Source organism: Bolinopsis microptera, chromosome 13 (genome assembly GCF_026151205.1).
Source record: "Bolinopsis microptera isolate Bmic1 chromosome 13, MBARI_Bmic_1.0, whole genome shotgun sequence".
NCBI classification, from domain to species: domain Eukaryota; kingdom Metazoa; phylum Ctenophora; class Tentaculata; order Lobata; family Bolinopsidae; genus Bolinopsis; species Bolinopsis microptera.
Window position 1 is genome coordinate 3,904,446 of NC_087084.1, and position 60,948 is coordinate 3,965,393.

Here is a 60,948-nt window from a genome sequence, read left to right on the forward strand (position 1 = left end):
TTTGCCCATGATAATAACTGAATAAGCCTATTATTAAGAGATTAGACTTCCGTATGGTTTTAAAAGCCACTAACTTGTAGAATATTAACTTACAAACATCTGAAACATACGATTAAAAAAATAAAATTTGTATCCTTAAGAGCAAAGACTCAGAGCAGAGAAACCTTCATTTTCAGTAAATTCAAGTTTACATTAGTACGGACGTGCCCAAGAACTATACTTTTTTCCTGATTCTGTTTGCATTTCAAAAACTACAGTACAATTGAAATAGCTATTTTAATAGTTAATAAAAATTAATGCACTTTTGACGAGCTGTAAATCTCTGATAGAGTAGCCTATCAGACCAGAACTATGCAGTCTGTACTTACCGGCGTTGAACGAAATTACACTGGCAGCAGCCAGCAACATGAAATTAACAAACTATTACACAGCGACGAGCCTACTAAGTTCATAATATGGCAGTCTCATTGTTACAAATCTTATGTGTCCATCATGCTCCATGTGTATATCATGGTGACACTTTAATATAATAATCTATCACTATTAACATCACAGATGTACTAGAGAAAACCTTAGGCAAGATTGCTCAAACTCATAACTTATGTTAATAAAAAGCGACTTAACAAGAGCTTCTTTTTATAACAAGTCTGCACTAATTATTAATTTTATTTTGTGGTTAACTTGGAGCTAAGATTAGAGCTCATTCAGATCATGTTGGAGCATTGTGTTTAACCTTTTGTTGTGATCATTTAAGCGTGTTTAGAAAATAAGCAGATATTTTATCGCATCCTGCGAAAAAATAAGATAGGGGGGGGGGGGTGTGTGGCATATGTAATGGGTCTTACATATCGTGGACACCTGTTTAGTGTTTATCTGAGCAGGATTTTTATTATGGACATAGGGTTTGAGGGTTGCAACTAGACTTCATTTTACCGTCAATCTAAAATGCCGGTGTTAAAATTACATTTCTCTATAATAAGTTTATGCTATTCTTTATATTAATACTAAATTTATGGTTACCAATACCATAGTTTATTATAATACTTATATCATTGGTTGATTTTTTTAGATTAAAAAAAAACTCCACATTTCACAACTAATTCAAATAGCGAAGTAAGACCTCATCATGAGAGGGTCCTATTCAACTCCTGAAACTTCCTCTGCCACCACCAGACGTTACCAGTCAAGTGTAACGAACGGCTGTGACTATACTTTTTCATCACGAGGTTAAACAGGATGGCTCTTCTCCAAAAACTTCCTGATTGAGACTTAGTGAGTATAGTTTTATGGTTTTTTTGTTTGTTTGCTCAGGGAGCAGGAATGACACATACTTCTAGGACCAGGAGTTTTCCGAACATTTAGGCAATGTGCTAGTTTAAGTGTATCAACCTAGCACAACCTAGTCATGAGATTTGGTTTTTTCCAAATTGGATAAAAAATCTTGTGTTAATTTTAACAGTTAATTAAATTAATTAATTTTTGATTTTCGAAGCATGTTCGACAGCACCTTAGTAGATGTGCGGAAGGACAATGTGCCATTTCAACTCCGGTAGGATTCTCAGCTCTGGTCAGTGAAAAATGACAAAACGGGTATAGAGCATCACATTACGTTTACGAACAGTGCTTTCAGAGGGGATGCTAAAGGTAGAAAGCGCAAAAATCCGGAGATAAAATCGTCGAAATTTACAACGCACGGTTTTACAACAACAATTTGTAAAATGATGACTTTGGAAAGCAAATGGAAGAATGGAGGTAAAAATTGAAAGAGCTGTCGCACAAATGGAAAAAAATAAGAAAACAGCGTTTAGTGGTTTGGTCAATCTTTGTGACAATTGGATAAATAATAACGTTAAAAGATACGAAGATCAGCCAAACCCGCAGCTAAAGAACCGTGCCGACAAAAATGCCGCTCAACCGTGCCGTCAAAGCTAAACTTCAGAAAAGAGGAAAACGCCAGTTCAACCGCCAGCCTCAAATCACATTCACAGATTCTCGTAGATTGCAAGAGTCAACGATCGAAAGAACCTAATCAAAGAAACGAAAACTAAACCACTACTCACAAGTGAAGAGCAGTGTACCCTCATCCCACATGACATAAATGTTAAAAGAATGTAGAATATACTTTTATGTTTATTATTATTATAATAGTTTAATTATTATTTATTACGTCTAGTACAGTGAAGAACTTAGTGACCTGGGACAATGTTGCATAAAAGTGATTTAACACGCTTCACACAGGCAGAACTTTTCAAATTCACCGCCAACCTCATGGGTAATGGTAGAATTTAATTTCAGCTGCAGAATACGGTGTCCCCCCTACTTCATGTAACAAACTAGCTCTTTCCTAGTTTACAACCGGGGCGCCATATAGAGAATTTCCTTGGTAAGCTGTCACGTGGTCAGTCAAGATACGATTGAGCGCGTTTACTGGTTGATATATAGCGCGTGACATTGAGCTATCACAGCAGACCCGATAACGCCCATATAAGGCTAAAAAAAAGCTTGCATCTACACTGATATATGCGAGCTAATTAACACACCATATAAGGCGTAATTAAGAGCAGGGAGTTTTGCAGTGAGTTGCAGGGAGTTGTAATAGCGTGAAATGGGTGGTACTACGATGATTAGGGTACATACAAATTAAATGTTTTCGTTCACATGTTGGTTAAAAAGTTTAACTTTGGTTTTAGAACAGTGTGTTATGGACGCGTAACACAATGGAAGTGCACTGATTTGCAGTCAGATGGGTAAGAATTGAGATTTGGCCGAACCGCTGAAATCGTTGATTATACGACGTTTGAAACTGTCTCGATTACTTGTTACCTAGCTAGTAACTTGGTATGAAGTAGAGAGTGAAACCATTACAAAGTAAGACGAAGTCTCGGAAACGGGATGCAGCTACAAATGCTTGAATAATAGAGGCCCTAGTTGGCTCTCCCCAGATCGTCAGTCCAATAACACATTTTCTGAAATTTCTAATTTTCCTACTCTTCATCATCCTACGAAACACACTGGGGAATGATAAAAAAGAATAAAAAGATGCGAGCGTGCTGAATCACACTACAGAGCAATTTAAAGCAAAATTCTATAAATGCACACTTTTGTATAATTCCGACTTATAATCTCCAAAATAATGGGTTTTATTATATCCGTAACAATAAACGACACTGTTCGACAACATGGCTCTATTGATGCATAAACACATTTTTTTCCATCAAAATTTATCCTTCGCCGCGTTCGCCTAAAAAAATTTCAAAAATATATAAGACTTATAATGTCAAAATGAAACAGGGAAACATAACTTCAAGAACGTGCAACAATATGTCAAATCTCATAACCAATAAAAAACAAACAAAGACAAACAAAACACTAAAGAAAATCACTAAAAAGGAGGAACGTAAAGCAGTGCATCCGGAATGAGTTGACCACGTTTTTTTGGAGAGAGCTGTTCCAAAAACCTGAAATATTTAAATTATAATAGAGTGTATTTAAAGATATTTCTAATTGTCCAAAGAGTTGTGTATCAAAACATAACATTTTGATAGTAATAAACTGAATGTGACGAAGCTTTAACCAAATTTCAGTCCTTCATAAATTCCAAAAAAATTTGTAAAATACTTCCAATAATTTGTATAACCTTGAGACGTTACAGGAGTAATGGAGATACAATGACACAGTAATGTAGACTTAACCGCCTGACCGTCAATGAAAAGCGTCAACGTCAGAAACATTCTTTTTGAATATCTGACAATCCTGTCTCTTTCCTCTTTGCAGTCAACCAGCATGGAAACTATAAGCAAGACGCATATCATGATGCAATGTTGACAGTTAATGTATAATACGTACGTGTAAACGAACCGACAAAATTTGCTCGAGTTACATTACTGTGGACCTCAGGCTATTAAGTTCATAAATCAAGATAAGAATTCGGGCGAATGACAGGCTGAGCGCGGCCAGAAAGGCTGAGCGCGGCCACTAAGAGTTAATCACCGCGGTCTTTAAAACTTGGGAAAGATCGCGAAATATTATACTATAAACGAGCGTTTTTATAAAATATTTTGGAAAGAAACATGGGTTTTTAAAATTGGGCTGATGAAATCATAATATTATTGTTACAAAAATAACATCTACCTTTCGTTGTTGTTATACGGTTAATTGTTACTGATTCACTGTTTTTTTTTTGACCAGTTAAAATTCACAGTTTAATTAAGGTTTGTGTTTCACTTTTTGCCAATGATATAACTGTAAAAGCCTATATTTAAGAGTTTAGACTTCCGTAGGTTTGAAAGCACTATCTTTTAGAATTGAACTTACTAACTATCTAAAAACATACGATTAAAAAATAAAAATTGTATCCTAAGAGCAAAGACACAGAGCAGCGAAACCTTCATTTCAGTAAAATCATGTTTACTATATACTGACGTGCCTCAAGAACTACATTTCCTGATTCGGTTGCATTTTCAAAAACTACAGGACAATAAGAAAATAGCTATTTAATAGTTAATAAAAATTAAGCACTTTTGGACGAGCTGTAATCTCGTTAAGTACCTAAAACAACCAGAACTACAGTCCTGTACTTAGCACGGCGTGTGATCGAATTTTACACTGGCAGCAGCTCAGCAACATGAAATTACTACAATTACACAGGCGTACCCGAGCCTTCCTATATCATAATTATGGCAGTCTCAGAACTAATCTTTTGTGTCTTCAGGCCAGTGTATATCATGAGACAAACTTTAAATACAATATCTATCATATATTAACAACACACAGAAGGAGCTAGAGAAAACTTAGCAAGTTTTGGCTCAAACTCATAACTATGTTAAAATATAAGCGACTACAAATCATCTTTGTATAACAAGTCCCTGCACTAATAAATTAATTTTATTTGAGGTTACTGGAGCTAAGATTAGAGCTCATTCAGATCATGTTGGAAGCATTGAGTTAACTTTTGTGATCAGTTTAACGTGGTTTAGATAAAAAGCAGATTATTTATCGCATCTGCGGAAAAATAAAGAACGAGGTCTTTCATGGTCTTTACATATCGTAGACACCAGTTTAGTGTTACCTGAGCAGGATTATTATTATGGACTATAGGATTTTGAGGTTGCAACTAGACTTTCATTTTACAAGTCAAATCTAATTGCAGGTGTTAAAATTACATTTCTCATATAAAATGTTTATGCTATTCTTTAGTTAGTAATACTAAGTTTATGGTTACCAATAACCATAGTTTTATTAATATAATAACATATATCATAGGTTGAAATTTTAGATTAAAATAAAAACTCTCATCAATTCACAACTATTCAAAATAGCGAAGTAAACCTCATCATGAGAGGAGTCCTAGTATCCTACTCTGTAACTTCCCTCTCTGCCACCGACCAACTGACGCATCAAGTGTAACGAAGGCTGTGCTACTATTTCACACGTGGTTAAAACAGTATGGCTCTTCACAAAAACTTCCTGATGACTTAGTGAGTAATAGTTTAGGGTTTTTTTTTTTTGTTTGTTTGCACAGGAAAGCAGAAAGCCCACATACTTCAAGGTCCAGGAAGTTCCGAACTTTTAGGAAAGTCTGGTTATGTGGTACAGACCTAGCACAACCTAGTCAATGAGATTTGTGTTTTCAAATTGGATAAAAAAATCTGTGTTAATTTACAGTTAATTAAATTATATATAATATTTGATTTTCAGAAGCATGATCGGACAGCACCTGTAGTAAGATTGTGCGAAGGACAAGTGTGCATTCAACTCCGGTAGGATTCTCAGCTCTGTCATGTAAATGACAAACGGTAGAGAGCAGCACAGTTACGTTTACGTACATCATTGCAGTGGGGATGCAAAAGTAGTACAGCGCAAAATCGATGATAAAAAACGTCGAAATGTACAACGGCACGGATTTTAACAACACAATTTTGGTAAAATGAGTGAATTTGAAAGCAAAATGGAAAGAATGAGTATAAAATGGAATGAGCTGGGCCACAAAATGGAAAAAAATAATGAAAACACGTTAGTGGTTTTGGGGTCAATCTTTGGTGACAATTGGATAAATAATATCGATAAAAGAGACGAAGATGCAGCCCAACCAGCAGCTATAGACCTGCCGACAAAAAATGCCGCTCAACCTGCCGTCAAAGCTAAACTGCAGACGAAAGGAAAACGGCAGTTTCAACAACACGCCAGCCTCAAATCACATTCACTGATTCTCGTAGAATGCAAAGAGTCAACGACCGAAAGAACCTAAACAAAGAAAACGAAACTAAACTCACGTACGCAAAATGAAGAGGCATGACCCTCAGCCCACATGAAATAAATGTAAAAGAATGTTATAATATATCATTTATGGTTATTTATTATTATAAAAGTTTATTATTATTATTACGTCTAGTACAGGGAGTACATAGTGACCGGACAATGTATCATAAGGAGTGATTTAACCACGCTTCACACACAGGCTGACTTTCAACATCACCGCCACCTTCTGGGTAAAGGTAGAAGTTAATTTCACTGCAGAATTAGCGGAGTCCCCTACTTAATGTTCAAACTAGTAGCTCTTATCCTAGTTACACCGGGTCTCCATAATAAGAATTTTCCTTGGATACTAGTCACGTGACAGTCACGAGATATCGATTGAGCGCGTTACTGGGTTGGAATATATACGGCGAGACATTGAGCTATCATGCAGACCCGAATACGCACCATATAAGGCGTAATTCAAAGGCAGCATCTAGCACGGATATTTTGCAAAGCTAAATACACATCCTATAAGGCGTAATAAGAGCAGGGAGCTTGCAGATGGAGTTGCTAGGAGTTGTAATAGAGTGAAATTGGTTGTAATTCTAAAGATTAGGGGTACATACAAGTAAATGTATCGTATCACTTGTTGGTTATAAGTTAACATTGGTTTAGAACAGTGTGAGGACGCTTACAATGTAATGCACTGATATGCAGTTCAGATGTAAGAAATTGAGATTTGGCCGAACCGTCTGAAAATCGTTGTTACGTTGAAAACTGTCTCGAATACCTTTGGTACCAGCTAGTACGTTGGTATTAAGAGAGAGTGGAACCAGACGAAAGTAGACGAGTCCTCGGAATCGGGGATGCAGCCTAAAATGGGCATGAATATATAGAGGCCCTAAGGTTGCTCCCCAGATCGCCAGTCCAATACACATTTTTCTGAAAGTTCTAATTTTCAATCATACTTTCATCATCCTACGAAAACACACTTGGGGAATGATAAAAAGATAAAAAAGATGCGAGCGTGCTGAATCACTCCCTAACAAGCATTTAAAGCAAATTCTTTAAATGCTCACTTTTGGTATAATTTCCGACTTGATATCTCCAAAATAATGGTTTAATCCGTAACAATTAACGACACTGTTTCGACAACAAGGCGCCTATTTGATGCATAAATCCACATTTTTCCATTAAAATTTATCTTCGCCTGCGTTGCGCCTATAAAAATTTCAAAAATATATAAAGACTTTATTGTTCAAAATGAAACAGGGGAATCATAACTTCAGATCTTCAACAAAATGACAAATCCCGAATAACCAATAAAAACAATCAATAGACAATCAAAACCCTAAAGAAATTCACTAAAAAGGAGGAACGTGTAGCAGTGCAATCCGGAAAAGAGTGTTTACAAACGATTTTAGAGAGAGCTGGTCCAAACCATGAAATAATTTAAATTTAATTAGTGTATTAAGAATATTTTCTATTGTCCAAGAGTGTGTTTTCAAATACTAACAGTTGAATAGTAATAAACTGAATGTTACTAAGCTTTAACCAACTCTTCAGTCCTTCATAATTCCAAAAAATTTTGTAAAATTCCCCCCCCCACTCAATAATTTGTAAAACTTGAACGTTTCAGGAGTAATGGAGACAAAGTACTCAGTATTAACTTTACAGCCTACCGTCAATAACAGCGTCAACGTCAGAAACATTCTTTTTGAAATCGACAATCCCTGTCTCTTTCCTCTTGCAGGACAAACCTGCATGTAAACTATAAGCATGACGCATATCAATGGAATGCAAATTGACATTATGATATAAACCTTACGTGTAAACGAGCCTGACCAAATTGCTCGAGTTTACATTACTGGGACCTCAGGCTATTTATGTTCAATAATCATGAATAGAGATTCCGGCGGAATGACCAGGCTGAGCGGCGGCCCAGAAAGGCTGAGCGCGGCCACTAAGAGTTTACCACGCGGTCTGTAAAACTTGGAAAGATCGCGAATATTATACTAAAAACGTAAAAGCCGTTATTTAAAAAATATTTGGAAAGAAACAGGGTTTGGTAAAATGGTGCTGATGTAAATCATAATTTTATTTACAAATATTACATCACCTTACGTATGTTGATAAAACGTTATATTGTTTCTGATTCCCATGATTTTGTCTGATTAATATTTCACTGTTTAAATTAAGGTTTTGTGTTTCACTTTTTGCCAAAGATTATACTGTATAAGCCCTATTTTTAAGAGTTAGTAGACTTCCGTAGGGTTTGAAAAGCCACTATCTGTAGAATTGAACTTACTAACATCTGAAACATATAACGATAAAAAAATAAAATTTGTATCCTTAAAGAGCAAAGACTCAGAGCAGAGAAACCTTCATTACAGTTAATCATGATTACTTTTTAGTACGGACGTGCCTCAAGAACTACTTTTCCTGATTCGGTTGCAAATCAAAAAACTACAGGACATTTGAAATAGCTATTTTTAATAGTTAATAAAAATTAAGCACTTTTGCGATCTGTAATCTCTGTATAGAGTACCTAACAGACCCGAACTATTCAGTCTGTACTTAGCCGGCGTGGATCGTATTTACACTGGCATGCAGCCAGCAACATGAAATAACAACATATTACACTGCGTCGAGCCTCTATTCATAATTATGGCAGTCTCATGTTACTAATCTTTTGTGGTCCCTTCAGGCTCATGTGTATATCATGTGACTACTTTAAATATAATATCATATCATATATAAACATCACAAGGGAGCAAGAGAAAACTTAGCAAGTTTGCTCAAACTCATAAACTTTTTGTTAATATAAAGGCGACTTACAAACTTCATTGTATAAACAAGTCCCTGCACTAATTATATAATATTATTTTTGGTTAACTGGAGCTAAGATTACGAGCTCAATCAGATCATGTTGGAGCATGTGTTAACTTATGTGATCATTTTGTAATGCGATTAAGAAAAAAGCAGATATTTAACTCAACTGCGGAAAAATTAGATGATCGAGGTCTTACATGGTCTTATACATAATCGGTGACTCCTGTTTAGTGTTAATCTAGCAGGATTATTATATTGACATAGTTTTGAGGTTGCAACTAACATCAATTTTAACAAGTCAAATCTAATTGCAGGTGTTTAAAATTACATTTCTCTAAAATATGTTTATGCAATTCTTTAGATTATTAATAACTAATTTAGGTTACCATACCATAGATTTTATTATAATAACATATATCATAGGTTGAATTTTTTAGATTAAATAAAACTCTCACATATCACAACTAATTCAAAAGCGAACGAAGACCTCATCCATGAAGTAGTCCTATTTCTACTCCGTCTTCTCAGCCACCACCAACTGACGCAAGGTCAAGTGTAACGACGGCTGTGCTACTATTTCACAACGAGGTTAAACAGATGGCTCTTCTCAAAAACTTCTGAATGGACTTAGAGATATAGTTATTTTTAGGGTTTTTTTTGTTTGTTTTCACAGGAGACGAGGAATGCCACATACTTCATAGTCCAGATTCCGAACTTTTAGGCAAAGTGCTAGTTATGCGTTACAACCTAGCACAACCTAGTTCAATGAGATTTGGTTTACAAATAGGATAAAAAACTTGTGTTAATTTTAACAGTTAAATAAATTAGATTTAATTTTTGATTTTCAGAAGCATGTTCTAACAGCACCTTAGTAGAATTGTGCGGAAGGACAAGTGGTGCTTACAACTCCGGTAGGAATCTCAGCTCTGGTCAGTGTAAATGACAAAACGGTAGAGAGCAGCACAGTTTACTTTACGTACAAGTGCTTGCAGTGGGGAAGCTAAAGTAGAACTGCGCAAAAACGGAGAAAAAACGTCGAAAATGAAACAACGGCACAACGCACGGATTTTACAACACAATTTTGTAAAATGAGTGACTTTGGAAAGCAAAAGGAGAAAGGAGGGTAAAAATGAATGAGCTGGGCGCACAAATGAAAAAAATATGAAAACATCGTTTTAGTGGTTTGGGGTCAACTTTGTTGACAATTGGATAAATAATTTCGTTAAAAGAGACGAAATGCAGCCAAACCAGCAGCTATAGAACCAGCCGACAAAAATGTCCGCTCAACCTGCCTTCAAAGCTAAACCTGCAACTAGAAAGAGGAAAACGGCAAGTTCAACGCCAGCCTCAATCACATCCACTGTTTCCGATATTGCAAAGAGTCAACGATCGAAAAGAACCTAATCAAAGAAACGAAACTAAACTCACGTACGCAAAAGTGAAGAGGCAGTGACCCTCAAGCCCACATGAAATAAATGTTAAAAGAATGTAGAAAAAATCTTTTATGGTTTATTATTAATTAATATAGTTTATTATATTATTACGTCTAGTAAGGGAGGTACTTAAGGAGACCGGGACAATGTAGCATAAGGGTGATTTAACACGCTCACACAGGCTGACTTTTTCAACTTCACCGCCACCAGCTTGGGTAATGGTAGAAGATTATAATTTCAGCTGCATAATTAGCGGTGTCCCCTACTTAAGTGACAAACTATGCTCTTTCCTAGTTTACACCGGGGCGCCATAAAAGATTCCTGGATAGCTGTCACGTTGACATTCACGATATATCGATTGAGCGCGTTTTCTTGGTTGGATAAATAGCGCGTGACCATTGAGCTATCATGCAGACCCGATTACGACCCATATAAGGCTTAATTAAAAGCTTGCATCAAAGCACGTGATATTTGCAAAGCAAGCTAATTACACATCATATATGCAAATTAAGAGCGGGAGTTCAGTGGAGTTACCAGGGATTGAAATAGCGTGAAAATGGAGTTGGAAATTACGATGAATAGTACATACAATAAAATGTTTCGTTCACTAGAGGTTATAAAGTTAACTTAGTTTTAGAACAGTGTGTGCGGACGCCGCGTAACAAATGGAAGTGCACTGATTTGCCGTTCAATGGTAAGAATTGAGATGTGCCGAACCGCTGAAAGTTCGTTGTTACGTAAGAAAACAGTCACGAATACCTTGTTAACGCATAGCTATAAACTTGGTATGAAAAGGAGTTGAAACCAACGAAAGTAAGACGAAGTCTCGGAATCGTAGCAGACCTACAAAGGCATGAAAATATAGAGTGCCCTAGATTGCTCCCAGATCGGCAGTCCAAATAGCACAATTAATCTGAAAATTCTAATTATTCATACTTTTTCATCATCCTACGAACACACTGGTGAATATAAAAAGATAAAAAAATGCGAGCGTGCTGAATCACACTACAGAGCATTTAAGCAAAATTTTCTATAAATGCTCACTTTTGTATAATTTCCGGACTTGAAATCTCAAAATATATGGGTTAATTCTTATACCGTAAACAATTACGACACTGTTCCGACAACTGGCCTTTTGAATGCATAACACATTTTTCCATAAAATTTTATCTTCGCGCGTTCGCCTATAAAAATTTCCTAAATATATAAAGACTCTTATTGTTGTCCAAAATGAAACAGGTGAATCATAACCTCATGATCGGTGCAACAAATATGTCAAATCTCATAACCAATAAAAACAATCAAGACAATCAAAACACTAAGAAATTCACTAAAAAGGTGTACGAGTAGCAGTGCAATCCGGAAAGAGTTGACACGTTTTTAGGAGAGATGACTGTGGTCCAAAACCTGAAATATTTAAATTTAATAATAGGGTATTTAAGAAAAATTTCTATAGTCCAAGAGTTGTGTTTCAATACAAAACAGTTGAAAGTAATAAACAGACATGTGACGACGGCTTTACCAAACTTTCAGTCCTTCAAAATACCAAAAAATTTGTAAAATTCTCAATAATTTGAATAACCCGTTTGAGACGTTTTATCAGGAGGTAATGAGACAAATGTCCACAGTAAAGACTTTAACAAGCCTGACCGTCTAAAACAGCGACAAACGTCCAGAAACATTCTTTTGAATCGACAATCCTGTCTCTTTCCCTCTTGCAGACAACCTGCCTGTGAAACTAAAGCATGACGCATATCATGATTGCAATGTTGACAAGTTAATGTTATAAATACGTACGTGTAAACGAGCCCTGACAAAATTGCACGAGTTTCATTACCTTGGGGCTGGGACCTCAGCTATTTTATGTTCATAATCATGATAGAGATTCGGCTCGGAATGACGGCTGAAGCGCGGCCCAGTAAGCTGGAGTCGCGGCCCACAAAAGTTTTACACCGCGGTCAGTAAAACTGGAAAGATCGCGAAATATATACTAAAAACTAAGCGTTTTTATAAAAAAATTATGGAAATGAAACAGGGTTTGGTAAATTGGCAGATGTAAATCCATAATATTATATTGTTACCAATATAACATCTACCTTTCGTTTGTTGTTATACGGTTTATTGTTTCTGAATCACTGTTTTTTGTCTGTTAAATATTTCACTGTTTAAATTAAGGTTTGTGTTTCACTTTTTGGCAATGATATAACTGTATAAGCCTATTTTTTAAGAGTTTTAGACTTCCGTAGGTTTTTGAAAAGCCACAAACTTGTAGAATTTTGAAACTTACTAACATCTGAAACATACGATTAAAAAAATAAAATTTTGTTATCCTTAAGAGCAAATACTCAGAGCATGAGAAACCTCATTTCAGTTAAAACATGTTTACAATTAGTACGGACGTGCCTCAAAGAACTACATATCCTGATTCGTTTGCATTTCAAAAACTACAAGGACATTTGAAATAGCTATTATTAATAGTTTAATAAAAATTAAGCCACTTTTGACGACTGTAATCTCTGTAAGTAGCCAAATTTTATTCACCATAAATATTCAGTCTGTACTTAGCCGGCGGTGTGATCGTATAATTACACTGGCAGCAGCCACAACATGAATTACTAACATATTACACAGCGTCGAAGCCAATCTAGTTCAATTAATGGCAGTCTCATGTTACTAATCTTTTGTGTCTATCAGCTCATGTGTATATCATGTGACAACTTTAAATATAATTATCTATTCATAATATTAACATCACAGAGGGAGCTAGAGAAAACTTAGCAGTTTGCTGCAAACTCATAACTTTGTTAATAATAAAGCGACTTACCAAAGCTTCTTTGTATAACAAGTCTCACCTAATTTATTAATTTTATTATGGTTGGTTAACTTGGAGCTAAGATTAGAGCCATTCAGATCCATGTTGAGCATTGGTGTTAACTTTTTGTATCAGTATATGCGTGTTTAGATAAAAGCAGATATTTATCGCCAATCTGCGGAAACTAAATAAGATCGAGGGTCTTCAAGGTCTTTACATATCGGTGACACCTGTTTAGTGTTTAATCTGAGCATGATTTTATTATGGACATAGGTTTGAGTTGCAAACTAGACTTCAATTTTACAAGTCAAATCTAAATGCAGGTAGTTAAAATTACTTTCCTCTATAATATGTTTATGCTATACTTTAGTTATTAATACTAAGTAATGGTTACCAATACCATAGTTATTATAATAACTTATATCATAGGTTGATTTTAGATTAAATAAAACACTCACATTCACAACAAATTCAATAAGCCGAGGGAAGTAAGACCTCATCATGAGAGGATCCTAGTTCAACTCCTGAACATCCTCGCCACCACCAACTGAGCGCAGTCAAGTGTAACACGGCTGGTGCTACTTTTTACACGATGGATAAACGATGCTCTTCTCAAAAACTTCCTGATGGACTATAGTGAGTATAGTATAGGGTTTTTTTTTGTTTGTTTTGCTCAAGGGAGCAGGAATGCCACATACTTCATAGGTCCAGGATTCCCGAACTTTTAGCAAAGTGCTATGTTTATGTGGTACAACCTAGCACAACCTAGTCAATGAGAATTTGTTTTTCAAATTGGATAAAAAAATCTGTGTAATTTTTACAGTTAATTAAATAAGATTTAAATTTTTGATTTTCAGAAGCATGTTTCGACAGCACTTAGTATTTTTGGCGTAAGGACAAGTGTGCATTCAACTTCCGGTAGTACTCTCAGCACTGGTCAGTGTAATTGACAAAACGGTAGAGAGCAGCACAGTATACGTATACGTACGAGGCATGCAGCGGGGATGCAAAAGTAGACTGCGCAAAAATCGAGATAAAATCGTCCGAAATGTAAACGGCAGCACGGATTTTACAACACAATTTGGTAAAATGAGTTAACTTTGGAAATCAAATGAAAGAATTGAGGTAAAAATGAAGACTGGGCGCACAAATGGAAAAAAATATGAAAACAGCGTTAGTTGTTTGGTGTCAATCATTTGGTGACAATTGGATAAATAATTCGTTAAAAGAGACGAAGATTCATCCAAACCATCAGCTAAAGAACCTGCCGACAAAAATGCCGCTCAACCTGCGTCAAAGCTAAAACCCTGCACGAAAGTAAAACGGCAGTTCAAAACCGCAGCCCACAAATCACATCACAGATTCTCGGAGATTGCAAATAGTCAACGATCGAAAGAACCTAATCAAAGAAAACGAAACTAAATCACGAACGCAAAAGTGAAGAGGCAGTGGACCCTCAGCCCAAGGAAATAAATGTTAAAAGAATGTAGAAATAAATCATTTATGGGGTTTATTATTATTAATATAGTTTATTAAAATATTACTCTAGTACAAGGGAGTACTAGAGTGACCGGGACAATGTAGCAAAAGGAGTGATTTAACACTCTCACACAGCTGACTTCACTATCACGCCACCTGCTTGGGTAATCGAAGAAGTTAATTTCAGCTGCAGAATTACGGTGTCCCCCTACTTAATGTTCAACTAGCTCTTTCCTAGTTTAACACCGGGCGCCAAATAGATAATTTCCTTGGATAGCTGTCACGTGACAGTCACAGATATCGATTGAGCGCGAATATACAGTGATATTAACGCGCTACATTGGAGCTATCTGCCGACCCCGAATACGCACCATAATAAGGCGTAATTAAAAGCTGCATCTAGCACGTGATATTTGCAAAGCTAATTACACATCCATATAAGGCGTAATTAAGAGCAGGAGTTGCAGTGGAGTTGCAGGTAGTTGTAATAGCGTGAAATTGGGTGGAAATTCGATGAATAGGGTATCATACAATTAAATGTTTCGTCACTATGTGGTTATAATATAACATTAGGTTTTAGAACAGGTGTGTGAGGAACGCTTACAAATGGAATGTGCAATGAATTGTCAGTTCCAGATGTGTAAGAATTGAAGATTTGGCCAACCGGCTGAAAACGTTGTTACGTTGAAAACTGACCCTCGATTACTTTTACATAGCTAGTAACTGTATAAAGAGAGAGGAGGAAACCCAGACGAAAGTAAAACGAAGTCCCACGGAATTCGGGGAATGCAGCCTACAATGGGAGCAAAAATATATAGAGGGCCCATTATTATGTGCCTCCCCAGATCCGGCAGTCCAATAACACATTTACTGAAAATTATTCTAATTTCAAACTTTTCATCATCCTACGAACACACTGGGGAAAAATAAAAAAGATAAAAATATGCGAGCGGCTGAATCACTCTCAGAGCCATTTAAAGCAAAATTCTTTAATGCTCCCTTTGTATAATTTCCGACTTGATAACTCACAATAATGGGTTTTATATCCGTACAATTAACGACACTGTTCGATACAACATGGCGCATTTGATGCATAAACACATTTTTCCATTAAAATTTTATCTTCGCCGCTCGCCTATAAAATTTCAAAATTATATAAAGACTTTATTGTTCAATGAACAGGGGAATCATAACTTCTTGATCTGGCAACAAAATGTCACATCTCATAACCAATAAAAACAATCAAAGACAATCAAAACACTAAAGAAATTCACAAAAAAGGAGAACGTGTAGCAGTGCATCCGGAAAGAGTTGACGACGTTATTGAGAGAGCTGGTCCAAAACCGAATAATTAAATTTAATGAGTGAATATATTAAGAATGTTTCTATTGTCCAAGAGTTGTGTTTCAAATACATAAAGTTGGATAGTAATAAACTGAATGTGACGAAGCTTTACCAAATTTTCAGTCCGTACATAAATTCCAGATAAATTTGTAAAATCACATAATTTGTATAACCTTGAGACGTTTTCAGGAGTAATGTAGAACAATGTACTCATTATTAACTTTACAGCCCTGACCGGCAATAACAGCGTCAACGTCAGAAACATTCTTTTTGAATATCGACATCCTGTCCCTCTTTCCTCTTGCAGTCACCCTGCAATGAAAACCTATAAGAACATACGCAATATCATGATTGCAATGTTGACCAAGTTTAATGTATATAATACGTACGTGTAAACGAGCCTGACTAAATTGCCCTCGAGTTTACTTACCTGGGGACCTCAGCTATTTATGTCATAAACATGATAAGATTCGGCGGAATGAAACAGGCTGCGCGCGGCCCGAAGTAAGGCTGAGCGCGCCCCACTAAGAGGTTTACTCCGCGGTCTGTAAAACTGGAAAGATCGCGAAATATAAAACTCAAAACGTAAGGTTTTTTAAAAATATTTTTGGGAAAGAGAACATGGGTTAGGTAAATTGGGCTGATGTAAATCATAATTATTTTGTTACAGAATATTACATCTACCTTTCGTTTGTTGTTTATACGTTATTGTTTCTGATTCACTGTTTTTTGATCTGTTAAATATTTCACTGTTTAAAATTAAGGTTTGTGTTTCACTTTTTGCAATGATATAAACTGTATAAGCCGTATTTTTAAAGAGTTAAGACTTTCCGTAGGATGAAAATTGCCACTATCTTGTAGAATTTGAACTTACTAACTATCTGAAACATACGATTAAAAAAATAAAAATTTGAATCCTTAAGAGCAAAGACACAGAGCAAGAAACCTTCATTTCATTAATTCATGTTGACTTATAGTACGGACGTGCCTCAAGAACTACTTTTTCCTGATTTCGGTTGCATTTCAAAAACTACAGGACAATTTAAATAGCTATTAAATAGTTAATAAAATTAAGCACTTTGACGAGCTTAATCTCTGTAGAGTAGCCATCAACCAGACTATTCAGCTCTGTACTTAGCCGCGTGTGATCGTATTTTACACCCTGCAAGCAGCCAACAACAAGAAATAACTACATATTCACCGCGTCGAGCCTTCTAGTTCATAAATATGGCAGACTCATGTTACAAATCTTTTTGTGTCTTCAGGCTCATGTGTATATCAATTGTTACTGACTTAAATATAATATCTATCATATATTAACCAACCAGAGGGAGCAAAGAAAACTTAGCAAGTTTTCTCAATACTCATAACTTGTTAATATAAAGCGACCTTACAAAGCTTTCTTGTAATAACAAGTCTGCACTAAATATTAATTTTATTTGTGGTTAACTGGAGCTAAGATTAAGCTCATTCAGATCAGTTGGAGCATTGAGTTAACTTTTTGTGATCCAGTTTTATGCGTGTTTAGATAAAAAGCAGGATATTTATCGCAACTGCGAAAAATTAAGATCGAGGGTCTTTCTGGCTTATACATATCGGTGACACCTGTTTAGTTTATATCTGAGCAGATTTAATTATGGACATAGGATTTGAGTTGCAACTAGACTTCAATTTTACAATCAAATCTAATTGCAGGTGTTAAAATTACATTACTCTATAATAATGTTTATTCTATCTTTAGTATTTAATACTAAGTTATGGTATACCAATACCATAGATATTATAATAACTTATAACAAAGGTTGATTATAGATAAATAAAAACTCACACATTTCACAACTAATTCAAAAGCGAAGTAAGAACCTCATCATTAGGGAGTCCTAGTTCTACTCCAGATCTTCCTCTGCCACCACCAGACTGACGCAGTCAAGTGTAACGACGGCTGTGCTACTAATTCACACGTGGTACAAAGGATGGCTCTTCTCAAAAAACTTCCTGATGGACTTAGTGAGTATAGTATTAGGGTTTTTTTGTTTGTTTGCTCAGGGAGCAAGGAATTGCCCCATACTTCATAGGACCATGGAGTTCCGAACTTTTAGGCAAAGTGCTATGTTATTTTGTACAACCTAGCACAATACCCAAGTCCAATGAGATTTAGGGTTTTCCAAATTGATAAAAAATCTTGTTTAATTTTAACAGTGTTAAATTAAATAATTTAATTTTTGATTTTCAGAAGCATGTCGGACATCACTTAGTAATGTGTTCGGAAGGACAAGTGTGCATATCAACTCCGTAGGATTCGCAGCTCTGACCAGTGTAAATGACAAAAAAACGGTAGAGAGCAGCACAGTTACGTTATTACGTACAGTGCTTGCAGTGGGATGCTAAATTAGACAGGCGCAAAAATCGGAGATAAACTCGTCGAAAAAGTAACAACGCAACGGATTTAGCAAACACAATTAGGTAAATGATGACTTTGGAAGCAAATGGAAGAATGGAGTGGTAAAAATAGAATGAGCCTGGGCGCACAAATGGAAAAAAATATGAAAACAACAGCGTTTAGTGGTTTGGGGACAATCTTTGGTGACAATTGGATAAATAATTTCGTTAAACGAGACTAAGATCAGCCAAACAGCAGCTATAAACCTGCCGACAAAAATGGCCCGCTCAACCTGCCGTCAAGCTAACCTCAGACGAAGAGGACAACGGCAGTTATCAACCGACCAGCCTCAAATCACAATCACTGAACTCGGAGATTGCAAAGAGTCAACGCTCGAAAGAACCTAATCAAAGAACGAACTAAACCTTGCACTACCAAAATAGAGAGGCAGATGAACCCTCAGCCCGCCATAAATAATGTATAAAAGAATGTAGAATAATAACATTTATGGTTTTTAATATTATATTATAGTTTATTATTTTATTACGTCTAGTAACAGGTAGTACATAGTGACCGGGACCAAAGTAGCAAAAGGAGTGATTTAACACGCTCACCACAGCTGACTTCAACTTCACCCGCCACCTCTTGTGGTAAAGGTAATAGTTAATTCAGCTGCAGAATTAGCGGTGTTCCCCCAACTTAATGTCAAACTAGCTCTTTCCTAGTTTACACAACCGGGGCGCCATCTATGAGAATCTTCCTTGGATAGCTGTCACGGTGACATCACGAATATCGATTGAGCCGCTGTTTACTGGTTTGATATATAGAGCGGTGACATTGAGCATTCAAGCAACCCGATTTTTAACGCACCATATCAGTCGCATTAAAATCTGCATCTAGCACGTGAAATTTGCAAAGCTAATTACCCATCCATATACGGCTTAATTAAGAGGCAGGGGAGTTGCAGTGGAGTTGCAGGAGTTGTAATAGCGGAAATTGGGTGTAATTCGATGATTAGGGGTACATACAAGTAAATTTTCGTTCACTATGTAGGATATAAAGATAACTTTTGTTTTAGAACATGTGTGATGACGCGGTACAAATGAATGCACTGATATGCAGTTCATGATGGTAAGAATTGAGATTTGGCCGAAACCGCTGAAATCGTTGTTACGTTAACACTGTCGTCCTCGATTACCTTGTTACCTAGCTAGTAACATTGGTATGAAAGAGAGTGGAAACCAGGACGAAAGTAAGACGAAGTCTCGGGAATTCGGGATGCAGCCACAATGGGCTGATATAAAGAGGGCCCAAGGTTGCTCCCCAGATCGCAGTCCAAAACACATTTTCTGAAAATTCTAATTTTCATACTTTTCATCAGTCCTAAACGAACACACTTGGGTAATGAATAAAAAAGATAAAAAAGATGCGAGCGTGCTTGAAACACACTACAGAGCAATTAAAGCAAAAAATCTTTAAAATGCTCACTTTTGATAATTTCCGACTTGATATCTCAAAATAATGGTTTTAATATATCCGTAACAATTAACGACCACTGTATCGACAACATGGCCTTTTGATGCATAAACACATTTTTCCATTAAAATTTTATCTTCGCCGCGTTCGCCCTATAAAAATTTCAAAAAATATATAAAGACTTGTTATTGTTCAAAATGAAACAGGGGAATTCATAACTTCATATGTGCAACAATATGTCAAATCACAAAAACCAATAAAAACAATCAAAGACAAACAAAACACTAAAGAAATTCACTAAAAAGGGGAACTGTAGTCAGTGCTTCCGAAAGATTATGACACGTTTTTTTGGAGAGAGCTGGTCCAAAACCTAAATAATTAAATTTAATAGATGTATTTAAATATTTCTATTGTCCAAGAGGTTGTGTTTCAATAACATAACCTTGATAGTAAAACCTGAATGTGACGAAGCCTTTACCAAACTTTTCAGACCTTCTAATTCCAATAAATTTTGTAAAATTCTCATAATTTGTATAACTTGAGACGATTTTTCAGGAGTAATGGAGACAATGTACTCAGTATTAGACTTATACAGCCTGACCGCAAAAACAGCGTCAACGTCAGAACATTTCTATATGAATATCGACAATCCTTTCTCTTTCCTCTTGCAGTCAACCTGCATGTGAAACTTTAAAGCATGACGCATATCAAGATTGCATTGTTGACCAGTTAATGTTATTATACGTACGTGTAAACGGAGCCTGACCAAATTCATCGAGTTTACAATACCCAGGGGACCTCAGGCTATTTTATGTTTTCATAATCATGATAGAGATTCGTCGGCGGAATGACAGGCTGAGCCGGCCCAGTAAGGCTGATCGCGGCCCACTAAGAGTTTACAACCGCGTCTGTAAAACTTGTAAAGATCAGCGAAATAATAAACTAAAAAACGTAAGCTTTTTATAAAATATTTTGGGACAGAAACATGGTTTGTAAATGGGCTGATGTAAATCATAATTTTATTGTTACAAAAAATTACATCTACCTTTCGATTGTTGTTTTTATACGTGTCATTGTATCTGAATCACTGTTTTTTGTCTGTTAAAAATATCACTGTTTAAATTAAGTTGTGGTTTTCACATTTTGCCAATAGATATAACTGTAAAAGCTATTTAAGAGTTTAGACCTTCCGTAGGGTTTGAAAAAGCCACTAACTGTGAATTTGAACTTAACTAACATCTGAAACATACGATTAAAAAAATAAAATTTGTATCCTTAAGAGCAAAGACCTCAGAGCAGAGAAACCTTCATATCAGTTAATCATGTTTACTTTTAGTACGGACGTGCTCTAGAACTACTCTTTCTGATACTTTTGCATTTCAAAAACAACAGGACATTGAAATAGCTATTTTATAGTTAATAAAAATTAATCACTTTGACGAGCTGTACATCTCTGTTAGAGTAGCCTATCATACCATAACTAATCAGTCTGTAACTAGCTCGGCGTTGATCGTATTTTTACACTGGCAGCAAGCCAGCAAAATGAAATAACAACCATATTTACACAGCGTCGAGCCTTCTATTTCATAATTATGCAGTCATCATGTTACTAATCTTTTTGTCATCAGGCTCATGTGATATCATGTGATAACTTTAAATATAATATCTACAATATAATAACATCAAGAGGGAGCTAAGAAAACATAGCAAGTTAGCTCAAACACATAACTTTGTTAATAAAAGCGACTAACAAAGCTCCTTTTGTATAACAAGTTCAGCACAATTTTAATTTTTATTTGTGTTAACTTGGAGCTAAGAATTAGCTCATTCTGATCAAGTTGTGAGCATTGTGATAAACATATTGATGATCAGTTTATGCGTGTTTAGATAAAAGCAGATATTTAACGCATCTGCGAAAAATAAGATCGATGTCTTTCATGGTCTTTACAAATCGGTGACACCTGATTAGTGTTTAAACGACATGATTTTTATTATGGACATAGGTTGAGGTTGCAACATAGACTTCATTTTACAATCAAATCAATTGCAGGTGTTAAAATTACATTTCTCTATAATAATTGTTTATGCTAATCTTTAGTTATAATACAAGTTTATGTTACCAATACATAGGTATTATAATATCTATTATCATAGGTGATTTTTAGATTAAATAAAAACACTCACATTTCACAACTAATTCCAAATAGCGAAGTAAGACCACATCATGAGAGGAGTCCTAGTTCTACTCCGATCTTCCTCTGCCACCACCAGACTGACCAGTCAAGAGAACGACGCTGGCTTACTTTTCACACGTGGGTTTTAAACAGAATGGCTCTTCTCAAAAAACTTCCTGATGTACATAGTGAGTATAGTTAGGGGTTTTTTTTTGATTGTTTGGCTCTGGAGCATGAATGCCACATACTTCATAGACCAGAGTTCCGTACTTTTAGGCAAAAAGTGCAGGTAAGTGGTACAAACCAAGCACAACCTAGTCATGAGATTTTGGGTTTTTCAAATTGGATAAAAAAACTTGTGTTAAATTTACAGTAAATTAAATTAGATTAAATTTTTGATTTCAGAAGCATGTTCGGTACAGCCCTAAGTAAGATTGAGCGGAAGGACAAGTGTGCATTTTCAACTCCGTAGGATTCTCAGCTCTGTCAGTGTAGATGACAAAACGGTAGAGAAGCAGCAAGTTACGTTACGTACAGTGCTTGCAGTGGGGATGCTAATTTAACTGCGCAAAAATCGGAGATAAAATCGACGAAATGTACAACGGCACGGATTTTACAACACAATTTGGGTAAAAATGAGTGACTTTGGAAAGCAAATGTGAAGAATGGAGGGTAAAAAATGAATGAGCTGGGCGCACAAATGGAAAAAAATATGAGAACATCGTTTAAAGTGGTTTGGGGGGTCAATCTTAGGTACAATTGGATAAATAAAACGTTAAAAGAGACGAAGAGCAGCCCAACCACAGCTATAGAACCTGCCGACAAAAAAAAGCCGCTCAAAAACTGCGTCAAACTAAACCAGCAGACAATAGGACAACGGCATTCAACCGCCAGCCACAAATCACATCAAAGATTCACAGGAGATTGCAAAGATCAACGATCGAAAGAACTAATCAAAGAAACGAACATAAACTCAACGTACGCAAAATTGAGAGGCATGACCCACACCCACATGAAATAAATGTTAAAAGAATGTAGAATATATCTTTTATGGTTAATTATTATTATTATAGTTATATTATTATTACTTACGTCCTATACATTGATTACTTATGACCGGGACAATGTATCCATAAGGATGAATTAACACGCTTCCACACAGGCTGACTTCAAACTTCAACCGCCACCTGCTTGGGTAAGGAAGAAGTAAATTCAGCGCAGAATAGCGGTTCCCCTCCCCCCTACATAATGTCAAACTAGCTCATTCCCTAGTTTACACCGGGGCGCCATATAGAGATTTTCCTTGGATAGCTGCACGTGACAGTCACGAGAATATCGTTGAAGCGCGTTAACTGGTTTATATATAGCGCGTGATGACATGAGCCTATCATGCATACCCGATTACGCACCATATAAAGGCTTAATTAAAAGCTGCATCTACACTTGATATTTGCAAAGCTAATTACACATCCTTATAAGGCCCCCCGTAATTAAGAGCAGGGATTGCGAGTGAAGTTGCAGGAGTTGTATAGCGTGAAATTGGGTGGTAATATTCGATATTAGGGTACATACAAGTAAAATGTTTTTCGGTTCACTATGTTGGTTAAAAAGTTAACTTTGTTATTAGAACAGTGGTGGATAGGACTCTACAAATGGAAGAGCACTGATAGGCAGTCAGATGGTAAGAATAGAGATTTGGGTCCGAACCGGCTGAAATCGTATGTTACGTTTGAAAACTGGACCTCGATTACCTTGTTACCTACTAGTAACTTGGTATTAAGAGATAGGTGGAACCAGCGAAAGTAAGACGAAGTCTCGGAATCGTGGATGCAGCCTACAATGGGCATGAATTAAATAGAGGGCCCTGGTTGCTCCCCAGAACGGCAGTCCAATAACAACATTTACTGAAAATTTTCTAAATTTTCAAACTTTTCATACAGTCCTACGAACACCTGGGAATGATATAAAGATAAAAAGATGCAGCGAGCTGAATCACTCTACAGAGCATATTAAAAGCAAAATTCTTTAATCTCACTTTTGTAAAATATCCGACTTGATATCTCAAAATAATGGGTTTTATCCGTAACAATTAACGACACTGTTCGACAACATGGCGCTTTTGATGCATAAACACATTATTCCATTAAAATTTTTCTTCGCCGCGTTCGCACATATAAAAATTTCAAAAATATAAAAAGACATTTATTGATCAAAAATGAAACAGGGAATCATAACTCATGATCGTGCAACATATGTTTCAATCACAATAACCAATAAAAACAATCAAGACAATCAAAACACTAAAGAAATTACTAAAAAGGAGAACGATAAGCAGTGCACCGAAAGAGTTGACAACACGTTTTGGAGAGAACTGGTCAAAACCTGAATATTTCAATTTTCATAGAGTGTATTTAAGAATATTTCTATTGTCCAAGAGTTGTGGTTCAAATACATAACAGTTGATAGTAAAAACTGAATGTGACGAAGCTTTACCAAACTTATCAGTCCTCAAAAATTCCAATAAATTTTTGTAAAATTTCTTCAATCAATTTGGTATAACCTGGAGAGACGTTTCAGGAGTAAATGTGACATGTACTCAGTAGTAGACTTTACAGCCTGACCGCAATAACAGCGTCAACGTCAGAAACATCTTTGAATATCGACAATCCTGTCACCTATCCTCTTGCAGTCAACCTGCATGTGAAACTATAAGCATTACGCATATCATGATAGCAGATGTTGACCAGTTTAAAGTTATAATACTACGTGAAAACAGCCTGACAAAATAGCTCGAGATTTACATTACCTGGGACCTCAGGCTTATTTTATGTTCATAAAATCATGATAGAGATTCGGCGGAATCAGGCTGAGCAGCGGCCAGTAAGGCTGAGCGCGGCCACTAAGAGTTTACCACCCTCGCGTCTGTAAAACGTAGGAAAGATCGCGAATATTATACTAAAAAACTTAAGCGTTTTTAATAAAATATTTGGGAAAGAAATTCATGGGTTTGGTAAATTGGGCAAATCAGTGCGGGTAAAAATCTCTTTGGGTTGCGTTCGGGTCGATACCTAGTATTTCGGGGTAAGGGTGGTAGTTATTTACTTATTGAATTAGCTGAAGTTTATTGAATCTTATTGCCGAGTACAGCTCCCTTTCGGGTAGTTCTTCTTAATCTATTACAATTGTTAATGAATAGGAAAAAGCGAGCGACCGATTTCATTTTCGGTATCATTTTGCATTTGAGGAACGTAAATCAAATTAATATCATTTCCTTTTCTTTGCGAAAGAGAGACACTGGCAGCGGTCCACTCTACCCATGATTATGCTTTTGGTCAAATATCATCTCTTTTTGATTATAATGTCAGGGTACTTTATTTATAAAGTCGAAATATAAACTGATATCTTCATTAATAAGGAGGAAGTTTCAAAAATTTTTCGAATTTTTCCTTTAAAAACATTTCCTTGTGTTTAGGTAAGCATATCGGTCATCACTGACTGAATATCCACTTGATACTCATTCAAGTTGGCATTAAATTCATTTAAAGACATTAAAATGCCCGTGGCAAAGCAGAATTTTGTTGGAAAAATCACGAATGAGCAAAATTCTCACCTTTGCACGTGCAAACTTTGAGCGGACGTTGCGTGGCATCCAATATTGAATCGCCGAAAACTTTTTGCATGTAATTGTTTATATATAGCTTGATAAGCATGCAAAGTTTCAAGTATTTCAAGAGAACTGTAATCACAACGGCACTCTAAAGTGACCAGAAAATTGACGAAAAAAAGCAATTTTTTAGTGATTTTAGCAATTTTCTATCAATTTGGGGTGTCCCCACGTGTGAAAACTTTTTGTTTTTAACTTTTAAAACTAGCCTAATGCACCAATTTTTTACCTATAGAAGCAGAACTGAGCTCCAAAACCCAAAGCATGGCCCAACACCAGAGAATACTAAATCGCAAATTGACGTTTTATAAATAATTCTTCAAAAAAGCACAAACTTTAATGACGAATACTTTTTGAAGGAGCAAGCAGAAAAATTTTCCGGTAGATTTTCGAATTTATTTTAATTGTAGTTGACGAAATGAGAGTCCCATCAGTGGGTTAAAACATAATTCTTTGTCGACGTTTCGGCTACATGCCTTTGTCATAAACAGGAAAGTACTGAAAACTTACATAGCTGCAAAGATACAATGTTAAAAAAAAATCTATTAATACTACGAAATATAACAACAACAAATAACATCTTGAAACCCATAAACGATCACAAAATTTTTTTCCCAAAAAAAACATAAAATATAACGGGTAAAAGAATCCACACCGCAACAAACCGTGAACAATTCCTCATAGTACTACAAACATTTTACCAAGATCACAGTGCTGGCAAGCACGACCCGGTGTCTTTATTGGGGGGTATACTATGTACCCTTTACTATTGTACCCCCTTTATATTATACCCCTTTGGTACTCGTCGGAAGCCTCTTTCGTGCACGCGAAGCGTGCACTCCGGCCGGAGGCGGCGGCCGAAGGCCGCCGCCTCCGGCAGGAGTTTTTCAGGCATTAAGACTCATCGGAAGTCGTTCAGCAGATTTATTTTTAGTTCAAAACATTCTAATTTGATGTCAAAGATGACAGGAATAAAAATAGTTATGTTGAGATTTTTAAGAAATTTGCATAAAATACTCGCCAGCACTGTTATACGAAATTCGGTTAAAAAACCCAAAATCGCCATATTCAGGTGCCTTAAAAACCATGTTAAAATTGAGTTAGAGATCTGAAATTTTTCAGGGCGTCTAGACGTTGACCAAATCGACTGCAAAAAAAGTTTCAGGTTTAGGAGCATCGGGAAGTGGGTTTTCTAGAACCCCTGTTTTACGATAGATTGTCGTGTACATATATACATATATATAATTTTACCAAAACCCATATTCATGGGTAGAGTGGACCGCTGCCAGTGTCTCTTTTCCCAAACAAAAGGAAATGATATTAATTTGATTGACCTTTCTCAAATGCAAAATGATCCGAGAATGAAATCGGTCGCTCGCTTTTCCCATTCATTTACATTGTATTAGATTAAGAAGATCTACCCAAAAGGGAGCTGTAAATCGGCAATAAAAGATTCAATAAACTTCAGGCTAATTCAAAAGCAATAACTACTTTCCCTTAAACCCCAAATACTAGGTATCGATCCGAACGCAACCCAAAGAGATTTTAAAGCATCTGACTGATGTAATCAATCGAAATTTATTACAATTGTAGCCGTGAATGAATGGAAAAAAGCGAGCGACCGATTTCATTCTCGGTTATCATTTTGCATTTGAGAACGGTCAATCAAATTAATATCATTTCCTTTTGTTTGGGAAAGAGAGACACTGGCGCGGTCCACTCTACCCATGAATATGGGTTTTGGTAAAATCTATGCTATATATATATATATTCAGGGATAGACGCTTTGCCAGTCAAGTGTAGCCTGTATTTAATTGTGCCATAGATTCAAAAGTATAAAAGATACAGCCATTTCCGACCACAGGTCTTGAAAATAATTGTTTACACTTTAGTTTACATTGTATAAACAAATTATTTGACGTCATGAACACCCCAAGTTGATAACGTCATCAAGTTAACCGTTTTTAGAAACTTGATTTTGACAAAGTAATAAATTTTAGAAATAAATTTTAAACCATTAAGGAGTAATTTTATTCAAAATCTGAGGAAATTTTAAACCTTAGATAATTGTTTTCAAGCATTCTGAAAATTGGTTATCTTGTTTTGCTCTTATGAGGGGTCAATCATTTATTTTTAATTGTAGTTGACGAAATGAGAGTCTCCACTCAGTGTGTTAAAACATAATTCTTTGGCGACGTTTCGGCTACATGCCTTTGTCATAACAGGACGTACTGAAAACTTACATGCTGTAAAGATACAATGTTAAAATAATCTATTAATACTACGAAATATAACAAAACAAATAACATCTTGAAACCCATAAACGATCAAAAAATTTTTTTTCCAAAAGAAAATAAAAATATAACGCTTAAAAAATTCCACACGCAACAACCCGTGAACAATTCCTCCATAGTACTACAAACATTTTACCAAGATAGCTCCTTCATAAAATTTGATTAATCAAAAATTATTTTAGGTTAATAAGTTCAATATTACATTAATTTCCAAGTATATTTTATCCATTTCACCTTCATTTACGGACTCAGACAATTGAGTATTTATTTCTGGGTTTTCACGTTTTTTAAAACCCGATTTGCCACAATTGACGGCCCCACATAGTCTTTACATCTTTTTCGAACTATAAACCGAAACGGTATGTTTGGCTTTGAAATGTCTGCAGATCCTCTAGGTAGTGCTTCCCATGGCCGTAGATTAGAAAGGGGATGGCAAAAAAATCTACGGCCATGGGGAAGATACCTAGAGGATCATGCAGACATTTCAATGCCAAACATACCGTTTCGGTTTATAGTTCGAAAAAGATGTAAAGACTATGTGGACCGTCAATTGTGGCCAGTCGGTTCTAAAAAAACGTGAAACCCAGAAATAAATCCCAAATTGTCTGAGTCCGTAAATGAAGGGTTTGTTTGGAAAAAAATATATTTTGGAATTAATGTAATATTAAAATTTTTCCCCCCCCTATTAAAAAAATTTTTTAGATTAATCATTTTTTATGAAGGAGCTATTTGCCCAAAAACCCCCTAATCAGGGGTAGAGGGGACCGCTGTCAGGTCTCCTTTCCCCAAAAAAAAGGGAAAATGATATTACTTTGATTGACCGTTTTAAAAAAAAAAACCAAAAAAAGGGGTTTTTTTTTTTTTTTAAAAAAAAAAAAAAAACCAAACCCCCAATGGAAAAAAATTTTTTTAACCCGGGGAAAAAAAACCAATTTTTTCCCCCCCGGGGTTCCCCCAAAGCCCCTTTAAATTTTTTTTGTTGGGGAAAAAAAGGGAAAAAATTTTTTCCCCCCGGAAGGGGGGGCCCCTTTCAATTTTTTTCCCCTTTTCCTTTAAAAGGGAAAAAAAAATTTTTTTTTTAAAAAAGGGGGAAAAAAAAATTAAAAATTTTTTTTTTTTAAAAAAAAATTAAAAATTTTTTTTTTTTAAAAAATTTTTTTTTTAAAATTTTTCCCTTTTTTTAATTGGGTTTTAAAAAAAAGTTTTAAATTTTTTTTTTTTATTAAAGGGGGCCCAAAAAAAATTTTCCCCCAAATTTTTTGGGGGGGGTTTTTTTTTTCCTTTTTTTTTTCCCCCCAAAAAAAGGTTTTTTTTAAAAAAGGGGGGAAAAAAAAAAAACCCCCTTTTTTCCCTTTAAAAAAAATTTTTTTGGGGGGGTTTTGGGGGGGTTTTTTCGGCCCCCTTTTAAAACCCAAAAATTTTTGGCCTTTAAAAAATTTTTTTTAAATTTTTAAAAAAAAAAATTTTTTTAAAATTTTTTAAATTAAAATTTTTAAAAAAAATTTTTTTTAAAAAAAAAAAAACCCCCCAAAAAATTTTTGGTTTTTTTTTTTTCCCCTTTTTTTTTTTTTTTTTTTTTTTAACTTTAAAATTTTTTAAAATTTTTTAAATTTTTTAAAAAAAAATTTTTTTTTAAACCCCCCCCCAAAAAAATTAAAAAAAGGGAGATTTTTACAGCATCTGATTGATGTAATCAATCGAAACTTATTACAATTCGTAAGCCGTGAATGAATGGGAAAAGCGAGCGACCGATTTCATTCTCGGTATCATTTTGCATTTGAGAACGGTCAATCAAAGTAATATCATTTCCTTTTGTTTGGGAAAGAGAGACACTGACAGCGGTCCACTCTACCCATGATTATGGGTTTTGGTCAAATAGCTCCTTCATAAAACTGATTAATCTAAAATTATCTAGGTTAATAAGTTCAATATTACATTAACTTCCAAGTATATTTTATCCAATCACCTTCATTTACGGACTCAGACAATTGAGTATTTATTTCTGGGTTTTCACGTTTTATTAGAACCGACTGCCACAATTGACGGTCCACATAGTCTTTACATCTTTTTCGAACTATAAACCGAAACGGTATGTTTGGCATTGAAATGTCTGCATGATCCTCTAGGTAGTGCTTCCCCATGGCCGTAGATTTGTTGCCATCCCTTACTAATCTACGGCCATGGGGAAGCACTACCTAGAGGATCATGCAGACATTTCAATGCCAAACATACCGTTTCGGTTTATAGTTCGAAAAAGATGTAAAGACTATGTGGACCGTCAATTGTGGCAGTCGGTTCTAATAAAACGTGAAAACCCAGAAATAAATACTCAATTGTCTGAGTCCGTAAATGAAGGTGATTGGATAAAATATACTTGGAAGTTAATGTAATATTGAACTTATTAACCTAGATAATTTTAGATTAATCAGTTTTATGAAGGAGCTATCTTGGTAAAATGTTTGTAGTACTATGAGGAATTGTTCACGGCTTGTTGCGGTGTGGATTCTTTTAGCCGTTATATTTTATGTTTCTTTTGGAAAAAAAATTTTGTGATCGTTTATGGGTTTCAAGATGTTATTTGTTGTTGTTATATTTCGTAGTATTAATAGATTATTTTAACATTGTATCTTTACAGCTATGTAAGTTTTCAGTACGTCCTGTTTATGACAAAGGCATGTAGCCGAAACGTCGACAAAGAATTATGTTTTAACACACTGAGTGGAGACTCTCATTTCGTCAACTACAATTAAAAATAAATGATTGACCCACTCATAAGAGCAAAACAAGATAACCAGATTTTCAGAATGCTTGAACAATTATCTAAGGTTAAAATTTCCTCAGATTTTGAATAAAATTACTCCTTAATGGTTTAAAATTTATTTTAAAATTTATTACTTTGTCAAAAATCAAGTTTTAAAAACGGTTAACTTGATGACGTTATCAATTGGGGTGTTCATGACGTCAAATAATTTGTTTATACAATGTAAACTAAAGTGTAAACAATTATTTTCAAGACCTGTGGTCGGAAATGGCTGTATCTTTTATACTTTTGAATCTATGGACAATTAAATACAGGCTACAATTGACTGGCAAAGCGTCTATCCCTGAATATATATATATATAGATAGATTTTACCAAAACCCATATTCATGGGTAGAGTGGACCGCTGCCAGTGTCTCTCTTTCCCAAACAAAAGGAAATGATATTAATTTGATTGACCGTTCTCAAATGCAAAATGATACCGAGAATGAAATCGGTCGCTCGCTTTTTCCATTCATTCACGGCTTACGAATTGTAATAAATTTCGATTGATTACATCAGTCAGATGCTGTAAAAATCTCTTTGGGTTGCGTTCGGATCGATACCTAGTATTTCGGGGTAAGGGTAGTAGTTATTGCTTATTGAATTAGCTGAAGTTTATTGAATCTTTATTGCCGAGTACAGCTGCCTTTGGGTAGATCTTCTTAATCTATTACAATTGTAAATGAATGGGAAAAGCGAGCGACCGATTTCATTCTCGGTATCATTCTGCATTTGAGAACGGTCAATCAAATTAATATCATTTCCTTTTGTTTGGGAAAGAGAGACACTGGCAGCGGTCCACTCTACCCATGAATATGGGTTTTGGTAAAATATCATCTCTTTTTGATTATAATGTCAGGGTACTTTATTTATAAAGTCGAAATATAAACTGATATCTTCATTAATAAGGAGGAAGTTTCAACAATTTCGAAATTTTTCCTTTAAAAACATTTCCTTGTGTTTAGGTAAGCATATCGGTCGATCACTGACTGAATATGCCACTTGATACTCATTCAAGTTGGCATTAAATTCATTTATAAAGACATTAAACTGTCGTGGCAAAGCAGAATTTGTTGGAAATCACGAATGAGCAAAATTCTCACCTTTCGCACGTGCAAACTTTGAGCGGACGTTGCGTGCGCATCCAATATTGAATCGCCGTAACTTTTTGCATGTAATTGTTTTATATATAGCTTGATAAGCATGCAAAGTTTCAAAGTATTTCAAGAAGAACTGTAATCACAACGGCACTCTAAAGTTGACAGAAAATGACGAAAACAGCAATTTTTAGTGATTTTAGCAATTTTCTATCAATTTGGGCGTGTCCCCACGTGTGCAACTTTTTGATTTTTAACTTTAAAACTAGCCTAATGCACAATTTCTACCTATAGGAAGCAGAACTGAGCTCCACAACCCAAGGCATGGCCCAACACCAGAGAATACTAAATCGCAAAATTGACGTTTTTATAAAATAATTCTTCAAAAAAGCACAAACTTCAATGACGAATATCTTTATGAAGGAGCAAGCTAGAAAAATTTTCCGGTAGATTTTCAGAATTTATTTTTAATTGTAGTTGACGAAATGAGAGTCTCCACTCAGTGTGTTAAAACATAATTCTTTGTCGACGTTTCGGCTACATGCCTTTGTCATAAACAGGACGTACTGAAAACTTACATAGCTGCAAAGATACAATGTTAAAATAATCTATTAATACTACGAAATATAACAACAACAAATAACATCTTGAAACCCATAAACGATCACAAAATTTTTTTCCAAAAGAAACATAAAATATAACGGCTAAAAGAATCCACACCGCAACAAGCCGTGAACAATTCCTCATAGTACTACAAACATTTTACCAAGATCACAGTGCTGGCAAGCACGAGCGGTGTCTTTATTGGGGGTATACTATGTACCCCCTTTACTATTGTACCCCCTTTACTATTATACCCCCTTTGGTACTCGTCGGAAGCCGCTTTCGTGCACGCGAAGCGTGCACTCCGGCCGGAGGCGGCGGCCGAAGGCCGCCGCCTCCGGCAGGAGTTTTTCAGGCATTAAGACTCATCGGAAGTCGTTCAGCAGATTTATTTTTTAGTTCAAAACATTCTAATTTGATGTCAAAGATGAAAGGAATAAAAATAGTTATGTTGAGATTTTTAAGAAATTTGCATAAAATACTCGCCAGCACTGTTATACGAAATTCGGTAAAAAACCCAAAATCGCCATATTCAGGTGCCTTAAAAAACCATGTTAAAATTGAGTTAGAGATCTGAAATTTTTCAGGGCGTCTAGACGTTGACCAAATCGACTGCAAAAAAAGTTTCAGGTTTCAGGAGCATCGGGAAGTGGGTTTTCTAGAACCCCTGTTTTACGATAGATTGTCGTGATACATATATACATATATATATATATTCAGGGATAGACGCTTTGCCAGTCAATTGTAGCCTGTATTTAATTGTCCATAGATTCAAAAGTATAAAAGATACAGCCATTTCCGACCACAGGTCTTGCAAATAATTGTTTATACTTTAGTTTACATTGTATAAAAAAATTATATGACGTCATAAACACCCCTTGATGACGTCATCAAGTTAACCGTTTTTAAAACTTGATTTTTGACAAAGTAATAACTTTTAAAATTAATTTTAAACCATTAAGGAGTAATTTTATTCAAAATCTGAGGAAATTTTCATCTTAGATAATTGTTCAAGCATTCTGAAAATCTACCAGAAAGTTTTTCTAGCTTGCTCCTTCATAAAGATATTCGTCATTGAGTTTGTGCTTTTTTGAAGAATTATTTTATAAAAACGTCAATTTTGCGATTTAGTATTCTCTGGTGTTGGGCCATGCCTTGGGTTTGTGGAACTCAGTTCTGCTTCCTATAGGTATAAATTGTGTCATAGGCTAGTTTTAAAGTTGAAAATCGAAAAGTTGCACACGTTGGGACACGCCCAAATTGATAGAAAATCGCTAAAATCACTGAAAATTGCTGTTTTCGTCATTTTCTGTCAACTTTAGAGTGCCGTTGTGATTGCAGTTCTTCTTAAAATACTTTGAAACTTTGCATGCTTATCAAGCTATATATAAAACAATTACATGCAAAAATTTACGGCGATTCAATATTGGATGCGCACGCAACGTCTGCTCAAAGTTTGCACGTGCGAAAGGTGAGAATTTTGCTCATTCGTGATTTCCAACAAATTCTGCTTTGCCACGACAGTTTAATGTCTTTATAAATGAATTTAATGCCAACTTGAATGAGTATCAAGTGGCATATTCAGTCAGTGATCGACCGATATGCTTACCTAAACACAAGGAAATGTTTTTAAAGGAAAAATTTCGAAATTGTTGAAACTTCCTCCTTATTAATGAAGATATCAGTTTATATTTCGACTTTATAAAGTACCCTGACATTATAATCAAAAAGAGATGATATTTGACCAAAACCCATAATCATGGGTAGAGTGGACCGCTGTCAGTGTCTCTCTTTCCCAAACAAAAGGAAATGATATTACTTTGATTGACCGTTCTCAAATGCAAAATGATACCGAGAATGAAATCGGTCGCTCGCTTTTCCCATTCATTTACAATTGTAATAGATTAAGAAGAACTACCCAAAGGCAGCTGTACTCGGCAATGAAGATTCAATAAACTTCAGCTAATTCAATAAGTAATACTAATAACTACCACCCTTACCCCGAAATACTAGGTATCGACCCGAACGCAACCCAGAGAGATTTTTACAGCATCTGATTGATGTAATCAATCGAAACTTATTACAATTCGTAAGCCGTGAATGAATGGGAAAAGCGAGCGACCGATTTCATTCTCGGTATCATTTTGCATTTGAGAACGGTCAATCAAAGTAATATCATTTCCTTTTGTTTGGGAAAGAGAGACACTGACAGCGGTCCACTCTACCCATGATTATGGGTTTTGGTCAAATAGCTCCTTCATAAAACTGATTAATCTAAAATTATCTAGGTTAATAAGTTCAATATTACATTAACTTCCAAGTATATTTTATCCAATCACCTTCATTTACGGACTCAGACAATTGAGTATTTATTTCTGGGTTTTCACGTTTTATTAGAACCGACTGCCACAATTGACGGTCCACATAGTCTTTACATCTTTTTCGAACTATAAACCGAAACGGTATGTTTGGCATTGAAATGTCTGCATGATCCTCTAGGTAGTGCTTCCCCATGGCCGTAGATTTGTTGCCATCCCTTACTAATCTACGGCCATGGGGAAGCACTACCTAGAGGATCATGCAGACATTTCAATGCCAAACATACCGTTTCGGTTTATAGTTCGAAAAAGATGTAAAGACTATGTGGACCGTCAATTGTGGCAGTCGGTTCTAATAAAACGTGAAAACCCAGAAATAAATACTCAATTGTCTGAGTCCGTAAATGAAGGTGAATGGATAAAATATACTTGGAAGTTAATGTAATATTGAACTTATTAACCTAGATAATTTTAGATTAATCAGTTTTATGAAGGAGCTATCTTGGTAAAATGTTTGTAGTACTATGAGGAATTGTTCACGGCTTGTTGCGGTGTGGATTCTTTTAGCCGTTATATTTTATGTTTCTTTTGGAAAAAAAATTTTGTGATCGTTTATGGGTTTCAAGATGTTATTTGTTGTTGTTATATTTCGTAGTATTAATAGATTATTTTAACATTGTATCTTTACAGCTATGTAAGTTTTCAGTACGTCCTGTTTATGACAAAGGCATGTAGCCGAAACGTCGACAAAGAATTATGTTTTAACACACTGAGTGGAGACTCTCATTTCGTCAACTACAATTAAAAATAAATGATTGACCCACTCATAAGAGCAAAACAAGATAACCAGATTTTCAGAATGCTTGAACAATTATCTAAGGTTAAAATTTCCTCAGATTTTGAATAAAATTACTCCTTAATGGTTTAAAATTTATTTTAAAATTTATTACTTTGTCAAAAATCAAGTTTTAAAAACGGTTAACTTGATGACGTTATCAATTGGGGTGTTCATGACGTCAAATAATTTGTTTATACAATGTAAACTAAAGTGTAAACAATTATTTTCAAGACCTGTGGTCGGAAATGGCTGTATCTTTTATACTTTTGAATCTATGGACAATTAAATACAGGCTACAATTGACTGGCAAAGCGTCTATCCCTGAATATATATATATATAGATAGATTTTACCAAAACCCATATTCATGGGTAGAGTGGACCGCTGCCAGTGTCTCTCTTTCCCAAACAAAAGGAAATGATATTAATTTGATTGACCGTTCTCAAATGCAAAATGATACCGAGAATGAAATCGGTCGCTCGCTTTTTCCATTCATTCACGGCTTACGAATTGTAATAAATTTCGATTGATTACATCAGTCAGATGCTGTAAAAATCTCTTTGGGTTGCGTTCGGATCGATACCTAGTATTTCGGGGTAAGGGTAGTAGTTATTGCTTATTGAATTAGCTGAAGTTTATTGAATCTTTATTGCCGAGTACAGCTGCCTTTGGGTAGATCTTCTTAATCTATTACAATTGTAAATGAATGGGAAAAGCGAGCGACCGATTTCATTCTCGGTATCATTTTGCATTTGAGAACGGTCAATCAAATTAATATCATTTCCTTTTGTTTGGGAAAGAGAGACACTGGCAGCGGTCCACTCTACCCATGAATATGGGTTTTGGTAAAATATCATCTCTTTTTGATTATAATGTCAGGGTACTTTATAAAGTCGAAATATAAACTGATATCTTCATTAATTAATAAGGAGGAAGTTTCAACGATTTCGAAATTTTCCTTTAAAAACATTTCCTTGTGTTTAGGTAAGCATATCGGTCGATCACTGACTGAATATGCCACCTAATACTCATTCAAGTTGGCATTAAATTCATATATAATGACATTAAACTGTCGTGGCAAAGCAGAATTTGTTGGAAATCACGAATGAGCAAAATTCTCACCTTTCGCACGTGCAAACTTTGAGCGGACGTTGCGTGCGCATCCAATATTGAATCGCCGTAAATTTTTGCATGTAATTGTTTTATATATAGTTTGATAAGCATGCAAAGTTTCAAAGTATTTCAAGAAGAACTGTAATCACAACGGCACTCTAAAGTTGACAGAAAATGACGAAAACAGCAATTTTCAGTGATTTTAGCAATTTTCTATCAATTTGGGCGTGTCCCCACGTGTGCAACTTTTCGATTTTCAACTTTAAAACTAGCCTAATGCACAATTTATACCTATAGGAAGCAGAACTGAGCTCCTCAACTCAAGGCATGGCCCAACACCAGAGAATACTAAATCGCAAAATTGACGTTTTTATAAAATAATTCTTCAAAAAAGCACAAACTTCAATGACGAATATCTTTATGAAGGAGCAAGCTAGAAAAACTTTCCGGTAGATTTTCAGAATGCTTGAACAATTATCTAAGATGAAAATCTCCTCAGATTTTGAATAAAATTACTCCTTAATGGTTTAAAATTAATTTTAAAAGTTATTACTTTGTCAAAAATCAAGTTTTATAAACGGTTAACTTGATGACGTCATCAAGGGGTGTTTATGACGTCAAATAATTTTTTTATACAATGTAAACTAAAGTGTAAACAATTATTTGCAAGACCTGTGGTCGGAAATGGCTTTATCTTTTATACTTTTGAATCTATGGACAATTAAATACAGGCTACAATTGACTGGCAAAGCGTCTATCCCTGAATATGTATATATATATATATATCACGACAATCTGTCGTAAAACAGGGGTTCTAGAAAACCCATTTCCCGATACTCCTGAAACCTGAAACTTTTTTTGCAGTCGATTTGATCAACGTCTAGACGCCCTGAAAAATTTCAGATCTCTAACTCAATTTTAACATGGTTTTTAAGGCACCTGAATATGGCGATTTTGGGTTTTTTACCGAATTTCGTATAACAGTGCTGGCGAGTATTTTATGCAAATTTCTTATAAATCTCAACATAACTATTTTTTATTCCTGTCATCTTTGACATCAAATTAGAATGTTTTGAACTAAAAATAATTCTGCTTAACGACTTCCGATGAGTCTTAATGCCTGGAAAACTCCTGCCGGAGGCGGCGGCCTTCGGCCGCCGCCCCCGGCCGGAGTGCACGCTTCGCGTGCACAAAAGAGGCTTGTAACGTGTACCAAAGGGGGTATAATAGTAAAGGGGGTATAATAGTAAAGGGGGTATAATAGTAAATGGGGAACATAGTATACCCACAATAAATGCAACGGTCGTGCTTGCCAGCACTGTGATATCACGACAATCTGTCGTAAAACAGGGGTTCTAGAAAACCCACTTCCCGATGTTCCTGAAACCTGAAACTTTTTTTGCTGTCGATTTGGTCAACGTCTAGACGCCTTGAAAAATTTCAGATCTCTAACTCGATTTTAACATGGTTTTTAAGGCACCTGAATATGGCGATTTTGGGTTTTTTACCGAATTTCGTATAACAGTGCTGGCGAGTATTTTATGCAAATTTCTTAAAAATCTCAACATAACTATTTTTTATTCCTGTCATCTTTGACATCAAATTAGAATGTTTTGAACTAAAAATAAATCTGCTGAACGACTTCCGATGAGTCTTAATGCCTGAAAAACTCCTGCCGGAGGCGGCGGCCTTCGGCCGCCGCCTCCGGCCGGAGTGCACGCTTCGCGTGCACGAAAGAGGCTTGTAACGTGTACCAAAGGGGGTATAATAGTAAAGGGGGTATAATAGTAAAGGGGGTACATAGTATACCCACAATAAATGCACCGGTCGTGCTTGCCAGCACTGTGATATATTCAGGGATAGACGCTTTGCCAGTCAATTGTAGCCTGTATTTAAGTGTCCATAGATTCAAAAGTATAAAAGATACAGCCATTTCCGACCATAGGTTTTAAAGATAATTGTTTACACTTCAGTTTACATTATATTTAGAAATAATTTATTGTCATCATCATCACTTGATGACGTCATCAAATTAAGTGTTTTTAAAACTTGATTTTTGACAGAATAACAACTTTTCAAATCGATTTATAACACCATTAAGGAGTAATTTTATTCAAAATATGAGGACATTTTCCCCTTAGATAATTGTTCAAGCATTCTGAAAATCTATAATGAGGTCTGATCGTCATCTTCGTACAACTACAGCATTCGATGTCTGTGTGAAGGTAAAATGGTGATATCCTCTGGATCAGGCAGAGGTCGAGTGTTATCGGGATCGGATTATTTCTGTAGTAGTGGAACAGCAATACTAAGGTAATGGGACTACTGCGGACCCTCTACCGGCCAAACATTGTTAACAAAGCCGCAGTCAAGGTTCGGTGAACGGTAGTTAAAAGCGCTTAAGGGACATAAGTCAAATTGGTAGAGCAACATCATGTAGTGGACGTCTTAAGAAATGAGGAGTAGGTAGAATGTTAGGTTGCTCCTTTATAAATCGTCTTTTTCTCCGATAATAAGTTGACATCAAGTCTTGAAAATTATTCGAGAAGAATCTCGAATAATTTAGTTGCAGCGTGCCACATGGCTATCTAAACTGCAAACCCAACCCATTGCTGAGCAAGGCCTTTATCTTCTCCGACGAGCGGGATCATCAATAATGAGGTCTGATCGTCATCTTCGTACAGCGTTCGATGTCTGTGTGAAGGTAAAATGGTGATATCCTCTGGATCAGGCAGAGGTCGAGTGTTATCGGGATCGGATTATTTCTGTAGTAGTGGAACAGCAATACTAAGGTAATGGGACTACTGCGGACCCTCTGAAAATCTACCGGGAAAGTTTCCTACCTTGCTCCTTCATAAAGATATTCGCTATTGAAGTTAGTGCTTTTTTGAAGAATTATTTTATAAAAACGTCAATTTTGCGATTTAGTATTCTCTGGTGTTGGGCTCTCCCTTGGGTTGTGAAGCTCAGTTCTGCTTCCTATAAGTATAAATTGTGCATTAGGCTAGTTTTAAAGTTAAAAATCGAAAAGTTGCACACGTGGGGACACGCCCAAGTTGATTAAAAATTGCTAAAATCACTAAAAAATTGCTGTTGTTACCATTTTCTGTAAACTTTGGTGTGCCGTTGTGATTACAGTTCTTCTTGAAATACTTTGAAACTTTGCATGCTTATCAAGCTATATATAAAACACCAACACGCAAAAATTTACGGCGATTCAATATTGGATGCGCATGCAACGTCCGCTTATAGTTTGCACGTGCGAAAGGTGATCATTTTGCTCATTCGTGATTTCGAACAAATTCTGCTTTACCACGACAGTTCAATGTCATTATATATGAATTTAATGCCAACTTGAATGAGTATAAAGTGGCAAATTCAGTCAGTGATCGACCGATATGCTTATCCAAACACAAGGAAATGTTTTCAAAGGAAAAATTTCGAAATCGTTGAAACTTCCTCCTTATTAATGAAGATATCAGTTTATATTTCGTACTTTATAAAGACATTATAATCAAAAAGAGATGATATTTGACCAAAACCCATAATCATGGGTAGAGTGGACCGCTGCCAGTGTCTCTCTTTCCCAAACAAAAAGAAATGATATCAATTTGATTGACCGTTTTCAAATGCAAAATGATACCGAGAATGAAATCGGTCGCTCGCTTTTCCCATTCATTTACAATTGTAATAGATTAAGAAGAACTACCATACCCGAAGACAGCTGTACTCGGTAATAAATATTCAATAAACTTCAGCTAATTCACTAACTACCACCCTTATCCCGAAATACTAGGTATCGACCCGAACGCAACCCAAAGAGATTATTACATTTACAGCATGTGATCGATGTAATTTATCGAAACCTATTACAATTCGTGAGCCGTGAATGAATGGGAAAAGCGAGCGACCGATTTCATTCTCGGTATCATTTTGCATTTGAAAACGGTCAATCAAATTGATATCATTTCTTTTTGTTTGGGAAAGAGAGACACTGGCAGCGGTCCACTCTACCCATGATTATGGGTTTTGGTCAAATTAATTAAACAGAAATTTAAGTTAGACGCCAGTCTGTGATAGTACAGCTGATGCTTTAACAACATTACTCCATTGTCACAACATGACTTTTTCTCTTCGAGTGATATAGCCTTGAAACATGCATTCCAAGGCTGTATCACTCGGTACCTTCATTCCTAAATAAGAATCTGTGACGAATTTCTGTCGACTGTCAGACGATGATATATTATTGTATTAACGTTTAAGCAGTTGACTGATTTTAATAATTTGTGTAACTTGAATATGCTCATGTCTAGCGAACAGATGATCATGAAGACAAAGATAATCCTCTTTACGACGCTATTGTGGTTATCCATCCAAGGTTAATGTACAAAATTGTAATATTTATTTTTACATCACGACCTAAACTTATTAGAATTAACACAGAATACATAATAAGTACACAAATTAAGTTGCATTCTCTAATTAGTGAAACAAGACAATTTATCGTGCTTATTATTTCAGGTGAAATTATAGGAGAGGTAGATGGTGAAATAACACCTGTTTCCGTGTCTATGACTAAAGAAGTTGACTCACGTTATGTGGCAAGTAAAGCTACAGACAGGAATACAGAAACTCAAGCTTATTCACCAGGAAATGACTCCTGGCTTAAAGCTAGGTTAGACAAGCAATATTGTGTAGAGGAGGTACGTCATTGGATTCATCATGCTCTTCAAACACACACATGCTCGAGGGACGCGTGTACCTGCAGTGGTAGTTACTGCTCCGCTTGGCCCGTGTCAGTGTACTCTGAGGATGGAACAGACCCGGACAATGCTCCTTCTGATTGCATGATAGGAGACACTGTTAAATTTGATGGGAGTGTTATAAAGTATACTTGGGTATCTGAACTAGTTATCATTGGGAGAGGTAGGAGTCTATATCATTGGCTTATTATTATGCTACTTTTCTACAGTCTGGTGAAAGTTACACAGGAGCTTTTATTTTTAAAGAATACCATTATGGAACACTATATATTGATTCATTTGTTAATCATTGGCCTACTTTGTATTAAAAATAATCCATGCGAAGTTATTATTACAGTATTAATTATCGTAAAGCCGTTGTAAACTTAGTGACAAATTAAAATAAAGCTTTCGTTCTGTTTAATCTCCCAATTAGAATATTGATTAGAATTTATTTGCAAATCATCATTAAGCAGTTACACAGTATTGTTCACTTTTGATAAGAATTCTGATGATTTCTTTCCAGAAGTGATTGTAGCATCTGATAGTGATTGTAGCACGCCCATCATTGAAAAAGGCACGGTAACACCGGATTCGGAAATAAGTTCTGGCGCCTCATACAACGTGGCCTGCGACAGCGGGTTCGTGATCTCTGGACAAAATACCATCACCTGCACCAACAGCGAGCTTTCTATATCCCCAAAGTGTCTACCAGGTAAGGTTACTTACTAAATCATCATTAAGTACTAAGTAGTTAGTAGTTACACAGTATTGTTTCAAAAGTGAACTTCACTTTTGATAACAATTCTGATGATTTCTTTCCAGCACCTGATTGTAGCACGCCCATCATTGAAAAAGGCACGGTAACACCGGATTCGAAAATAAGTTCTGGCGCCTCATACAACGTGGCCTGCGACAGTGGGTTCGTGATCTCTGGATCGACAACAGTCACCTGTATAAACGGCGAACTTTCCGTATCTCCAACTTGTGTACCAGGTAAATTTTACCATACATATCATGACTTTTAAAGATAGAGTGATAGCTCAGTAAAAGCAAAAGTTGTAATAATAGGATCGGAAGTGTTACTAGGATCCCCTAAAACTCTAATCATAAAACTCTAATTATAACGACTGTTAATTTGATATTGTCATCATAAATTTGATGGGAGTGTTGTAAAGTATACTTGGGTATCTGAACTAGTTATCATTGGGAGAGGTATAGGAGTCTATATCACTGGCTTATTACTATGCTACTTTTCTACAGTCTGGTGAAAGTTATACAGGAGCTTTTATTTTTTAAAGAATACCATTATGGAACACTATATATTGATTCATTTGTTAATCATTGGCCTACTTTGTATTAAACATAATCCATGCGAAGTTATTATTACAGTATTAATTATCGTAAAGCCGTTGTAAACTTAGTGACAAATTAAAATAAAGCTTTCGTTCTTTTCAATCTCCCAATTAGAATATTGATTTGAATTTATAAGAATTCTGATGATTTCTTTCCAGAAGTGATTGTAGCACCTGATAGTGATTGTAGCACGCCCATCATTGAAAAAGGCACGGTAACACCGGATTCGGAAATAAGTTCTGGCGCCTCATACAACGTGGCCTGCGACAGCGGGTTCGTGATCTCTGGACAAAATACCATCACCTGCACCAACAGCGAGCTTTCTAAATCCCCAAAGTGTCTACCAGGTAAGGTTACTTACTAAATCATCATTAAGTACTAAGTAGTTACACAGTATTGTTTCAAAAGTGAACTTCACTTTTGATAACAATTCTGATGATTTCTTTCCAGCACCTGATTGTAGCACGCCCATCATTGAAAAAGGCACGGTAACACCGGATTCGAAAATAAGTTCTGGCGCCTCATACAACGTGGCCTGCGACAGCGGGTTCGTGATCTCTGGATCGACAACAGTCAACTGTATGAACGGCAAGCTTTCCGTATCTCCAACTTGTGTACCAGGTAAATTTTACCATACATATCATGACTTTTAAAGATAGAGTGATTGTTCAGTAAAAGCAAAAGTTGTAAATAGGATCGGAAGTGTTACTAGGATCCCCTAAAACTCTAATCATAAAACTCTATAAATTATAACGACTGTTAATTTGATATTGTCATTATAAATTTGATGGGAGTGTTATAAAAGTATAAAGTATACTTGGGTATCTGAACTAGTTATCATTGAGAGAGGTAGGAGTCTATATCATTGGCTTATTATTATGCTACTTTTCTACAGTCTGGTGAAAGTTACACACGACCTAAGCTTATTAGAATTAACACAGAATACATAATAAGTACACAAATTAAGTTGCATTCTCTAATTGAACTGCGGGTGCTAAGTAGTGAAACACGACAATTTATCGTGCTTATTATTTCAGGTGAAATTATAGGAGAGGTAGATGGTGAAATAACACCTGTTTCCGTATCTATGACTAAAGAGGTTGACTCACGTTATGTGGCAAGTAAAGCTACAGACAGGAAAACAGAAACTCAAGCTTATTCACCAGGAAATGACTCCTGGCTTAAAGCTAGGTTAGACAAGCAATATTGTGTAGAGGAGGTACGTCATTGGATTTATAGTACTCTTCAAACACACACATGCTCGAGGGACGTGTGTACCTGCAGTGGTAGTTACTGCTCCGCTTGGCCCGTGTCAGTGTACTCTGAGGATGGAACAGACCCGGACAATGCTCCTTCTGATTGCATGATAGGAGACACTGTTAAATTTGATGGCAGTGTTGTAAAGTATACTTGGGTATCTGAACTAGTCATCATTGGGAGAGGTAGGAGTCTATATCATTGGCTTATTATTATGCTACTTTTCTACAGCCTGGTAAAAGTTACACAGGAGCTTTTATTTTTAAAGAATACCATTATGGAACACTATATATTGATTCATTTGTTAATCATTGGCCTACTTTGTATTAAAAATAATCCATGCGAAGTTATTATTACAGTATTAATTATCGTAAAGCCGTTGTAAACTTAGTGACAAATTAAAATAAAGCTTTCGTTCTGTTCAATCTCCCAATTAGAATATTGATTAGAATTTATTTGCAAATCATCATTAAGCAGTTACACAGTATTGGTCACTTTTGATAAGAATTCTGATGATTTCTTTCCAGAAGTGATTGTAGCATCTGATAGTGATTGTAGCACGCCCATCATTGAAAAAGGCACGCTAACACCAGATTCGGAAATAAGTTCTGGGGCCTCATACAACGTGGCCTGCGACAGCGGGTTCGTGATCTCTGGACAAAATACCATCACCTGCACCAACAGCGAGCTTTCTATATCCCCAAAGTGTCTACCAGGTAAGGTTACTTACTAAATCATCATTAAGTACTAAGTAGTTAGTAGTTACACAGTATTGTTTACAGTATTGTTTCAAAAGTGAACTTCACTTTTGATAACAATTCTGATGATTTCTTTCCAGCACCTGATTGTAGCACGCCCATCATTGAAAAAGGCACGGTAACACCGGATTCGAAAATAAGTTCTGGCGCCTCATACAACGTGGCCTGCGACAGTGGGTTCGTGATCTCTGGATCGACAACAGTCACCTGTATGAACGGCGAACTTTCCGCATCTCCAACTTGTGTACCAGGTAAATGTTACCATACATATCATGACTTTTAAAGATAGAGTGATTGCTCAGTAAAAGCAAAAATTGTAAATAGGATCGGAAGTGTTACTAGGATCCCCTAAAACTCTTATCATAAAACTCTAATTATAACGACTGTTAATTTGATATTGTCATTATATTTATAAATTTGATGGGAGTGTTGTAAAGTATACTTGGGTATCTGAACTAGTTATCATTGGGAGAGGTAGGAGTCTATATCATTGGCTTATTATTATGCTACTTTTCTACAGTCTGGTGAAAGTTATACAGAAGATTTTATTTTTAAAGAATACCATTACGGAACACTATATATAAATTCATTTGTTAATCATTGGCCTACTTTGTAGATAAAATAATCCATGCGATGTTATTATTACAGTATTAATTATCGTAAAGCCGTTGTAAACTTAGTGACAAATTAAAATAAAGCTTTCGTTCTTTTCAATCTCCCAATTAGAATATTGATTAGAATTTATTTGCAAATCATCATTAAGTAGTTACACAGTATTGTTCACTTTTGATAAGAATTCTGATGATTTCTTTCCAGAAGTGATTGTAGCACCTGATAGTGATTGTAGCACGCCCATCATTGAAAAAGGCACGGTAACACCGGATTCGGAAATAAGTTCTGGCGCCTCATACAACGTGGCCTGCGACAGCGGGTTCGTGATCTCTGGACAAAATACCATCACCTGCACCAACAGCGAGCTTTCTATATCCCCAAAGTGTCTACCAGGTAAGGTTACTTACTAAATCATCATTAAGTACTAAGTAGTTAGTAGTTACACAGTATTGTTTACAGTATTGTTTCAAAAGTGAACTTCACTTTTGATAACAATTCTGATGATTTCTTTCCAGCACCTGATTGTAGCACGCCCATCATTGAAAAAGGCACGGTAACACCGGATTCGAAAATAAGTTCTGGCGCCTCATACAACGTGGCCTGCGACAGCGGGTTTGTGATCTCTGGATCGACAACAGTCACCTGTATAAACGGCGAACTTTCCGTATCTCCAACTTGTGTACCAGGTAAATTTTACCATACATATCATGACTTTTAAAGATAGAGTGATTGCTCAGTAAAAGCAAAAATTGTAAATAGGATTGGAAGTGTTACTAATATCCCCTAAAACTCTAATCATAAAACTCTAATTATAACGACTGTTAATTTGATATTGTCATTAAAAATTAATTTGTACCTTCTGCCTGTTATTATTTAATATTTAAAATTTTTTGTGTCTAGTGGCCACAGTGACATGCCACGAGAAAGAGATAACGTTGACCCTTGAGCCCTTGTCGGTAGGGTTTGCTGGGCCGAACCTACGCGCGTTAAAAAGAATTTGCGCTTTCATTTTAAAACGTTCACTTTGACAAACCATAACCAATAACTCTCCACCAATCAAGTCAAATTTCAATTTTAAAATATCGAAAGAAAGTAGAAAACTTTGCCAACATGAAAGGGGACTCTTGTAAGGGTAAGTAAAAACGCGATCTTCACCCTCAAAATCGACTTTTAAAGCTTCATACATTTTCCGCCGAAATTATAATTCTTATATCGCAAAACATCCCCCTACCTCCCTGCACCTCCCTCCCCCCCTTCTCAACCCCCCTTCCTGCTAGGATTTCTTTTTGCTTCTGCAGCTGAACTATGAACTCTCAGCTCTCTCGCTTGATTCACGATGTCAATCCTTCGCATCTCGCCGATCTGGTTGCGAGAAGAATTATTTGATGCGCAGCGCGACCCAGTAGTGCATCGCGCTACAACTCTCTCGCCTACCCAGAAAACCTTACCGTTTGCTGGGCTCGCTAGAGGTGATAGATTTTCAACAGCACGTTTGTCGTCGCGTGTCAGTGTCACGTCAAGTTTACCTTTCGCACGCTGCATTTAGCCAAGTAGTCATGACAACGACATTGCTTTGCAAAATTTAAAAGCTGTGATCTTTTTTTTAGCCCAAAATCAAACTTTTCGGTTTAATTCAGAATCTAAGTTGTCCTTGTAGCGCGATGCGTTACTGTGCCACGCCGCGCACTCAATGAGGCTTCTCACAGCTAGATCGGCGAAATGCGCTACTGTGCCGCGCCGAGCTGCCATGAATTGACATCGTCAATTAAAGTTGTCCTAAATTTGGCTCCTGGGGAGCTAACCTTAAATTTACGAGACCGAAATTTTGTTGAAAACCAGAAGGTTCTATTTATTTTACTTTTGGAGATATATCTCCAAAAGTAAAATAAATAGAACTTTCCGGTTTTCAACAAAATTTCCGTCTCGTAAATTTAAGGTATACACCAGTCGGTAGGGTTTGCTGGGAGGACCGTCGCTAGCCACCTCATATATCCAAACCCGATTACTCATTCCCGACGATCTTTTTGCCTTTGGCAAGAGCAGGGAAAAAATCATAGTGCTCTGCCTCTACAAGTACAGCGGGTGAACCAGAAAATTATAAACTTCTAGCTCGACGAACCATATGTACAAAGTTAGCATGTACTTACTGGACGGCGCTCAGGCCTCAGCCTGTCATTCCGCCTGGGGTCCCCAGGTAAGCATGTACGAGTTTCTTTATGATTTTAAAGAGCTGGTCAAATAGGTAGTCACATGACCATGTCGGAACTATTTAATCTGACCCGGAACTCTAGAGTTGTGCAAATCGGCGGATCTGGCTATAGAGAACGGAGTAATGACCGTACACAACGGAGCTACAACGCCCTACGAGCAGGGAGAGAAGGTCAGCTACAAGTGCAATGATAGGTTCAAGTTGGTGGGGAACAGTGAGCTGACTTGTAACAACCGAGCGTGGAGTTATGCCGCCCCTCTTTGCAAACGTAAGATATGTTACAGTTAGCGCGTGAGGAAGTAACGAACTTGTATATCAAACTATCAACTGTATATTGACAACTCTCACCAGTTAGTTCGAATTGATTGATTAATCAGAGGAAAGTTTAAAAGAAGTAAAAAAATGAAAAGTTAAAACAACCCACTCAACCAGCTGTTAACGCAAAGTGCCCGTCATACGAAGTGAACAACGGCAAGGTCATGGACGAATCATCCGGCCCATTCCTTACTACTGAGGTGATAAGACATACTGATAAGGATTGATAATCATGAGATCCTATTCCATTTTAATTGCAGTAATCTAGAAAGTTCTCATCCTAGAAAGGTGAACATCTGTTGCAATTATTCACATGTGAACTTGTTTAAGTCATCAAACTAACACTCCCTCACTAGAGCGTCAGTGCGATATGTGATTACGGCTACAACCTGAACGGAACCAACCCCCGGGTATGTGAGGATGCAGGATGGAAAACAGATGCTCAAAATTGCGTTTACAAAGGTAATTACTAGTGATTTTGTGACGGAAAAATATTATTTGTATGAAAAATAAAGATTTTTTGTTAACCAGTGATAAGAGCGATTCCACTTTATTACAGGGCTCTTCGTGATATCGTAGATCAAATTAGTTCTATAACCGGAATCTAAAATTCTTACTAACAAGAGTTTCCCCGAACAGAGGGAAGATGTCCGCCACTAAAGCACTTGGTGCACGGAGGTCTCTCATGTAATGGAGGTGACATTAAAAATTCGTGCACTGTCTCATGTGACCCAGGATACATTTATCTGAGCGAAATTAAGGTAAACATTAACCACGACTCCTTGTGTTACCGTGCCAATGGCCAAGCTGTTAATTAATACCTCGATCGTAAAAACATAATTATATTAAAAAAACATTAATATATAGAGTATATAATTTTCCTGACTTCTGTTATCCTACAGAAAGTGACCTGTCAAGAAGATCTACGGTGGAGCCACCAGTCCTTTACCAACAGTCAGGGAAACTTTGCCGCATGTGCTAAACAGGAGACCCCCAAGTCCCGTGTCTTAGAAGCAGAACTTTACCTGGACGTGAATTACTGTAAGACAGATCCAGAGAAAGCAGCTGTGGTTGCTGCCTTTGAAACTTACATCCATTCTGGTTCTGCGGCTGTGCCCTGTGTTACTGGTGCTAAATGCACGGTTAGTTTCTCTTTCAGTAACTCCTTAATTAGTTTGAGAAGATCAGTTTCAACATGATAACTCCTGACCCACCTTATCATAATTACATTAAGGGGAGATACACCAAAAACGTTTTTACTCCGAACATCGATTTTATTTTATATTATGGTTAAATAGACAAAAAGAATAAGATTTCACACCTTCAAAATTTTCTAAAAATATTCCCTCATCGAGAAAAAAAATATTTTTCTTTTTCGAACATTTTTTAAATTTTGAGAAGTCTGTCACTGTAATACCGATAGTTCGGCCATTTTAAAAGTTTTTTGGCTGATTTTTTTACTGAACATTACTTGCAATCCGTACAAGAAGCCATTAAAAGGATTATATAATTAAACAATAAATGACGAAGTTACAGACCAAACAAGGTCGAAAAAATAAAAATTGAAATTTTTCCCACTTCTAAAGTTGTACATCTCACCAATCACCCGGGTCAGCAGATATCGCTTCAAAAATTCTTGTGAGTGTAGCTGATGATCATATCAAACTTTTTGGAGTAGGATTTTTTTCAGATTTGAGTTTTAAGCTATGCAATGTGGCCTCAAACGACAAATCTTTTAGTACGACATTTATAATATTTAAAGACACAAAATTTGTAAAAAAATGTGTACAATTTGAACAAAATTTATACAAGGGGGGACCCTTGTGTTCGAGCTAGAAAATTATTTAAGACAATTTGTCTTCTAAAAGCACCTATTTGGTACTAAAAGATTCGTCTTACCAAGCTGATTACGATTCTGTAAAAATTATTTCAAAAAAAACTGATACTTTTTGAGTTATAGGCATTTTAAGCCTTAAATCTGCCTTTTTTGCCCTTTTTTACGATGAATTTTACTAAGTCGTTTGAGGCCACATTGTATAGCTTAAAACTCAAATCTGAGAGAAATCCTACTCAAAAAAGTTTGATATGATCATCAGCTACACTCACAAGAATTTTTGAAGCAATATCTGCTGACCCGGGTGATTGGTGAAATGTACAACTTTAGAAGTGGGAAAAATTACAATTTTTATTTTTTCGACCTTGTTTGGTCTGTAACTTCGTCATTTATTGTTCAATTATATAATCCTTTCAATGGCTTCTTGTACGGATTGTTAGTAATGTTCGAAGTAAAAAAATCAGCCAAAAAACTTCTAAAATGGCCGAACTATCGGTATTACAGTGACAGACTTCTCAACATTTTAAAAATTTTCGAAAAAGAAAAATATTGTTTTTCTCGATGAGGGAATATTTTTAGAAAATTTTGAAGGTGTGCAATCAATCTTATTCTTTTTGTCTATTTAACCATAATATAAAATAAAATCGATGTTCGGAGCAAAAACGTTTTTGGTGTATCTCCCCTTAAGACTGTTCTTCAAAATTTGATTATCACCCACGTACCGTGTAAACGTCATTGTTTATACGATAAAATTAAATCATCTCAACACTTATCAGGTACAAAATACCAGCTGTAAGAATAGTGATGGATCGAGTGTAGTGAGCTTTGAGCTTCTGCAGAATGGAGACCTCTCTTCAGAAAACGCCTCCACTCTTACTTCCTCAGATTCAAGGCTCAAAGAGCTTGTCAGCACCGAAGCCATGACTTTTGAGTGAGAAGGATATTTAAACTTTGAAATGAATGTAGTATTTAAAGTGTGGCATATCAGGGGATTTCATTGAACCGATTGCCATAACTAAAATAGTTTGATAATTTTGGACATAATTATGAATTCAAGACTTTTCTCAGAGTAACAACATCAAAGAAGAGAGCGACTACGAGATTCACAGCTGAGGACGGCAGTTATACCGGGAACGTAAAAACGGCTTGTGAGGCTGGGTTTGCTCAAATCTCGGGTTCATGCAGTGAGTCATTTAATAGTAGAATAGTGTTAAGTGTTATCAACCTACCAGTACCATTTCATCAGTCTTAAACCTCTGTGAAGAGAAGATTTGTTGCGTTATTCATTCATTACATTTGTCTGATCTTGCTGTAAAAGCCTCTTCAATATAAGAATATGAATTGAACGATGATCCATTTAAACCTCCTAATTCGTTTCATTTTCAGTCACGTGTCCGGCGGGATACCACATCCCGGGGGTATATATCTGTAACGCATGTGCGGTGGGAACCTACAGTACGGCTCCCAACTCTGTGGGCTGTGAGAAGTGTACCGGTGGATCCACTACTTATGGTGAAGGTAGCACCAGCAGTGGCGATTGTAAGGAACTCTGTAAGGTTCCTGGGGTGAGTTTATCTGGGGAGAATTGTTTATTCTTCTGAAACTTTTCACTATCGAATACACGCGAAAAGTTCATTGAAATTTTGATATAAAAAGTTCATATGAAATTTCCGGATATTTTAGTTAGGGATCTCAGTTTGACGAACCTTCTCTCAGGTGACACACGGCAGCATGTCTCCTCCAACAGGATATAACGTAGATCCCAACACACTCATCAAGATGACTTGCGACAATGGGTCCGTTCTGCACACGGGAGAAGAGAAGTTTAAATGTAGTACTGGCATAGTTCCTACTTGCAAGGAGGATGGAGGTAAGAAACTTGGTTCAATAATTTCGTATCTCTGCAAATTGAAGAATTAGTGTCCACGGTGAGGGTAGGGCAAATCTGAAGTAACTGGCCCGAAATGTGCAAGTATACATGTGCCTCGTTTATTAATTTACGCCCCGTGAGTCTGACCAAGAAGGCATGGTATTCTTCTAGATTAACACTGATATGTTCAATAATGACAGATAAAGTGAGTGATGGTGGAGGCTCAACAACAGTGATCATAGTCGTGGTTGTGGTGGTCCTTGTCGTGCTAGCAGCTGTAGTGATTGCTGCATTCTTCATCAGAAAGAGATACTTGGTAAGAACTTGATTAAAATTATATTTTATTACTGGAATTTGTAACTGAGATTGACTGATTTGCATTAGATTGCATTGAAAGATTGAATGGTATGGATGAATGTATTGCGCACAGTTATTACTCATGATTATTGATTATTAAAATCAATCTGATTTCATACTCAGAATTGATGAATTACCGACAAAGTGACTGAGTTCGAACCCGATTATAAATGAAGGATTACCTTACTCGGGATTATTATAACCGGGATAAAGTGGTGGGTTTTGGAAGATTCCGCCATATTTTTCCCGGTCAAAAATTTTACCAGTCATAAAAAAACCCGCCGACTCAGATTATGGGGTTCCAAGGGGGTGGTGATCATCATATTTTACCTGAAGTCTCATATGTGCTAGAGAAGACTTTTGAAGCAGTGGATGGAGGGCTGTAACTTTATTGGCGGTTGCTACCATTATTTCGTTATAAAAATCACAATTTGGTTATAGAAATCAGATTTCAGGGTGGACCGTGATTCTCACTTTTCTTGCCCATGAAGTGAGTAAACTGTGCCACTATTTCATGGTCCACGGTGGATTGATTACTGGAGCAGTTGAAGATGCAAAGCCAAGACGTTCCCCAATACCAAGCGGTGGGCAGGAAATTAAGCTCCGGCTGACCTTCAGAGCAGTAGCCCCATTAGCGGACAAAATGAAAGTCTTGTTAAGACAACAATACAACTTCGAATTTGACGGTCAGCAGCAGGGGGATATCAATAATGATAATGGAGGGGACATTAGCGATAATGAGAATGGGAATACGCTTTAATGAAGATTTGACTTATTATTGCTATAGATTTATTTTCCTTTAACTACTAGACGTGTCTTTTTTTCTATTTCTGAGTAATATCAGTAACTGTAAATTGAAATAACTTCTTTAACAAGTAACAAAAACAGAAATTTCGGTTGAAAATTTGTTGACCTCTGAAAAAAAACTTGAAAGGTCGGCCACCGGTAAATACATGACCGGGATAATTTGGCGGGTTTTGGGAAATTCCGCCATATTTTTCCCGGTTATTAATTTTCCCAGTCATAAATTAACCCGCTATAATATTCCCGAGTAAGGTAGCCAAATGTTGATCTAACATTAGCATAGAATTGCACTCCTTTAATTTGCATGTTGATTGTTGATTTACACTCAATTCTAGAAGAGGGTAGGGCGTGGCCCTGAAACTGTTCTGGTCAATAAGAAGGCTCCTACTAATGGTCATGGAAATGGGAGTGAAAATGGTGAAAATGATTACCATACTAGAATTTAGGTTTAAGTAAGTTTGCTGTTCAACGTGTGCTATTATAGCCGCTCTGAGCTGAACAGCTCTCTTCTGTGTGTCTACAATGTTCGATGTCAAACTTATAGCACAGTGGATATTTCTAAATTTCATTATTTGTTTTTCTACAAGTCATTAAATCGCTTCATCTATCTTACAAAGTTCCTTTGGTGTAACATCTTGCTTGGCTGATGAATAAGGTATGTGTGCTGCTTCACAACACGTGTACGCTGTCATGTTTATGTGAAGTATTACAAAGTTACAAGATACGAGTAAAAGAAGGAGGAGATTAGAGCGCCTCAAATTAAATAGATAAGATGTATTATATTATATTCCCAGTATGCGTTTGTAGCTGTAAACGAAATTTGGATTGTGATTTGTAGGACCCTAAATGGTAGTACTAAATCATCGTGCAGCCAATACAACAATGATCCATATCATGAAGTGAAAATGTCCCACACTCGTTGCATGAAAACAAAATGCTGTATGTTCATTAACAGTTCACCCGATAAGGATTTTAAAAATATATGTATATATTTTGTTGCTTGATCAATGATCAATTTAGGAAAACTATATTTTAACAACGAAATTCCTCACCTATATCATAATAAAATCTGTAGACATATTACTGTCCTCATGCATGTCCAAGAAGTTCCGGTCTAAGTCCGGTTGTGTATATCATCGGTTACTGTTCTTGGGTTCCTGGGTGGTTCCATTACATCTGGCCTCTCAATTGGTTTTGGTTGTGGTTCTAGTTGAGGTTCTGGTTCTGGTTCTGGTGCTCGTGCTGATTTTAATGCCGCAATCTGCAGTGATGACCTGCTCTTCCACTGTTCGACATTGTTTAGCGGTTTTTTCTTTAAAGTTCTACCTCCTATCTTGCAACCTTCGAGAGATTTTAAAGAATAATCTTTAAACCCCTAGTGATCTTCTCAAACTTCTTGCAACTTGATTTGAACTTAGATTTTTCACTTGTAGTGAAGTAGTGAAGGTAACACAGGCCAACACGACAACGAGAAACAGAAATAACCGCATCGTGATCGAACTTTGATGAATTGAGTTCTGGTCGATACCTTTGGTTATTTAAAAGTAATCTAGGACGGTGTCACAACGTTATCACGTGATCGCTCTCTTCAATTATTATTTGATCATCACTACCTTCCTGTTCCTCTTTCTCGACAATTAGTTAATATTAAATTTAAGTTGCACAATTCTGAATACTCCGTATTATTAAACGTAGTCTGACTCGATTAAAAGAAAACTAAGGTTCTAATAAGAGAAGGTGACGAGATGGAAATAAACTGATACATAATTATATTATATATAGATGTGGAATGTGGATACTGGCGGGGAGGTGATAATTGTTTGTTTACGTTTTAGGTGGCGCCTCTATTCAGCAGATTGAAGAGGTGATGCAAATTGTATATTATAGAACGCTTGTAACACTTGTTACTCCTTCTTGTTACCCCCTTCGAAGGTCCCGAATTATTTTCTGAACGAAAACTTAAAAATAACCGAGAAATCGACCTTCTTATTAACTCATTTTGATGACTGTTACTGACCTGAAATTGCACGAAAAATCGATTTAACTAGGTTTTAGAACCTATAAACACTTCCTCATCCCTCAAAATGGATGTTTTATATAGCTAATACGAGCAACAAGCAACATATATTTTGATCCTTCGGTTCTACTCATGACCTAGGGCCTAGGGAGTTAAGCTGAAACCGAAAGATCGAGGCGATCCTCAGTCCTCACCTTAACTGATCCAACAGGTACTAACACAATTTTCAGATAGATATGTTCGTTGCAATATGTTTATTGCAGCCTTGCAACTTGAGTGAAGAGCAGAGTACGAAAACACATAGCAGGTTAACAACTTATTTCGGTGACTGTTTCTCACCTACCATTGTGCGAGACATCGATTTAGGTTGGTTTCACAGCCCAACAACACTCAAAATTCATGTTTTACTCAAGCAAAGAACATTTTGATTCTGCAACGAAAGAACAAGGATATCGTCTCGTTAACAACTCGAACAGGTACTATCACAATTTTCAGTCAAAAGAAACACAATGAATAAGGTAGGTAACCAACACCATGATATAACAATCATGATAACAACTGAATTACATTTTTTTCTGAACAACGGGCAGCCATGCACTCCGTGATCCTGACCGAGCAACCAATTGTAATAGCTTATAGCGGTGTTATGTCACGTGACGCCGATCCGTCCACTCACAAACAGGAAGAGTGACCTTTTACTCTGGTCGGCACCTCTTCTGCATCTGCATGAGATCAAATGAGAAACTGAGAGGGTGCACGTGAACGCTAACAGGGTGCATGTCAGCACATGACCCATGAAGCAAATTCTTAGTTGCCTGTTTAAATTTCTTCCTTGTTTATCGTTTTAGTTGAAAATTCCTTTTTAATCAATCTTCAGTCAGAACTTTAAACCATGGGAAGCGATCCATAATTGGCTTCAGCACGGCAAATATAAAGTGGTGTGAAGAGTTTATACACACGTTCATCAAGTTATTCTGTTACACACAATATTTATCTTCTTTGTTAACAATAGCTTCGTGATGCTAAGGAGAATATTTAAACTAATGTTAAGATTCATTGAGACCTATTGACGGGACATGTTTTACATTTTCTTATTGTCCTACTGCTTTGTTGACCAGCCTCATAGAGCTAGCTCTGTGAGGCTGGTCACGGTACCCACGTCTAACAATTTATTGCACATTTTTTACACGCTAACCTAACCAGCTGATGGTCATATTGATTATCATGACATAAATGTTATTTATAATGAATCTGGTTACTACATTTAAACCCAATTTAACGTGGAATTTGGACGTGTCACAGTTCAAATTTGAGTGAGCCGCCCTGTCAGGCTGTCAATAGCTGTCTAGGAGATGGTCGGCTCGTAAATGTAAAAACCGCCAGGTATGACCGGTGCCGGGGTTTCTCATAATTATCATAGTTCCCTACCTCTGTAGCTATTCCCACGATAGAAATCCTATTTTGATTCGGTAACACGACTCCTGTCCGACAGCGACAGCTGTCCGACAGCGACATCTGTCCGAATCAGGGTACCAGAAAAAAACGACATCTGTCCGAAATTGTGACCTGATTTCAATACGACACATTTCCAATTAGAGACATGATCTAAACTGTTACTTGCTAAATTGTATACGTAACATGTCCAATTTGAGATATGATCTGAGCCATAGTTTACTACCACAGTTTATTTTTCGATAGCTTTGAGGAAATCCATAGGGTTGCTGTAGTTGTCGTAACCATCTACAATTCTCTGAAGTTGTCCATCATAACGGATCCATTTGGGTGCACGTGGCTCAGGTAGTTCCCGCCAGTCTCTTTTGGTTTTCTTCACGTCTGTAACAGGAGAGTTTGGAGTCAGGTACTCCTCCCAGATGTTGGTCTGCTTAACATGCTTCAGGAGGGCTTTCTTGTAGTGGAAGTTACATCCTCGTCTGGTAGTGGAGGGCCACACGGAAGCAACTTGCTCGAGATTCGTAACCCAATCCACCGACTGCTTCAGATACGATGGCCGTGATGAATGGATTTCCAGTAGATTTCATTCGAAGTCGAATCACTTCGGGTTTATTTTGATAGCTTTGATCTATTGTAAACCAATTGCTCCTATTCTCACTAACTATCGGAAGATTTACGTACTAAAGTGCGATAACGAAAGTTCGTGTTTTCCGAATGTCATTATACTACTATACTAATGAACGTTATAAATTCGAGATTTTGGCAGAACCTACTAACCTACAGGTGGACATGACAAGGATTAAGTTTGACCCATTTCCCGAGCCAACTGTCAATAAACTCAATAATCACTTATGCCTGAGCGAGCATGCTGTCTCTTTTACACAAAACTCAGTTACAGAACTTTAGTATGTAAATCGTCCGATAGTTAGTGAGAGGAGGAACAATTGGTTTACAATAGATCAAAGCTATCAAGATAAACCCGAAGTGATTCGACTTCGAATGAAATCTACTGGAAATCCATTCATCACGGCCATGAATCAAAATAGAATTTCTATCGTGGGATCAGCTACAGAGGTATGGAACTATGATCATTATGAGAAACCTCGGCACCGGCCATATCAGACGGTTTTTACATTTACGAGCCGACTATCCCCTAGACAGCTATTGACAGCCTGACAGGGCGGCTCACTCAAATTTGAACTGTGACATGTCCAAATTCCACGTTAAATCGGGTTTAAATGTAGTAACCAAACTCATTATTATAAATAACATTTATGTCATGATAATCAATATGACCATCAGCTGGTTAGGTTAGCGTGTAAAAAATGTGCAATAAATTGTTAGACGTGGGTACCGTGACCAGCCTCACAGAGCTAGCTCTATGAGGCTGGTCAACAAAGCAGTAGGACAATAAGAAAATGTAAAACATGTCCCGTCAATAGGTCTCAGTGAATCTTAACATTAGTTTAAATATTCTCCTTAGCATCACGAAGCTATTGTTAACAAAGAAGATAAATATTGTGTGTAACAGAATAACTTGATGAACGTGTGTATAAACTCTTCACACCACTTTATATTTGCCGTACGGACGCCAATTATGGATCGCTTCCCATGGTTTAAAGTTCTGACTGAAGATTGATTAAAAAAGGAATTTTCAACTAAAACGATAAATAAGGAAGAAATTTAAACAGGCAACTAAGAATTTGCTTCATGGGTCATGTGCTGACATGCACCCTGTTAGCGTTCACGTGCACCCTCACAGTTTCTCATTTGACCTCATGCAGATGCAGAAGAGTTGCCGACCAGAGTAACAGGTCACTATTAGAACAGTGATTATTGAATGTACGATAGATAACAACCGATACTACAGCGGTGGATTCAAATGTCACCTGGTCAAACCCGGGGTGGACTATTTACATAAAGCGTCCCAACGGCTCCTGAAACATGGTAGAACTTGGTAAGCTCGGGAAATTGGGTCAAACTTAACCCTTAATGTCATGTCCTCCTGTAGGCTTTACCTTATGAATTTATAAAATTCGCTAGTGTAGTTAGAGTATGGCGACACTTGAAAGCCACGAACTTTAGTTGCTCAAAGCTATCAAAACTATCATGGTGTTGGTTACCTAACTTCATTGTGTTTCTTTTGACTGGAAATTGTGATAGTACCTGTTCGAGTTGTTAACGAGACGATATCCTTGTTCTTTTGTTGCAGAATCAAAATGTTCTTTGCTTGAGTAAAACATGAATTTTTAGTGTTGTTGGGCTGTGAAACCAACTTAAATCGATGTCTCGCACAATGGTAGGTGAGAAACAGTCACCAAAATGAATTGCTAACCTGCTGTGTGTTTTCGTACTCTGCTCTTCACTCAAGTTGCAAAGTTGCAATAAACATATTGCAACGAACATTTCTATCTGAAAATTGAGTTACTACCTGTTCGATCAGTTAAGGTGAGGATTGCCTCGATCTTTTGATTTCAGCTTCCCTAGGCCCTAGGTCATGAGTAGAACAGAAGGATCAAAATATATGTTGCTTGTTGGTCGTATTAACTATATAAAACATCAATTTTGAGGGATGAGGAAGTGTTTATAGGTTCTGAAACCAAGTTAAGTCGATTTATCGTGCAATTTTAGGTCAGAAACAGTTATCATGAGTTAATAAGAATGTCGATTTCTCGGTTATTTTTAAGCTTTCGTTCAGAAAATAATTAGGGACCTTCGAAGGGGGTAACAAGAAGGAGTTACAAGTCTTACAAGCGTTCTATAATACAAAATTTTCATCACCTCTTCAACCTGCTGAATAGAGGCGCCACCTAAATAAAAAACGTAAACAAACAATTATCACTTCCCCGCCAGTATCCACATCTATATATCAGTTTATCTCCACATTATACTTTTATTATTGTCTGTGGTCAATCAATATATAGCGTGATCTACAGTCTGCAATCTAGATATTATATAAAACACAGTACGAGTTACCGGGGCCTCATGATGCAGCCTCCTCCATAACAATGGAGTCTGAATCCAGCTAGACACCAACTTGTAGTGATCAATCGAATCAGCTCCCATTAAGATTACATCCATACATAGTCAAACAGCATGAGACAAGTGGAAAACAAACGAACGAATAGAATTCAAGTTCGTAAAAGATCGTCGCTTGAGATTGGAGATTTCAAAACTCTAATTCGACAGGCGAAATTCTCTTGTCGAGCTTTAGTTTGTGTCGGACTTTAGTATGTGCCAAACAAGAGTCCAGGTAGCGCACACTTGTTCGACAGAGTCGAACTTAAGGGTTGTCGAACTAGAGTACGTATCGAACTCGGAACTACAGTACGTGTCGAATTGGAGTACGTAACTAGCCACTCCTAAACTAGCCACCCCTAAACTAGCCGCCAGCAACTCCTGCGTAAGTGACCGTGTCTTCATGTTATACAGTTTTAGGTTTGCATCATTGATCATTGTTATAACTTTATAAGTCTTCGTATTCTTGTTCAATTCATCTTAAACGGTTATGCATTGGAAGCATTTTTAAAAATTAGTTAGTAAGCATGGGAATTCTGAATGCTAATTTAATATCGTCCCCCACCCTGTTATATCAATATCTGATTGTTAAGCGTGTATTTGATATTGAATTTATTGTATTAGGTACGGCTGTAAAGAAGAACCTTATAAAAGGGTTTTACACAATTCAAACAGTAAACATATGATCCATGCGAGAATTAATCGAGAATCCCGCACTACAATAAAAATTTATCACGGACGATAATTTTAACAAATATTCCCCCCTAGTACTCATCTGACCAGAACCATGCTGTGAGAAAAACAGACAACAGAGCACCCGTATCAGAAACCGCAGAAACGCAGAACATATAGATGTTAATTTGCTGTCCTGATCAAGGACCAAACCGGACAGATTTTTTACTTTGTTTAACTGCAGAAACTTGTGTTTTTAAAAGAAGACAAGTTTCTATTCTAATTTATTGATTATTATATTTATTGAAATAAACATATAATATTCATTACTCCAGGAGTGATGACCGACAGGATATATAAAAAAATTAAAAAAATGAAACTTGTGTTTTTTAGTGTTTATAGTTATAAGTCGATAATTGGATTTTTATTAAGATTTACTGCTTAAAATCCAATACACAACCTTGGCTTATGTTCTTACTTGTTAGACTTAAAAGAGAATTGATATTTTTTTGCTCTACAGAATTTGATTTAATAATTTTAGATTTTGTTTGTAAATATAGTGAAGATTTATTGCAGAGCAGAGTTTCATTCAAACATGTAATAGAATTTTGGATTTTACTAATTCACTCGCCAGCGCGCTATCACGTGTTTTTAATGCCGTGATTTCATTGGTCACCTCTATAACGCGCATTGTTTGTGACAGGACAGTTTTTTCACATAATTTGTCAACCGCGCGTGCAATAAACTCAATTTAAGCTCCGCTTTGTGACCGAAATGGGC

General features: G+C 36.4%; 1 protein-coding gene across 3 annotated transcripts; it reads left to right on the top strand.

The window, feature by feature from the left end:
• The first annotated feature begins 35,968 nt into the window (after nt 1–35,968).
• Nucleotides 35,969–60,612, top strand: LOC134825092 (sushi, von Willebrand factor type A, EGF and pentraxin domain-containing protein 1-like). 3 transcript variants are annotated; one of them, XM_063837228.1, is made up of 23 exons: nt 35,969–35,973; nt 41,207–41,273; nt 41,417–41,821; nt 42,164–42,352; nt 42,463–42,633; nt 43,152–43,340; nt 43,444–43,614; nt 44,031–44,435; nt 44,778–44,966; nt 45,089–45,259; nt 45,825–46,013; nt 46,136–46,306; nt 47,912–48,097; nt 48,262–48,344; nt 48,501–48,606; nt 48,784–48,905; nt 49,047–49,286; nt 50,755–50,909; nt 51,047–51,162; nt 51,365–51,543; nt 51,695–51,848; nt 52,049–52,164; nt 60,265–60,612. In XM_063837228.1, the coding sequence occupies exons 2-23, from the start codon at nt 41,216–41,218 to the stop codon at nt 60,346–60,348; spliced, it is 3,849 nt and encodes a 1,282-aa protein (XP_063693298.1). In that variant the 5' UTR covers nt 35,969–35,973; nt 41,207–41,215; the 3' UTR covers nt 60,349–60,612. The 3 variants fall into 3 exon arrangements, with proteins under 3 accessions (XP_063693298.1, XP_063693299.1, XP_063693301.1); XM_063837229.1 differs by having other exon boundaries at nt 43,155–43,340; XM_063837231.1 differs by lacking the exon at nt 44,031–44,435.
• The last annotated feature ends 336 nt before the right edge of the window (nt 60,613–60,948 follow it).

Excerpts from the sequence above, each read along its gene's own strand:
- LOC134825092 (XM_063837228.1), top strand. The coding sequence starts at position 41,216 with ATGATCATGAAGACAAAGATAATCCTCTTTACGACGCTATTGTGGTTA. Across the intron at positions 41,274-41,416 it reads ATTGTGGTTATCCATCCAAG|GTGAAATTATAGGAGAGGTA; the intron begins GTTAATGTACAA and ends TTATTATTTCAG. Across the intron at positions 48,906-49,046 it reads TTTATCTGAGCGAAATTAAG|AAAGTGACCTGTCAAGAAGA; the intron begins GTAAACATTAAC and ends GTTATCCTACAG.